Genomic DNA, 65,536 nt, shown 5'->3' on the forward strand with positions numbered 1-65,536 from the left:
GATGTGGGGGGAGGCGGGGCTCTCTCAGGCTGAATGGTGTGAGGAGGCGTCAGCGCACCGCACTCACCCTCTCCTCCACACACACACGACGAGACACGCAAGATCCACACAGCGCATGCCACCTCACCCCTCCTCACATGCACACACAATAATAATATCGGGAGACCACATGCAGACATCACCCCTCCTACACATGCACACACACACACACGCATCCCACACATGCATACACTACCTTCTCTCACACCTATTACAATAATTTATATCACACACAATATTACCTACTCTCTCTCTCACACGCGACACGTGACATGTACCACAATGATACCCCTCTCACTTCCCACACACACACACACACACGCACTTATTACATGCATACATACCTATCCTCAATAATAATAATAATGCATACTTATCACACACATGCATACACTCACCTTCTCCCATTATCACGACACACACACGCTGCGACGCATGCACACACACACACATACACTCACCTCTCCCCCACACACACACACACACACATGCTTGGCTGTCAGAACTGCCGGTGGTGTCCTGCAGTTCTCACCCCAGCACCCAGCTGCCCTGGGAGAACCTCCCTTGGCCTCCAACTCCAGGGCCTGTGGCAAAAGCCCCAGAGCCCCAGCACCTGCTCCAGGTAGCCCCCTGGACTGGCCAGGGGCCAGGGGCCCCGGCTCTATCCTGGTCCCTGCTCCTTGCTCCCATTGTGCCCACAAAGGGCTCTGAGCAGGCCAAGACCAGGCCTCCAGGCTTCGAATACAGCGGCCCCTGAGACCACAGGCCCCACCCCATCCGGGGACCCAGGCGGGACTCGGTGTCTGGTCGAGCTTGGCCACGCTGGCCCCACGGGGGCCACCCTCATTCACCTCTCAGTCATAGACCCGACTCTGGGACCTGGGCTCCTGGCTGAGAGTGTGGGTGACTGCGAAGGCATCGCCCTACACTGTCCCGCCGGTCCAGGGGTGGCCAGGCCCCAAGTGACATCCCATGGAAGCCGGTCCTCAGCCCAGGGACCCCGTGCTTGGGAGTCTGTGTGAGAACAGCTGCCTCGGCACTCCCCAGGATGGGGGAGGGGAGGAGGCCTGGTCCAGAGCTTTCTCTGATGCCAGCTGGGCTGGGGTGAGGCCTGGGGCCAGCGCAGGCAGCGTCACATTCCTGAGGGGTGAGGCAGCCGCCTGGTTATCACGGGCTGTCACTGGGGAGCCCACACTGGGAGGACACACACCTCCAGCAAATCTGCCTTCCAGGCCCACGGCCAGCTGCCAGGCCCCTGCAGGCCCCCAGGGCCAGGGTCCCAGGAGAGGAAGCTTGGGCTTCTAGACTCTGGCACTGGGAAGGGGCTGGTGGTGGCTATACTAGTTAGGGGCGTCCAGCCGCAGGCTGGGCTCAGTGGCCCAAGGGGGACACTGTGTGTCCCTCCCCATCAGCACTGAGGTGGCTGGGCTTCTCGTTCATCCGAGGTCCCGCAGTCCCTGGACCCCCGAGGGTCTCGCTTTCTAGCTGTGGCCTCCCCACCTGGGGACTGCCTCCGGCCCCAGAAGGCGGGACAACACCCTGCGTCCCTTCAAAAGGAAAACTCAGCTCTTGCTGCTCAGGGCACCTAAATGGTTCACTATAGCACCTGCGTGTTTAAATGTAAAACTGGGTGTTTGCAAAAATGCAGAGGATCACAGGAAGCCAGCAAAACTAACCGGACAACACCACCCGCTGATGGCGGGTCCTCCCACTGACGCTCCTGCCTGGCGCGGCGTTCGGCCCTTCCCGACCCTGTGCAGAGCGGAAGGAGGTGGGAGGTGGGGGGCGGGGGCTCTGAGCACAGAGGCAGTTTGGGGAGAGACCCGATGGCCCCGCATGACATGCAGGCTGCCGGGAAGGGGAAGCGGAGTCACGCGGGGCGGCCGTGGGCATCGCAGAGCTTGGCCAGCCCCTCGCCCGCGGCGGGGAGGGAGGGAAGCCCCCACCGGACCCGGGCAGGGGCTCTGGGTGGACACGTCGGGCCCTCTTTCTCACACGAGGCAGGGAGTGACGCGCCTGGCGATCTCAGCGTCTTCGTGTGCCTGGCGCGAGGGCTCCGGGTCACCATGCCGCCACTGCCCGCAGGCGCCCCAAGCCGCGTGCTCAGCCGTCCCCAGAGGTCAGCGTGGAAGTCTCCATCTCTGGAGAAGGGGCGGGCGGGCAGCCGGCGCTGGAGTCCGGGAGCGCGATGCTCTCAGAGGCCAACAGGGAGGCCAGAAACCCCGGGCCGGGCCCTCCGGCAGAGAGGGGCCCCCCAAGCCCCACGCATGCCTGGCCCTGCCCCCGTGCCCCCGCCCCCGTGTCCCCGCCCCTGCCAGCCGCTGCTCTGGGTGCCCGTGAGCGGGCACCGAGGGGCTGGGGGACCGGGATGCAGAGCTGAGAGGGGCCGGCTGGACCACTGTCCTCTCCGGGGCGCAGGCTGGAGGACAGGACCCGGCCACCGAAAGCGCAGCCTGGGGGAAGCTGAGCACCGCGACCCTGACTCACCCAGGCCTGGCTCCAGAACCAGCTCCACACACTGGACCGAAACCAGGGCCCTGGGCAGCCTGTTCTCCCGGCGAGGGGGGGCGGCCTACTCCCCAGAGAGGATGAGAGGACGGGAAAGCTGTCCGCAAAACGCCCGTGGGACTCGTAAACCTCCCCGGCGACCAGGTGGCGTCACCTCAGCACTGCGTGGGGAAACGTGTGTGTTTTCTTGAGGGAGAAAGTGATGGAAACACAGGAACGGGCGAATCTTACGCTGACCTGCGAGATTCTGGAGGATCAGAAGGCCGAACCGAGCGGGGACTGGGGGTCAGCGAGCTGGGACACTCCCTGAACGGTGAACCCAGAGCCGGTGCTCAGGGACCCCAGAGCTGAGAAGCCAGGGGCCACGACGCCGGGGTGCGGGCAGGAGCCCCAGGCGGGTCAGGGCGGGTCAGGCCCTTCCACTCTCCTACCCCCAGGACTCTGTGAACCCTGGGTTCCCGCCCGGGTGGCTTGCTGGTTCCCCTGGGAGCCGTGTCCACTGCCATTTCCAGTCTCCAGTGCTTCCGTCGGCTCCAAAGGCCCAGCGCTGAGCTCCGAAGGCTGCTCATCATGGTCACGGGCCTGGGTGTTTGTTTTTAGTAACTTTTCCTCTGAAGAATAATTTACGTAAAGTTTGCAAACCGTCAATGTGCAGATCGATGCGCTTAAAAAAGTGAACCCAGCGAAACCGCAGCCCAGAGGATGACGTGGAGCCCCTCCCCCACCGGCCCTGGGGGGTGGGGGGTGGGGGGTGGTGGGGAGCCCGCGCCCCGACTCCGCGGCCCCGCCTGCTCTGTCTGGGCTAGGACTTCGGCAAACGCCACGGCGCAGCCCCGGACAGGGGGCGTCCTCCGGCGCAGTGTCTGCGGGGGACAGTACCCAAGCTTTTCCAGGAAGGCGTTGCCGGGTCGTTGGGTGTCCAGCTGTGGGAGACGCTGAGGAACGGTTGTCTGGAGTCTCAGCTCGGTCTACACTCGCAGGGGAAGCAGGACGCCCTCGACCCCCGGGAGGGACGGATCTGTCCATGGTTCAGGTTGGCCACTCTGGTGCTCCCCGCGGCTTTAGGGGTGCACTTCCCGGGCAACTGTCAACGTCAAGCGCTTTTTCATTTATTTTCCATTTTGCGAGTCTTTGCCTATTTGAAAAAAAGAGCGGTCCCCGTACATAGCTTCGTTCACGCTTGGTCTGGAGCGGGAAGTATCGTCAGGCTCACCCGAGCCCGGAGCCAGAGACATCCGTCCACGCAGGCAAAGTTGGCTTTCCACGCCTAAGTTTGTGGTGGATATAAACTGTGACTTTTAAAAGCCAAGACCAGTGTGAAGATAAATTCAGTGTGTTTTACACACGACCTGCAGCCAGGTCTCTGAGATGGGCTGGACGAGAGGGGCCAAGGAGTGGGAGGGCCGTAGGTGGACACGGGGCGGCCAGACTGCCCGAGGAACGGCGTCCCCAGTCTCCCACCCCGCCGGGCCCGAGTTGGCCAGCCTCCGACCTCTCCGCTGTGTCCGGACCGTTTCGTGGCCAGCCCCGACCCGACGCCAGAAAAGCCAGGCTCCTGGGCGCACGGGACCTCTCCCGCCCGCAGGGCGGACACCATCCGCTCGCCCCCCGCGCTGGGCTGCGAGGCCGCAGGGGTCAGGGCGGCCCAACGCCGTGCGAGCCCGGGGGCCGGAGGCCCCGCCACCGCAGGGCGGCCTGAGCGCGGCCACCGTGTCTCCCCTTCAGCTTTTCCTTCCTCGCTTCCGTCTCTCTCGCGATCCGAGTGCCCGGGAACGGAGACTGTCTCATCGCCACGCGGCCCAGCGCCTGCCCCGCTCAGCCGTGCTCCCTGGACACTTTCCAGATGAAGGAATGCGGGCGACGGAGCGAGTGGTCCGGCTCGGCGGCCCTGGCCCCTTCTAGATCACACCGCGGCGCCGGGGCCCTGCCGGGGCCCCTCCCCGTGCACAGACACACGGAAGTCGCCTGCAGAGCTCGCTGGACAGGGCTCTCCGGCCCCAGGTCTGGCTGCCCCACCCAGCCCACCCCGCCACGGCCCCCGCCGGCTGCCCTGTGCTGCGGTCGTGGGCAGGTCTCAGAGTCCCCAGGCCCGTGGCGGCCAGGGCTCGCCCCGGCGTGGAGCCCAGCCCTGCCTGGGTGTGGATACTGGGTCCCAGGGGACCCCTGCTCAGGGCCCAGGGCCCAGCTTGCTGCAGGCGCAGGGCGAGCCCCCTTCGAGGGTTGTGCCCCCACCTTCCCTGGGTGCCCAGACGTCTGCCCCCAGCTGGAAGCCCACCCTCACCCCCACTCCTGTGCATTCTGCAAGGAGGGGGGCGCATTGTTCTGGGGGACGTCTCATCGAGTCAGTTTCCCTGGCGGCGTGCCAGTAAGTGGTCAAGAGCGGACTCTCGCTGGGTGCGGGGCTGAGGCGCTACGTGCGCTGACATCCTCGTGTGAGCCCAGTGACCTAAATGCCTGTCGCGAGGTCGCTCACGTGGAGCCAACGTGCACAGTGGCCTCTCCACCCCGGACCGCTGAGGGCCGGGTGCTGGTATGGTGGTGCGTGATCATCCCGCCCTGCCTTGACCCAGCTGCTGGACCCCGCCACGGGGAGCCGCTGGTGTCACCTGCACGACAGTCAGAGCCTGAGACGCTCCACGCCTCGCACCCCGGGGCCTCTGCAGGAACCCTGTGTCGGATCCCTGAGCTACACAGCCGGCAAGTCCTCCTGGCTCTGCCCTGGCCCCCACGCGTGCGTCCCCAAATGTCACAGCTCCCACCCACAGAGCATGTCCTGTTAAGGGGCGTCCTGGAGCTGGGCTGGGCCGAGACCTGCCTGAGCTTACGGCTGAACAAGTCCAACGGACCTCGTGGCACCCCCTCCCTCCCTCCCTCCAGCTCTGAGGGCTGCTGGGACTGAGGAGCAGATGGCTGCAGGCGACGAAGAGGACTCAGAACCACAGGGCCTCGGCGTGCACCCACACACACGTGTCCCCACAAGCAGGACGCTGCCTGCGGGGCGTGCTGCCAGTGAGGCCCAGCAGGGGACCAGGGTGGCACCATGTCACTTCTGCCATGCTTGGTGGGCGACGAGACCAGCCCAGAGTTACGGGGAACAGGGAGCAGGCCTGCCCCTGGCAGGAGAGGCAGCCAAGGACGTTGGGGGACGTTAGAACACGGTCTGCTGCGTGTCCCAAACGCCCAGGGAGGAGGCCGGACACGGAGGCCACCGTGCGACATGTGCAGCCCAGGCGTGAGCAGCGACAGGAAGCAGCCGGCTGTGGCCAGGGCCTGGGCGACAGTCGGGGGTGTCTTTGGGGTGATGAAGACATGCTGGAACAGGGGCGAAGGCTGCACCACGTGGGCGCATGTCAGGGCCACCGAACACCACACGCTGCGTGAGCAGGTCACGTGTGTGCGAAGCACTCAGTAAAGCTGCCCATGAGAAGTGTCACCACCACCGGGTGTGCCGGGCACCTCCCCTGCCCAGACCTGGCCTCGGCCGCTCCCCAGGGACCCTGCCGGCCCCTCCCAGGTGCCGTCCAGCTGCACCCCGAGCTCCTGCCTCATCTCCCGCGGCGGTCAGCAGGCTCCCGGCCCCCAGCGGGGGTGAGCTGAGAACACGCACGCTTGCAGAGGACCAGGGGCGAGTCCACGCTGACGCCGACGATTTGAGCTGCGGGGGGCCGGCTCTCGATGAGCTTCTTTTCTGCTCACATCTCCCGTCCTTTCCGCTGAGAGGCTTGGCCCCCAGCCCCTGACCTACTCACGCCACAGCACAAACATGAACCGTACGTTCACGGATATGTCGCCTCCAGCGGCTGACAGCACGAAGTTTTCTACTGTCCTTGGAACCAACGGAGAGTTTAAACTGCAGTGGGTGTCAGCTTGGTCGTCCCACGGGAATATTCAGGTATCGGCGGTGTCTGGGAACAATGACGAGGAACCTCACTGCCACCAACGCCAGCATCTTGAGGATGATGAATCACGCGCCGTCTCAGATGCCTAGATCATAAGTCTGACAGCTCCTGAGTCACCCCCACTGCTGAGTCACGATGGCTGGTTCCCAGAACTCGAGTTGAAAGGGCCCCAGGAGTCTTCTCCCTGGAGAAAGCTTGTCTGGAGGCCTCTGGCCTGAGGCGACCCCGCCCCCCTATTGGCTGTGGCTCCTTTGGGGAGGCCGTGGGGGAGGGGCGGGCCTACCTGGAGGGGAGCTCCGAGGGCCACCTCTTGCCTCAGAGTCATCCAGACTCCTCCTGGCGGCCATGGCCCTGGGCACGGCCACCCTTGACACTCAGGGGGCCTTTATCAGGGCCAGGGCAGGATGGAGGAGGCTGTGAGCCCTGGCTGGTCCGGGCACCTGTCCTGTCTGCCGGATGTGGCTTCTGGCCCCTGCTGGCCGCCTCCCCTTCAGGCCCGTTCGCCTGGCCCCCAGACAGGCCCCCCGGGCAGAAGCCGTGACAAAGGGAGCCAGACCGACAGACCGTCCACCCACCTCTCCCAGCACGGCCAGCGCGTCCACACCGGACGGCCCACCGGGACCACGGCTCTGGCTTCGCGGTGTAGCCGGCACGCCGGCGGGGGCGTCGGGCATGAGGAAGGCCCCGAGTCAGGCCCAGGGGGTGGCCGTGCTGCCTGGACGTTCACCGGGCGCTGGCAGCAGAGGCAAAGGCAGGACCCTCGTGGTCCACAGCGCCCCAGGGCGCGTCAGGCCAGGCTGGGCTGGCCCTGGTTACGAAGGTCGACACAGGACTGTGTCCTGAGGGTGGCCCAGGCGTAGGACTGACCGCACTGGCATCTCGGGAGGACCTGTCCAGCCGCAGCATGGAGAGGCCCGGGGTGGGGCCCGGCCCGGGGCTGAGCAGCGAGCAGGCGGAGAGGACCAGGCCTCTGCAGGGCAGGACATGAGGCTGGGCAGGATGGCGGGAGGGCTCCCCGTCGGGGGTGGGGGGTGGGCAAGAGGGTGGTGTGGCGTCCTCAGCAGGGGGCGGTCCCGAAGCCATGGGGGAGGGCGGCCCGCCCGAGAGGGGTCACCAAGGGACCAAGAGTAGGCGGTGGTCCTACAGAGGCCTCGCCATGGAGACGGGATTCTGGGAACCAGCACACACCATCCTCAGAGCCCAGAGCCCCACTTCCCCGGGAAGCCCGTCAGGCCCTGAACCCAGCCACAAAGGGAGGAGCTGGAGATCAGGCTTATAGATCGCAGCTCATGTTGGACACCCGAGGCCCCAGGTGGGATGCGGGACACTTGCCTGGAGCTGCCCGATGCTATGAGGTCTGAGTCCCCGTGCCAGGGTCCAGCATACCTCCCACACTCCCCGCCCTGGACGCTGAGTTGCCAGGGGCTTTGGAGGGGACCCCGGGCAGAGCTGCCTTGAAGGGTCTCTGGCGGGGACCTCGCTGGGGGACGTGCGGGGGGCGGGGCAGAGGGGGAGCCCCTGCGGAGTCCTCCTGCCAGGCCGCCATGTCTGGACACAGGAGGAAGGAACCCGTGGGTGAAGGACCCTCCTCCTCGAGGAGACCGCTCAGGAAGGTAAAACAAGACTGAGCTCTGGGGAGACTTTCTGGAAGCTTCCATACAACTATAGCCATCCCAAGGAGCATCATGGAGTGTCCAGTCGTTTGCTCGTGGCCCTCACCTGACCAGAGGCCACGCGGCTGAGCTGTCGCAAACACCCTAGGGCAGTGTCGACACGATGAGAAATTGCCGCATCGAAAGCCAAAAGTGTGGAAGTGTCCGTCACACGGGAGCAGGGGCTCCAGAGCATGCGCAGGTGGGGAGGCCGTTTGGGGACGTGAGAGCCCCAACCCCGGGGACGGCAGGAGTGGCGACGGGGCAGGGCGGGTGCAGGATCCCGCGGACACAGGCGAGCCGGCCCGGCGCCAGCACCACCCTGCGTGCTGCCCAGAACGTCCAGGGCTGGCCACGCGGGGCCACGGACGTGCCCTGGTGGACAGACAGGTCTCGTGGAGAAAGTCACCTGCTCTGTCCTCCACGCCCACTGAGCAACCGAGGGGAGGGAGCTGCCGGCGCCTCCCTGAAGTCCGCGCCCAGGCCCGCCTGGCAGGGCTCCTGGGACTGCGCGCCAGCCCGGCGAGGAGGCCACGTGGGTCGCGCCCGGCAGCGCCCTGCACAAGGCTGGTTCGCTGCCCTGCTGGGTGGCTGCTGGCAGAACTCGGGGGGCACCCCCGCCCCAGCAGCTGGGGCGGCGACGAGGGACAGACGCTGGCGGTGGCTTCAGCGGGTCTGGACGCAAGGACAGCCTTCCGTGCCTGGGTGGGGGCGATGGTGGGAGGGGCAGGCACGTCACCCTACAGACTCCTGGGGAGACGGGGGTGCCGTCAGAAGGTCCAGGAAGTCACCCCACGCCACCTCGGGAGGGCGCTGGAGAGTAGACGTGCCCTTCCCGGGGCCAGGAGGGAGCGCGGTCTGGGGGGCGGCCATCTCCACTGCAGGTCCCCCCCAGGCCCGTCCTGGGCGGCTCGGCCCGCCTGCCCATCTCGTCCCCGGGGGCCAGGCGGGCTCAGCAGCCCCCGCCCCCGGCCGCCCTTGTCTGCACTTCACGGTGAGCACAGGCAATGCCATCCCTCTCCTGCCTCCTTGAACCACTTGGGGGAGCCCAGCCCAGTGTCACCCCAAAACCCCAGCCCCCGAGATGCTCCAGAGGGCCCGACCTGCTGGGTGTGACGGTCCTTGGTGCTGTCCTACTGACACTTAGGGAGGAGGCCAGGGAGCTGAGGCCTGTCGCCCGCAGGAGCAGAGTAGAGCCTCGTCGGGGCGAGGATGGGCAGCGAGCGCCCAGGACGCCCGCCCCGCTGGGCCCGGCTGCTCGTCCGCTCTGCCAGATGCTCTACAGCGCATCTGAATCACGGCGGCAACCAACGCACAGGATTGTGACCTACAGCCTGCACAGGCTGCCTCATGGCCTCGGGACAGTGGTGCTGAGTCGGAGGCTGGCGTTGCCTGGCGCCTGGAGGAGGCAGGTAGCCGAGGCTCAGGGACCGTAGGGTCAGCTCTCCCAAGGGAGATGGGACATCACAGAGCAGGGACAAGAAACAGGCTCCAGAGGCTGAGGGTCAGGCTGCAGGGCCAGCACAACCCACGTCACGTAGCCCCCAGGGGCTGCTGGGCCGGTGTCCTGTGAGGCCAGGCAGGCGCCGCCCTCCACTGCACCCGAACGCCCTCCTGACAGGCCACTCACTTGTCCACCAGCCCCCAAGTGACCAGGCCCATCCTCCTGCCACCCCGACTCTGCCTCTGGGGCCGGGAGCTTGGGGACACGGGGAGGAGACAACGCTAATGCTGAGGTCCTCAGCACGGCCTCCCCCCCAACGCCCACCCCAAGACAGCCAGCGCGGCTGGAGCCGGTAGGGGAGGCGGCCTCGCCCAGCATCCCTGCCAAGCCTGTGGGGGGTGGGAGCAGCTGCAGGCTGAGGACTCGGCTGAGAGACCTTCGAAGCCTCGGTCGACTGTGGCCGAAGGGGCAGGCGGGGGTGGGGGGAGCCTGGGGCGCGAGCTGGATTAGGTGTCAGGGGGCCGGGGTGATGTCAGCCCACCGCTGGGCAGCTGAGTCACTCGGGCCAGCTGCTCGACCTCTCTGAACCCTGTGTGTGGGGTGGAGCCAGCGATGCCTGCTGGCCTTGGGGATCTCGTGGGACTGCAGGACCCAGTGTGTGCGGAACCCCGTTCCCGGGCCCCCGCCTGGGCCACCGCCTTCCCGGCAGGGCCCCCGCCCCATCCCCAGCAGCTCTGCCTGCCCACTGTGCCCGCGACCCCAGTGCTGGGGTCACTCCTCAGTGACAGCGGCGGCAGTGGCAGACACTGCTCAGTGCCCCCCATGTCCCTGCTCCCTCCGCCCTCAGCACAGAACCTGACCGAGGGGGGCAGACATCTCCCAGCCCCCCTGCGTGAAGGACACTTGCGTGAGAAAAGCAGAACCACACCCCGGGGCTTCCCAGGGAGCTCCCGAGGGAGGCCAGCCCCGTGGCCCTGGGCCCGTTCCCTTCCTCCTGCCCGGAAGGCAGATGCGAAGGAGGGAGCCCCAGCAATCACATCGGACCACGAGGCAGCCGTGAGCATGGAGGCCCTTGCTGAGGATGGCACAGCAGCAAGACAGGGAGCCCGGGCCCCGACGAGACCCTGGGGCTACCGCATAGCCCCCCAGACTTTGGCTTGAGAGAATTGGCCCCCAGAGTTCTGAGTCGCCGCTGTCGGACCTCGGCCACTAGCAGCCACGTGCCTGTTCTAACGGGCTCCTTGGCCGAGAAGCCCTGCTCCCCGTGAGCCAGCACCAGGCACTGTAGCCACCGCCACCCACTACGTCACCCACTGGCCTCAACCACCCTCGAAGGCAGCTTTTCCCAACCTCTTTTTCTGATGAGGAAATGGACGTTCAGGGAGAGTTGGCAACTTGCCCAAGAGCCACAGCCAGGAGAAGGGGGAACCAGGACCGAGCCCGGTCTGTGGACCCCGATCTCGGCCGAGCACCCCTGGGCATGTGAGATGCGGCCGGAGCCCAGGTCCCAGCTCTCGGAAACCTCCTGAGACCCGCGGGTGCCGTAGGATGAGCTGGCTCTTATCTGGGGGACGTACGGGGGACCAGCATGGGGGTGACAAGCGCTGGGGGACAGACTCGGTGCTCTGGGTGTTGGGCGGGACTCCCGGCCTGTGCCCATGAGACCCCAATTGGACAGTGTCCCCCAGAGCTGCCCCAGCTCTCAGAGCACCAACCAGGAGGTGCCGCCTGCACACGGCCTGGGCCGAGCGGCTCAAGGACTCACAGGTCCGGCTGTGCCCGGGGGACGGGAGGACACCCCGTCACATACGTGCCGTACCTCCTTTTCTTGGTGTAAAGAAAATACAGGAGATTTAGAAATTACGAAAAAGTATAATCACAGAGAAAGAATTGGAATCCTCCAGAAATCACCGTCGGCACCATTTGGAACATGTCACTGTGTCTAGTTGGAACGAGGCTGCTGGCCTCCGCCGTGGGTCCCCGTGTGGGCCGTGCACGTCGTCCGCGATGCTGACCGCAGGTGTGCATCGCCTTGCTGACCGGTGACCGTCCCCGTGGGTCAGGACTGTGAACTGCTGCTTCGCCCGCGGCTCGCAAGCATCTCGCCCACCGGCAGCGGCCTCCGTCCCGCTGTGTTCGCCCAAACACACGCATTCAAAATTTGCAGGTTTCGAAGCGGACGTCTCTGTCCACCGGTTTTTTCTTTGCTTTTCCGCAGGACTTCAGAGGTCCTTCCGGACGCTAGAAATGCATTTCACAAGTGGCTGCTAAGTCACGCGTGCACAGAGGCAGAAACAGGAGACACAGACCCGCCTCCCAAACCCTGAGACACGGAGCTGGCCCCCGCCTCGGGGCGCCGGGCCCGGTGGAGGGGGACCCGAGGCCGCCCTGCATGCTGGTGTCGCCTAATGAGAAGTGGGGCACCCGGGGAGAACACAGGACGCCCCTCCAAACACCTCGCTCGACAGAGTGGTCACAGCTGCCGTCGGCCGAGGCCCCCAGACCAGCTGCGTGGCCCAGGGCTCAGACCCGAGTCCCCTCCGGCCCCCCGTTCTTTCATGGGAGTGTAGCTTCAAGAACGACCTCGGTCCCCAGAGCCCCAGCCTGGAGGATGAGGGGTACCCAGGCCACCTTGCATGGTGACGCTGGTGCCAGCGGCCGCCTGGGGGGTTCTGGCTCCCGCCCGGGCTCAGCCTCTCCTCCAGCTCTTCTCAGACCTGGATCCTTAATGAGACACCGAGAACCGTGCCCCAGAGTGCAGAGCCCGGCCCCCCCGCCCAGGCGGGCCCCCAGCTGCACGGGCAGAAGCCAGCCAGGCTGTGCCGTCCCCCGACAGCTGGCCCCCTGAGCGGGAAAGGGGCGCGGGCCCATGGGGAAGGACGGGGACCTGTCCCCTGAGGCGAGGCCAGCAGGGTGCTGGACCAGGTCCCAGAGACCCCTGCCCGCTTCCCACGTGGCCCCTGGCTCTGGCCTCAGTGTCTGTACCTGAGGATTGAGGGCAGTGGGCGGAGCCTGAGATCAAAGGCCAGCCTGAGGCTGGAGACAGGCAGGTGGCCCAGCCCTGGTCCCTGCAGCTGCTGCACCCACACCCACCCCTGCCCTCAGGGCCCCACAGCCTGGAACGTGGGGCCGTGTGCCTGCCCAGACAGGGCCCCGCCGGCCAGCACGGGCACGGGCATCCAAGGAGCCGGGCTGCTGGCAGGGGAGGCGGCGGAGAACGAGGCCAGGCGGCTGCTCCTCACGCTCGCCTGCTGCAGGTGCGGAGTCAGCCCCGGCGGCCGCCCGCTGGCGGGGGACAGCCCGGCACATGCCCAGCCACGTCCCCACATCCCAGAGCCATGTCCCCGAGGCCCCCCGGCCCGGAAGCTGAACACACCTTTGACCCAGCGGCCCCAGCCCTGGGGTGTCCTCCCACAAGGACACAAGAATGTTCTTAGTGGCCCTACGGGTGACAGCCCCTGAGGCAGATGGAGCGATGCCCCCAGGACAGTCACGCCCTCTGCCCCGGTACCTGTGACCCTGTCCCCGCAGGTGAGGCAGGGACTTTGCAAGGGGAGGGTCCCGAGGTGGTGGATGGTCTGGGGTCACTCGCAGGTCCCGCGTCATCTGATCTGGGGGATCAGAGAAGAGCGTGCGAGGACAGAGCAGACGCGGGGTGAAGGGGCCACGAGCCAAGGGGTGTGGGCGCCCCCCAGCCGCCGGGGAAGCCCAGACTGCATTTCCCCGAGATCTCTCGGCTCACCCACAAGGAGCGGGCCCGCGGGGGGCTCCAACGGGCACAGTCGCCGGTGTGGGGCAAGGCTTCGGGGGACGTCCGGAGCCCTCACAGCTCAAAACGGCGACGAAGCAGGAACCGGCGGGAAGCCCCCTCGCCTGGCACGGACCCCTGCCTGGGCCCACAGGGGCGGCGTGCCTGCCGGGGACATGGGCCTTCGTCCCTGAGACCCGAGCGAGACGGGTGTGGCCCCGGCTCTCGCTGGCCAGGGCGGCGAGAACGGGAAAGAAACCGGGGGTCGGACGGGAAAGAGGGTGGCGATGCTGGCCAGGTGACCATGCACCTGGGAGCAGGAGAGGGTGGTGACCGAGCTCCGCACGGGGAGCGAGTTCAGGGATGAGGCGCAGAGCCCTGAAACTTCCACGCACGCGAGAAATGATACATGTGGACGACGGCGCCGAAGCGACGTTCGCATTCCAAACAGCAGCAAAACTGACCGAGTCCCGGATGGAAACTCAGAGACGCGTAAAAATTCTACACGAAGAAAGTTGAAAACCACACATGTGAGACAGATCTATTTTGAATAAATGGAAAGGCCAGCTGACGGCCTTTGTGTAGACGGATTCAATGACGGAAAGACACCAGTTATCCGTGACTTCATCTGAAACGTTAACGTCCTTCCGAGAAAAACACCAGTAAAATGCATTAAACAGAAAAGCAAACGTTTAAATGAGAACACGAAGCACCGTAATTGAAACTGTGTGGTGCCATCGCGCGCGTAAGCAGATAAGTGGCTGGACGAGGCCACCAGACGCACGGCAGCATGTCAGCGACCGACGCCAGGACGGCCAGAGCCAGCTGGGCCGATATCACGCGTGACGCCAAAAAGCAAAGCTGTCAATGCAGGCGGCGACACGCAAGCGCGTTCGACACCTACGTCTTGGGGCAAGGAGGCCTTTCCTAGGAGCCGTAACGGGCTGGCGCAGGTCGGCTGCCTGGGGGACTTTGCTTCTGCTTTGGATGAAGCAAAAGAAGAAGCCTCCAAAATCCACCATGACAAGAAGAAGCCTCCAAAATCATGGTTTCGGAGCCAACCCCGGGGAGCCGAGGTGGGAAGACGGCTGTGGAGCTAAGATCCTACAGTGACGGTGACGGTGACCGTGACAGCCCCGTGGGGAGTGATGAGACACATATGCCCTTTTGGCAAAGCGGAGCAGATAAGCAGAAAACGGCTGACGTTCTAATGAACGAGTGAGGGCCCCGGGGGTCTGGGGTCTGCTCGGAGCCAGCTCAGTCCTGCTTCCTGGCTTGACGCAGGTCCCAGGCCCGCCGGAGGCCGGGGGAGCTGGGCGCTGAGACCCCTGCCTGGGGCCACGTGGCTCGAGGGGCTACGCAGGGCCATGGCGTCCCAGATCCTCCATGGGGGCTGCGTGTCCCCTCCCCGCCCTCGCTGGGCACTGCCCTCTGAGGCCCCGTCCTGATGACCAGCCTTTGCTGGGGGCCGGGAGGTGGCTGCCCTTTCCCTCCAGGCCTCAGGCTGTGCTGATGGGGCAGGGGGGTTGGGGGAGGGGGGACAAGACTGGCCACAGGGGAGGGGTCTGTCACCACCTCATCACCTTGTGAGCAGGAATCCAGGCCAGCGCAAGGCTGGGGTTTGCAAGTAACTCAGAGATCAGTCCCCAAGCTCCGAAGGCCCCATGCTGGGCAGACTGGCTCTGTCCCTTAAGCATCAAGGTCTGACTGAGGGGCCTGGACGCTGAGGGGCTGGCGGGCTGGGCTCCCCGCCGCTGCTGCTCTGAGGGGGCAAGAGACCAGACTGGACAGGCGCTGGGACCCAGCACTGCCAGACGATGGCCGTCCACCTTGGTGGCTGGGAACAGAAGCATCGCAGGGGGCCAGACCACCCTGGCTGGGGCCAGCGCTGCTGGCCAAGTCCAAAGCCGCCCACGGCCCTGGGAGGGTGGGGTGAGGGGGGACACGGCTCTCACGGCCACCGTGGGCAGGTGGCGGCGGAAGGATCTGCGTTAATCCGGACACCGGCCTCGGGCTCGGCCCTCCCCTGACCAGCCGCGTGGCCGGTGAGCGTGGGCCTCCACCCCAGGCTCGGAGGCCTCTGGAGGACGTGGGTCTTTGGGTCCGTGCAGGACGAGCCCACGGTCACCGCCGCAGGGAGAGGCTCTCAAGCCACATCCTGGGACGGCCAGGACCTGCATGGGCCTCCCCCCGCCCCCTTCCCTCTTGGCCCTGACCGTCGGATGGCCACCCCGGTGTGAGAAGCGAGGATCCGTGAGGAGGCCAGGCGGGGCGAGGATTCCAGTCCCCTCCCCAGCGGCCTGGGGCAACGGTCAGTTTTCTGTGCCCGTCGGCTGAAATGTAGTCCCCGGTGACTCGGACAGTAACCTGGTTGCTGTGAGGGCGTCACGTCACGTGCATGGGGTCAGTGTTCTTCCCGGAGAGACGGCCCCCCGTGGAAGGGGACGGGGTGACCCGAGCAGGCAAAGGCCTCGGAGCAGAACCGAGGCTCCTGGAGGAGGAGGCGCCCCGAGACGTGAAGCCTGCCGACCTGGACCCAGCTGTGGGACTTGCCTGGCCTGCCCCAAAATCTGCAAGTGTGCGAGGCCTCACTGTCCCCTCTCTGTGGGGAGCCCTCACTGTCCCCTCACTGAGCCAGGGCCCCTCCCTGAAACAGCCAGGGCTTCCGGCTCTTCCATTTTATAGACTGAGGCAGGGTCTGTAAGTTGCTCTGTTAATTAAGCGTTTTCTGCTAAAAGCAAAGTTTGCAGCCAGACCTCAGCTGCAGCTGAAGGAGACAGGCCGAGCTGGTCGGGGCGAGGCCGAGGGCAGCGGGGTGCGCAGGCCCTCCCTGCCCATCCCCAGTGGGGCCGGGGCTGCCTGTGCCTCGGGCAGGGGCGGGGCAGGGCGGGGTCTGGCAGGCAGCCCCCAGCGCTGTCATCAATCATGCAGGGTGGATCGAGCCTCACTCCAGAAGATTCCAAAACAACCTGCTTCTGCTGCTCCCTCTTTCTCAGGGTCTGGGGGTCTGGCATCAGGGAGCCAGTGGCCTGGGGCAGCCCCAGTTGTGTGTCTGGGGCTGGGAGGAGGCTGGCTGGGGGCCCAGGGCCTGCTCCTGCCTCAGAGATACGGAACCCATGGTTGCCCTGGACAATGGCCAAGCCCTGCCCACCCTTGGGGCCCCCGGCACCCATGCAGGCCCCGAGGGGTCTCTGCTCCCTGTCGCTCGCCCAGGGGAACCCCGAGGCAGGCAGGCGGTGGGACCTCGTGGGCAGGGGCTTGGAGAAAGGTGCCCGTGCCCGGGCCCAGGTGGCGAGGGCGCAACCCGACCTCCACCCTGGGCTTCCGGGAACTCGGAGCCCCCAGGACTTCCGCTCGGTAGGGGGCCTCGGCCACCCCTAGTGACCTGTGCTTCAGGTGAGGACTTCGGGTCAAGAGGTCTCAGGAGGGGCTGCAGATGGAGGATGGCTGCTTGACGGCCAGTCAGTCAACGGTGCCTGGCCAAGGATGCCCGGTGTACACTGGACACAGGGCCCCGGGGAGCCCTGGCTGGCAGTGCCATCCTGGGTCATCCTGGGTCACCGCACGGAGAGGACAGCAGAAGCTTCGAGTCGGGGTCTCTCCGGGGCCTGTGCGCTGGCCCGAGTCTGTCTCCTCCTCCCCCTGGGAGTCGCTGGAACCCCATGCTTAACAGCTTCGGTGAGCTGTGTCTCTCCAGGGAGCGATGGAGCTCAGCGTGGTGTTGGGGACCCCAGGCTTGCCACTGGTGGGGAGGGAGGGCGGTCTCGTGAGGGCCGGGTAAACCCCACCCTGGACCCGCACCTCCCAGAGCTGCCCAGGGCGTCCCGGACGTCTGGAGGGCCGGCCGTCGCCTGCTTGCTCCTCTGGACACCGACGGCTGCGTCGGGGGGGCGGTGTGGGCAGCGGCGTCTGCCGGTGTCTCCACGACCTCCACCTCCTTCGCCGGAGGCCGGCGCAGATGATGTGGGGGGCCGCGGGTGGAGTGCCCCCTCGGCCGCCTCCCTGGGCCACACTGCGGCAGTCCTGGGGGGCCCGCCTCAGGCTCCACTCCCCCCACCCCCCAGTGGCCAGGCTGTCCTCAGACATCTGCACAGACCTCAAATTTCAAGTAGAATCAAAGATTTCTTAGAGTATGGGCAAACTCTCGTGATTTTTTTTCAAATAGTTTGGGCTTGGCAAGTCCCGAGCTGTCCTTCGCCAAGCTGTCCTTCCTCCTATAATTTAAAGAAGAAAAAAACAGAAAGCAAAACCGCCGAGCATCAGAAGGGAACCGTGGTCGCCCGACCCGAGTGTCAGAACCGCAGTCTGGAGAAGGCACGGCCGTCCAGAGCCTCCGCCCCCGCGCCCCAGCTTTCTGCCTCGTTTTATTCCTAATCTGTCAACGAGGGCTCTCGGGGAAGTTAGGAACAGGCCCGCCCAGAACCCCTCCCCGCGAGGGGTTCCTGGGGGCTCTGAGCCCCTGCCCTCCACGCTGCCCGTCCACTTCAGAGGCCAAGGATCCGACGGACACCGTGCTGAGCCCTTGTGCGCCAACACGCCCACGAGGCCCTGCTCTGCGGATCTGTCCAGGGCACAGAGACCTGCCTGCTACACCGACCGGGAGAGCCGGGCCCGGGCCAGCCCTGCGGGAGGGGCGGCGTCTCTGCCCTCCAGCCCGGGGCCTGCCAGCTCCTTCTGGTGCAACCCTGCAAATGACCAGCTGCACGAGGTGGTGGCAGGGGAGTCCACAGGCCGCTGGGGGGTCACGACACGGCCCGCTTGGAGTCGTCAGACACGGGATGCTCGAGGCTCAAGTGAGTCGGTCGTGCAGAAGCTGTCCTCCCAAGCAGGCGGGGACCCCCACCCAGTTCCAGGTAACCCTGGGAGAGGCCGTGCCACCAGGCTCCCTGAGCAGGACAGAGCCATCGCGACACAGGTGGCACTGACCGAGGACACTGAGCAGGCCACGGGAAGCCCGGGAGGCGGGCGGGAGGCAGCACGGCTATACCGAGAATGTGCCAGGCTGTGGGACTCGCAGGCCAGGCCTGCGGGCGCCGTCATCACTGCCAGGCAAACAGCAGCCAGAACAAGGCAGGGGACGGTGACACGGAGGCCCGCAGGGCCCCTCCTACCCACGGTCTCAAGGACGACGACAGCTGCTCAGTGCCCGGAGGGGAGCTCCAGAGCAGAATCAGCCAGACCCTCAGAGCCGAAGGGCCCGGGGACTGACCTCAGCAAACCGGGGCCAGCAGGGGTCGAACGGGCTCTGCCTCAGGCAGGCTGGTGGCAAAGGCCGCGTGGCATCCGTGAACCCATAAATGTAACCCACTGCATTAAGAAGCGCACAGCAAAGTGATACGGTCCTCGAAACAGACGCCGAAAAGTCCCGTGTCCTCCCCTCCTGAACTTTAAAAAGAAACTTCTTAGCAGAGAAAGAAGGGGACCCCCTAACTTGACGACGATTTCTCCTAGAAACCGCCAGCCAACGTCACGATCAGCGGAGACGCTCGAAAAGCACCCCCTTCATCAAACCCGCATTTTCACAGCAGCTCATCACTCACCCACATGGTCGGGGACCCCAGTCAAGGCAGTGCTACCCTCAAAAGAAAGGCATAAGTATTTGGAAATTAAAAGATCAGCTTATGACTGACTGTCTGTGCTACCAGGAAGTCAGGAAGTGGGCCACTGAGAAACTGCCAGAACTAGCTAGATAGCTGAGCAGAGTTATGGGGTCAAAAAAAAAAAAAAATTGACATTCCATGGTCAGTAACTCTCCCGGATGCAGCGATGACCGGTGACCATATATTGTCAAAAACACTGCTCACAATAGCCAAAAAAAAACTAAAAATAAATCCAAGCGACATAAAAGGCTTAGAAGATAAAACTTTACTGAAAAGCGGGGGGAAAAAACTGAATAAGGGAAAATTCTGACACGCATAAAAGTCTCAATTTTGAGGGAAAAAAAAAAATCAGTTCTCCCAGAACTAACATATCACTCCAGGGCCGTTCTCACCCATGGTTGATGGGATCTGACAGGCCGAACCCAAAGTTCTCACGGAGGAGCACATTCGGAAGAGCAGCCAGGAGCTTTGGGAAAGTAAGAAATACACGTCCTGTAAAACTAGCCCTCGAAGCAGCTGGTCTCGGCCGGAGAGAACGGGACAGGAATAGACCGGCTTCCGGCACCTCATGCTGGAGACAGGGGCGGAGCCACCGGCAGCCGGATCCGGCCCGGACCTCGGCTCCGTCCGGGGCTCTTCAGAATCAGCACAGAACGACCGAGGAGCCGCAAAGCACGCGGCGGCTGGTGGGTTTATGAGAACCGGTCGACGCCCGGGGCCCACGGCGCGTCACGGGGAGCACCCGGGAGAGAGCACCCGTCGCCCCCAGGTCGGCGACCACAAGCACGTGCGTGACCGGGGGCTTCGCGGGACCCGGACTTTGCGGAGGACGGCTTGGCCCGCGCTGTTTCAAGCAGACACGTGCACACCCGGCAGCCCGGCGGGGGTGTTTCCAGTCGTGTGTCACACGAGCCACGTGCGCTCACACACCGCCGCGGGCGTGGCATCCACGTGCCTTGTCCGAAAAGACACGGCCGTGGGCAGAGGGAGCATGGGGACCCCCTCAGAACGTGGGCAACGGGCGGGAAAGGACGGGGGACCGCAGGTACGCACGTGGGCCCCGAAAACGAGCCACGCCACGTGTGCCCGGTAGGCCTCACGGTCTGGCACGGCCCCGAGGGGGCAGTGCCCACAGAACGAGCTTGCAGCGTCAGGCTCCACGGGCGGGCGGAGGGCGTGGTGGCCGTTAGGGACTTTCCTGTTTTCTCGTGTGCTTCTGAATTTGAAGTTTCGACAATCCCATATACATGCGTTACTGGAAGGTTTTTTAAAGTTTTTAGAAAGCTTTAAATTCCGGTTGTCGGTCACACAAAGCAGATCCAGCCCTCCTTGCCCAGCATGTCAGCCGGCTCTGCGGGGGTGGCAGCAAACACTGCCCCCCCCAAGGCCGGGGATCTGACCGTCCAGGTGGCCAGTGCCAACACGTGTCCCCTGTAGGTCCCAGGGTCCCCGTAACCCCCTCCGGTGCCCGCACATGGAGGCGCTGTCCACGCACCCCAGCTACCACGGTGGGTCTGGGTGTTTCTAACCCTGGGGCTGGGGGGTGGCCAGCGGATGGGGTATTTGAAGTGCATTTTCCACGAGTGCATTCAAACCAAAATGCCCAGTGTGGACAGCTCGAAGGGGCAGACGCAGAGACGGCTGTTTGGCGAGAAAAGCTCCTTCTGGAAAATCTGCAGGCAGGGCAGGAAGGAGCCTACGGCCAGGAACTGGGCCCCCGGCTAGAGTCCTTCGGAGGCAGGGAGGGGACAGCACGAAGGCCGGCAACCCCTCCGAGCGTCATTCTTAGCACAGCCTTGAGGGGTGTGTCTCGTCCCCACAGGACAGGCCCTGGAGGACAAGGGAGCAGGACGCCTGGGTCTTCAAGGCAGGGGACAAAACCCCGGGAGCCTTGTCGGCCTGGACCGGTGCCTGTGGGGCAGTGGGTGCGGACGCCCCGCCGAGGGCCAGCCCATGCCGAGGGGGCCTAAGCCAGAGGCCAGGGCGAAGGCCGCTGCCCCTTCCCCGCCCCACGTTCCTGCGCTAAGGAGCCAGCGGTGGGGGCGGCGGGGGTAGGGTGACGGGGCGCAGCCTCACTCGCCTGTGGCCTCGGCACCGCCCGGCCTGGCCCGGCCCGGGCTGGGCTGCTGGCTTAAAGGATGGATGAATGAAGTAATAAACACCGAGACCACTCCCCTCGAGTGCTCGGTGGCCCGCCGTGGTCCCTGACCGGTCTGCCATGGCAGGCAACACGTTCAGGGTGAGCTCACGAAAGCCTCTGAGGCAATGTGACGTTGCAACGCTGCTTTTGTACGCTACGAATGCGTCATTGCATCGCAGCCCGGCCCTCAGCCCAGAGTCCCTCCAGGGGCTGGAGCCCCGGCAGCTCCCGTCCCCCCTGAAACCGGGGCTCCCAGGGAGCGGGGCAGACCCCAGCTTCTCCCCGACAAATGCAGGTGCAGGTCCGGTCAGGGGCCGAGGCGGAGTGAGGACCGCTGTGGGATCGGGCACCTGCGGTCGGTGTCCCTCACCAGGCCCATCTGGAAGGTCTTCGCGTGACAGGGATGGGAGGGCAGGCGCTCCGGGGGCTCACTCCGAGCCGGTCCTCACAGGAAGTACGCTCACGACAACCCCGTTTTTCTTTCTTTAATTGAGGTAAAATTCACACAACATTAAATGAGCCATTGAAAGTGTACGATTCACTGGCATTTAGTACACTCACGACGTCACACAGCCGCCACCTCTCCCTAGCTCTCAGACGTGTCGTCACCCACCAAGAAGCCCCTCCCCACCCCACCCCCAGCCCGGCAACCAGCATGCCCTGTTCCCGACGTTCCGTGTAGCACGAATCAGAGCCTCACCCCTTTCGTGGGTGAATAATACTCCGCTGCACGAGTATACCTCAGTTTACCCGCTCACCTGTTGACAGGCATTTGAGCTGTTTCCCTTCTGGCCGCCGCGGGTCCTGCCTGCTGCTGTGAGCATGCGTGTGCGGGTTGAGTTTGCACACCTGTTTCCAGGTCCTTTGGGTGTAGACCGGGCGGTAGAACGGCTCGATCAAACGGTGGTTCTGTGTTTTGCTGTTTCAGGACCCGCCAAACCGTCCGTCTGCCACGGCGACTGCACCGCTTTAGGCCCGAGCACTGCATCCTGGCGACGTTCATTACAGTCCACCTTCCGACGTAGCCGACCCAGCAGGTGTGAAATGGGATCTCACGGCGGTTTTGATTAATGAGTAATGATATTAAACATCACTTCCTGTGCTCGCGGTCACATGCTTGCCATCTTTGGAATGACGTCTATTCAAATCTCCCATCCATTTTTTTTTTTTTTTTTTGCCTACAGCACCTGGTCTTCCTGGGTGGTCTCCCATCCAAGTACTCACCTGGCCCGACCCTGCTCAGCCTCCGCGGTCAGACGGGATCGGGCGCGTTCAGGGCGGCGTGGCCGTAGACCCCCATCCATCTTTTAATTGGGTCGTCTGACCTTTCGTTGTCGACTTGTAGAACTGTATACACGTTCTGGACAGTAGATCTTTCCCAGAGGTGTGTCTGCAAACCTCTCCTACCCACTCAGCGGGTGGGCTTTTCACTTTTTTGATTATGTCCCTTGGTGTGTAGGAGTTTTCGATTTTGATCGAGTCCAGTTTATCCAGACTTTTCTTGCGTTGCTCGTGCCTTCGGTGTCATAGCTAAGAACCCATCGCCAAGTCCAAGGTCACGAAGACTTTCCCCATGCTTTCTTCTACGAGTTTTATAGCTGCAGCTGTGCCATTCAGGTCCGCGGTGCACCTTGCGCTGATGGGCGGCGTGAGGTGGGGGTCTGACCTCAGTTGTCCCAGCACCGTCTGTTGAAGGAACCATGGTTTCTGCCATCGTCAAGATCCTTCTTCTTGTCAAAATCATGCTCGTTTCCTCACTGTTGAAAGCCAGTTGGCCGAGGTGCATGCGGCTTGTAACTGTTCTAGTCCATTGGTTGACACGCCCGTTTTTACACCATTACCACACTGTTTCGATCCCTGCAGCTTTGCAGTGAGTTTTGAAAACGGGCGGCATGAGCCCTCCAAACCCGTTTTCCGTCCTTAAGCCTATGCGGCTATTCAGGACACAGCCTTGCTCCGAGCCCCCTTCTCCTGTGAGGAAATGGAGGTGGCGGGGAATTCGGCGTCCTGCTGGCGTGGCTCGGCCAGCGTCAGGGGATGAGGTCAGCGGGCCAGGCCGGGCAAGGGCCTGGTGTCCGCAAGGGTGCCGCCCCGCCGGCTGACACCGCCGCCCACACACGCGGCCCGTGGGTCGCTCTTCCCAGCTGCATGTATTTGACGGTCGACCTGCGTCTGCTGCGGACGCCCTCCACCTGCCTGGGTGCCACCTCATCCCTCTGAAGTGAAACCCCAAGGCCAGCCCCCGAGGGGTTCCCGGGGCTGAGGCTGAGGGCACAGTGCCGGGCAGTGGGTGGGGAGCGTGTGGCGGCCAAGAGCCCCACCTGCCACACACCTGGCCCGGGGAGTCTGGCCCCCGGGGAGTCTGGCTGGGCCAAACCTTCCGAGTTTTAAGCAGCAGCACAACTTCCAAAGAGCAACGTGGTGGCTTCGATGTAGAGGCTAGTGTGTCTCTTCCTGAAACTGGCGACTGGAAAGCGGGCTGTCCTCCGGCCACGTGGTGGAGCCCTGGCGGGACGTGGGCAAGTCGGGGTGCTGTCCCGGGCAGCCCCCATCCCGGGCCAGGCCCCCACCGGGTTTTCACAGGGTGCCTTGAACTTGGCCGCTCCTTGGAAATTGCTCTGTTTTGGGGACCAAGCAAGCCCTGAAGCCAGGCCCGTCCACGCCGTCTGGGCGAGAGCAATGACGAGACAGCGAAGGCCTCGCCAGGGGACAGACTGACTTCCCGTGCGGTCGCAGGAGCCACGTCCGCGTGGACACGCAAGTCCGTAGCCCCAAACCTCTGCAGCTGGAAGCACCCTGGGACCGACCCTACGATGAGGGGACGGTCTGGGGTGCACCGGGGGTGTCTGGGGAAGGGCGGGAGCTGGGCTGGTTTCGATGGACCGGCCAGTCGCAAGATGAGGCGTGCAAGGCCCGGCGCTCGGCCGCCGAGGGCATTTGCTTCTTGCTTTATTCTGAAGGCGGCGCCTCTGCGGGTTGCGACTGAGTCTGGTTTGGAGACAGTCAGCCTTGGGGACAGTCAGCCTGGCCGTGCAGATGGGCGAAGGCGAAGAAGACAAGATGCCAGCGACGGAGCAGGTGGGGAGCGGTGTCGGAAGCGGTGTCGGGAGCAGGCAGAGCCACGCGGGGGCGGGAGAGCTGGCGGCCCTGCACCGGAGCACACGTGTTTCTGTGCACCGGGCGTGTGGAGCGTGTTGCCCCAACATGCCAGACCATGCCTGGACGCCGTGTCTGGCCTTCCCCCTTCCTCCTGGGGATGAGCCAAAACGCCAGGAGGGGCAGGAAGACAGCACAGGGCAGACTGGGCCGGGCCAGGCGCAGAGCTGAGCGCCCGGAGCCCTGTCCCCCCACCTGAGAAGCAGGTGCCAGCTCTAGAAGGGGCGCAGCCCCACTGCCCCATGCGAGTGACCAAGCCCCGCTCGGAGCTGGCTTCCCCCGCCGGCCGCGGATGAGAGAGGCCTGCCCAGGCTTCTGCTGATCAAAGAGCTGAGCAGGGTGCCAGGGACCTTCCTGGAGTCCACTGCCCCCAGCAGGGGTGTGGCGGAGCTGGAAGCCGGGCGCGGCCCGGCCACCCACAGCAGAGTCACCACGTGTTCTCCGTGCTGCCGATTCTGCGCCCGCCCTGCTCCTGAGTCCCCAGCCTGCCCAGTGCCCTCTGACCCTGCGCCTCTTCCTGCCAGCGGGATGGGGCGCACATTAGGGGAAGCCGTCGGCAGTGACATTCTGAGGGGCACGTGTGAATAGAAGTGACCAGTCTACTTGGAAACTTGCTCTGGGGGTCTCCCAAAGACGCCCAACAGAGAAGCCCGTTGCTCCCCCACCACTGGGGAGGGGCGCATCAACGGCGGGGTTCCCAGGCGAGGGGAGGAGGGGAGGAGGGCCGTTTCTGGGGAAGAGGAGGAGGCGCCCGCCGGCAGCCCCAGCTCCTGGGAGCCGGTGACCCGCTTGGCCCCGTGTCTTCTAAGCGGTCAGGCCCAGCATCCCTGACCGCTCCCTGACCAGAGGCAGGAAGTGGGGGCGGGTGCTGCCCTCCAGCCCGTGGGGTCACTCCTCGAGGAGATGGAAACGTGGGCGAGCCCACACCCCCTGCCAAGATGACTCCAATGGCCCTCTCTTCTCTGCCCCCAGCCGGCTCGGCACAAGGGCAGTTCTGGTCTCTGCCACACGCCCCAGCAAACAGCTGTCCATTCTTACGCGCGAGGAAGCAGCCCACTCTCTCAGTCTGTCCTGCTGTCACACGTCCGTGCCCACCCGGTCCAGACAGGCCAGGACCCCTAGCAGGAGGGGTGGTCCTGGTGGCAGCCACAGCAGTAAGCGGCACAAACAGGGAAGGCTCGCCCAGCCACACCTGCTCAGAGGTCCCGGGGAGACGGCACCCCAACCAGCATGGCTGCTTCTGTCCAGCTGATGGAGGGCGTGGCGTGGCGGGGGGGGACAACGGGGTGATGCTGCAGCCTGAGGAAGCGATGGCCCTGCCCTGTCACCTGGCACGCCTGTGCCGCGCTGTGCCCTGGCCCCGCCAGCGGCCATCCCACATCCTGGGCTGTTAGACCTGACTCTGAGTGGCCAGGGCCGAGGTGGTGAGTAGGGCAGGCCGGGCAGACCAGTGGCGAGGTCCTGACAGCTGGCACTTGGGGACAGCTCCTCTGGGCTGTGCGCCTGAGGTGGAACCCTCTGCCTCGCCAATAAGTGTCCACGCCTGTGACCCGGAAGCGCCTCCCTCGAGTGGGAGCTTCGGAAGGAGGCTCCGTGAGCCTCTGGCGGCCTGCAGCAGAGCCACCTCGCACTGCGACCACCCAGCAGGCAGCTGTCCCCACACCTGGCCTCCTGCTCCTTGTCATCCAGACTCTCCGGCAGGTGCTGGCCCAATCCAGAGCTAGGAGGACCGTCCCACCCGCCATTCCTCTTGGCCCTGGGCCAACTCCATAACAGGCCTCTCCTCGCAAGAAAGTAGCTCGGGTGTCACAGCCCAAATCACATGGCTGGTCAGTGGCTGGGTCCAGACTCGAGTCTGAACGCAGGTTTCAGGGTCCTTTGCTCAGGAGGGAACCAGCGAGCGGTCAGCACCCGCTACAGGGCCCCTGCGTGTGCTTTCCACTATGCCGTTGGCCAGGGTGGCTTTCTGCCGCGTGCAACCAAGTGTCCTGAGCAAGCTGGAGAGAAACCATCCCGTGGGGAGGCAGTGCCCAAGGAGGCCTCGCGGGCCCTGCACCGGGCCCCTCAGCCCCAGCCCAAACCTCAGGGCAGAGAGAGCAGAGGACGCCGAAGCTGTCCACCGCAGGGGAGGCCAGGAGCGAAGGGCCAGGCCCCGGGAGCTGGAGCGAGGCTGCAGCGCCCTACCCCCACCTCCCGCCACTCCCCCCGGCTTCCTGACTCCTGCCCACCTGCCCAGCCCCCCTGGACTCATGCGGTGGGAGCCGAGACCCAGCCGGGGGACAAGTTCCCTCTCGGGGCAGGGCCCTGGCCGCAGGTGTTGTGCTCCGTGATGTGGGAATGCTACCGTGACCTCGTGGGTAGTGGGCGGGCGGCCCTCGGGGACGGAGCGGTGCTGGGCCAGGGACCCGGCCATGCCCACCGCCGCCTGGAAACCGGCCTGCGAGCGTGGCCGTCCTGCCATCAGGGAACTGGGCACCGACCCCATCCCGAGGGGCCTCCCAGTCCGGCAGGACTAAGAGGGGACCACAGTGACCGCCATCCACAGTGACCGCCAGCACAACGATGACAGACTAGGTGGCTCTCAAGTCTCACACGGGGCTTAAGCCCCAGCCCAGCTGCTGCCTGATCCAGAAGCGGAGGCGGGAGGGGGGCTCGCACTGAGAGGGCGGGACTGTGGCCGGGTGTCCCCAACCCCGCAGCTGTGGCCTGAGCCAGGCGCGCCCGGGGGGAGGTGTCCGGGTGGCTGTGCCAGGCCCAGGCAGGAATGGGCGGCCCTCGCGTGCGCGGCTCCGGGCCTGAGCTGGGCATGACAAGCAGCAGGTGGAGGGCTTGTGTCTTGGGGTGCAGGGAGCAGCCTTCTCTGGGAGGCGGGCCAGGAGACCCCATCTCCCCTCTGTGGCTGCTGACAGCTCCGGGGGCCCCGGGAAAGGCTGGCCACTCCGCCCACAGTGCTGACAGTCCCACAGGACCCAGCGGCGGGTGTGGGCAGCACCCCGTGGTTGTTCGCTGAGGCCAGGCAGAAGCAGAGTCCCACAGGCTTGGGCACCTTTGCTGCCACACGGTGGCTACCTTACCATCCTCTGCCCAGAGTGCCGACTCATTCGCTTCCCCCCTTTCTGCCAATCAGGGATCTACGCGTACAGCCTGGTGGTCTCGATGGCCTCCCCCTGTGGCAGAGGGGCGAGGCCGAGGCCCGGGGGCAGCGGGCAGCGGCCTGGCGAGAAAGAAATGGACGGGCCCTCCAGACGCCAGCACCCTCAGCTTCTCGCTGCTGCCCACAGGCCCCAGCCCACTCCCCGCTCCCCCTGGAGCTAAGGGCACCTGCTGGGCCCCCTGCATGGTGCCCAGCCCGCCTCACTCTCCTCATCACCCAGCAACCTGACCTGTCGTTGGCCCCCGACTCCTCTTTTCTCCAAGAGGTCACCTGCCACTGCCCAGCCACCCAGGCCAACAGACAGCTGTCATTTTCGTTTCTCCAGCATGCGAAGAATCACGTGGAGGGGACCACCGTCGAGCCGAAGACCTCCAGCGACTCAGTGGCTCTGCTTCTCTATAGGGCTGGGAGAGGCTGGGGTCGAGACTCCCGACAAGTTTCCGGCTACTGCCCCCCACGGTCCCCCACAGAAACATCAGGTCTGAGCTGGAGCCGGGGAGAGGCGGCTGAGAGCGGCGTGGGAGTCGAGGGGCTGGGGAGGGGGTGCAGGCGAGGAGCAAGGCGACGGCTGGAGGCGTGGGCGGCGGGCAGAGGGTACCGGGTCGCCGCGGGAGCGAACGCGGGGCGCGCTGCCAGGATGCAGGACAGCGGGGCGGGAGCCGGGAGGGGGAGGATGCTGGGGAAGATGCCGAATTCGGCTGGGGGCGGGGAGGCCCCTGATAGGCGCGCGGCAGGCGTGATGTCACGTCCGGCGGGGGAAGCCCTGCCTCAGCGCCCCCGCCTCGCCCCGCCCCGCCCCCACAGGTGGTGCCGCCGCCCCGGGCTCTGGGCGTGGGGGGCCCGCCCTCGGGGACCCCGGCCGCGGCCTGCGCGGTCCCCGGCCGCCGCCGCCTCCCTCGGGCAGGGGACAGGTCCGCGGGAGCCACCGGGCTGCCCTGTCCCCGGGGAGCGGAGAAGCGCCCAGTGGGCCCTGGTCGCGCCCCGCGCCCCGCCCCGGGGCTCCCCCCTCCCGCCCTGCGCGCCCCTCCCCTGCACTCGCCTCCCCGCCCCTCTCCCCGTCCGCCGAGGGGCCGGGCCGGGCCGGGGGAGGCGCCGAGCCCGGACTGCGCGCTCACCCGCTGCGCTCTGGGCGGCCCGACCGAGCGGCCGCACCTCGCGCCCCGCGCGCCCCGCGCCGCCGCCGCGGCTTTTGTTGTCTCCGCCTCCTCGGCCGCCGCCGCCTGCGGACCGCGAGCCGCGCGCCGGGACCTTGGCGCTGCCCTTCGCGGGCCGGGGCTGCGCGGGCCCGGCCGGATCCCGGAGAGGCGCGGCCGGGGGCGCCGCCGCCCCGCCATGGAGCTCCGGGCCCGAGGCTGGTGGCTGCTGTGCGCGGCCGCCGTGCTGGCCGCCTGCGCTGGCGGAGACCCCGCCAGCAAGAGCCGGAGCTGCAGCGAGGTCCGCCAGATCTACGGCGCCAAGGGCTTCAGCCTGAGCGACGTGCCCCAGGCGGCGATCTCGGGTGAGTGAGCGCTTTGGGCCCCGGACCGCGGCGCGCCCGGGTCTCTCCTGCGACTCCCGCTCTCGCCCGCGCTCCCCGGGTCGGCCCCTCGCGGCCACTCACCCCGGACGCCTGAATTCCGCCGCCTGCGCCGGACCGCCCGGGCGCCCGGTACCCCCCTCGCCTCCGAGCCCCGCGCCGCCCTCCCTCCGCCCGCGTCCTCCGCTCCGCTCGATCGCCCCAGCCCCCAACAGGCGCGCCGGCTCCTTCCCCACGAATCCGCCCTCGCGGGGCCGTAGCCCGGCGGTCCCCAGCGCGGTGTGCTCCTCCAGGGCCGCTGCTGGAGCTGAGCGTCCTCAGCCCCCGGCTTGGCCCAGCGCCGTGGCGGGGCGGGGGTCTGAGACCCGGGGCGCACGCTGGCCGCCCTCGCCACCCGGCAGGGCTGAGCTGCGGGGCCGGCTGTGGCGGCGCAGCTGACCGTGGCCGCGGGCTAAGAACTCCCACGCTGCTGCGCGCGCCTCTGCGGGAGGCGCCTCGGGTCCGCTGGGGATTCCCGCGGGGTCCTCAGCAAAGCAGCCTAAGGGCGCTTGTGCTGGGGGGAGGCGCCGCCTCTGCCACCGCCAGCAGGAATGCCGCCTGGCAGAGATTCCGGCCGCGGAAACTTCTGCCGCCCCGCGCGCCCGCCAGCCTGGCACTCTGATCCGCTGCGCGGGGAGCCCAGCTGCAGGTGGTCAGCATTTTGGATCCCGCCCAGGGGCCATGTCATTTCTTTGTAAGAGCGGCTCCCCTCCCAGGCGGCCTCAGCCCTGCAGCTGCCTGGCCGCCCTGCCCATTCCCTCCCTGCTGGCCTCTGAGGAGCTTTGGGGACAGAAGTGTGAGGGCGGGAGGTGGAGCAGTGTACTAAGGACCTCCCAGACCCCCGGACTTCATCCTCAAACTGCAGCCGTGTCCGGAGCCACACTGGCAGGGTGCCTGGGGCACCGGGGCCCAGAGCAGGACAGACCAGGTGCTTGCCCTGGGGCTCCTCCCAGACGGGGCTGGGGGCCAGGTAAGGGCAGTGCTCAGATGTGACAGGGGACCACGGAATGGCCAGGGCCACGGGGATGCTGAATGAGAGAAAAGCGCCTCCACGAGGGAGGGGTCCATGGCCCCACCGTGCTGGGAGTGGGCGGTGGGCAGCCAGGCTCTGGACCCCTGGTTCCCAGGAAGGGCCAGCGACAGAAGGCTGCCTTCGGAGACCCCCGTCCCCCACCCCCACCCCCCGACACACATCGGGTTCTGGAGAGGCCCCTTCCTGGGTGTCCTACGGCAGCCCCTCCTGTGCCTCCCTGTCACGGTCAGGGCTGCTTCCCCGCCACCCTGGGCTCCCTCCCTGGCGGCCTGGGCCAGCTCGAGGCCCCCGGCACAGTTTGGTTCATGCCCCTTCACCCCTCACTGGACGGGGGACTTCTGCCTGGGTAACTCTGGCCTTCCCTAGGAGCGCCCCGCAGACACGGGGGTCTCTGCCTCCACCCAGCCCTCCTTGGATGGAAGGCGTCCCCTCTGCCCTCCTTCACGCGTCCACTCCCACTCAGCCCCTGTGCCCTTGGGGGCCATCCTAAACTTGCCCACATCCACAGGCTTAGAGACAAAGTGGCAGAGTCTGGGCCGCTGCCAAGGGCTAGGAGAGGGCGGGCCAGGAGGAGGGGCGGGGCTGGGGGCGGGGCCTTGCCCCGAGGGTCAGGGGCCCAGGGGGAGCTGGTGGCTGTGGTGGCTGGCGGTGGGGCGCTGTCCATCCAGCCGGGGGAGCTGGCCGCCCAGCAGCTGTCCAAGCATCGTCCAGGCCAGAGCTTCGGGCTCCGCCCTCCTCTGGGTCTGGAATGCCCCAGACTGCGCCCTCCCCGCCAGGGCCCAGGACCCGCCTCCCCACGCACCCGGGGAGCTGCCCTGTGGGACCCCCGCTCCCCCCCACCACGAGCGCTGGAGCCGTAGGCCGCTCTGCGGGGCCCAGGTGCTGAAGAGAGTGCCACTGCCACACGAGGTGAAGGAAACAGGGTGACCTCCCGGGCAGCAGCCACCAGTCCTGTCCCCTCCCGCGCTTGTGACTCAGTCTGGCCTTCGTGGGCCGGGCGCCCTCTGGCGGCCCCGCGGCCGCACAGCCCAGGCGGCTGTCCCTCGGGCCAGGGCCGTCCTGGGGAGTGAGGGCTGTGCGCGGAGCCTCGCTGGACCCTCTGCGATGCTGAATCACACCCGCGCCCCGCCGGTGCCTCCCGAGCACCTGCCTGGCCTCCCCGCACGCGGCCCGTTTGCCGACTGCCCTGTGCCTCTCTGACCCTTCCCTGGGGACAGGACTACCTGTCTGTTCGCTTCCCTGGTGTCCCCACAGAGCCCGGCCTGGCTTCCTGCCCCAGGGGGGTTCTGATTTGGTTCTCGCCGGGGATCCACACGTGTCCTGCTTTGTACCAGGCTCCGTGGAGTGGGCAGTGCCTGGGCAGAAGTCAGAAGGCACGGGACTGTCAGCTCCATGAGAACTGCCACTGCCCCCGCCCCTGCCGCCTGGGGTAGGCCTGCCAAGGACCACCCCCACCCCAAGCCCACTGCAGAAATCTTTGCTTCTCGCGCTGCTCTGACCACATGGGTGGCAGGCACCAGTCCTGAGGAGGGTCCCTCAGAAGCCCTAGGCCTCCCCCCATGTCCCAGAACCTGCCTCCCAGTGTCTCTCCCTCAGCCGTGGTCAACAGGGCTCATGCAAGCCACCTGGCACACAGCCCGTCCCCAGACCAGAAGGTTCTGTGTGCACCGTCCTGTTCAGAAGGCAGACAGCCCTGTGCACCTGACGTGGGTCCCCAAGGTGGCTCGTGGCCTCCAGCACTGTCGCTGCTCTGCCCCCCACCTTTCCAGGAGCGGAGATTTCATCATCCCCAGAGTGAGGACAGGGCTTGGGGGGTGCGTGAGGGGCCCAGGGGAGCCAGGATCTGACAGGGCCACTGCGTGATGCAATGGCCTGGGCCCCTTGCTGGAGCCTCTGCGCTGGACACGCCACCGAGCTCCTCCGAGAGGCGGGATGTCCCCCGGGGCCTGGGTTCCAGTGCTGGCCCTGCGTTATCAGCCTCCCACCCCGCTCGGCCTCTCTGAGCCTGTTTCTGCACGTGTGACTGTGGCAAGAGTCGAGACCACCCCTGAAGGTCACCGGGGGGGCCACGCACATTGCTGCCTGCCTCCCCGACCTGGAGGCCTGAAGCGGGGCTCATGGCCAGGCCTCCAGTCGCCTCCCCCGTTAGCCCCTGGCCCTGGGCCGCATTCCTCAGGCTGCATTAGAACTTCCCTCACCTGGGACCCCTCCCGACCCCCCCCTTCCCCCACCTCCCTCTCTGACCCCGATGCAGCCGGCCAAGCTCCCAGTGAATTGGCCTCCACGTAGCCGGGCCTCACCCTCTGCCTGGCCCCCGGTGCCTGTCTGGCCAAGGCCAGGTCTTTGTTGGCCTTGGGACCTGGCCATGCTCACTGGGAACAGCGCACGCCCGGTCAGCAGGCCCACGGGCTGAGGAGGCCGCCCGTAGAGGGGCTGGGGACACAGGGCTGGGCTCCGGAGCCGGGAGGAGAGCACAGTGGGGGTGTGGGCGTGCTCATGCCTGTGCTGAGACACCCACGGGCACGGGCATGGGGTCAGCCAGGCTGGTCCTGGACGGAACACAGTCTGGGAGGGGGTCAGGTCGGACCTGGGCCTGGACGTGCCCAGGCAGTGAGAGTTGGGGCACCTCTCTTGTGTGCTGGGCCCTCTCCCAGGCCTGGCTTGGTTCACGGTAATTTCAGACCAAGATCTGGACCCGCGTCAGGGCCTGGAGAGTGTTGGGCCCGCAGCCTGTGCCCAGTCCCAGCCGTGTGAGGTCTGTGCCCAGAGCCTGGTGCCAGCCCCGATCACATCTCACTGCCAGCACAGCCCCGTGGGGTCAGGCCGTCGCCCACAGGCTCAGGAGGGTGAGGGCCGCAGCCCAGGGCCACCCATCCCGGAGCCCAGCTCCTCGCTGCCATGCCGGCTGGCAGCCTTTGCTGCCCGTGTTTGTCTGGGAACAGGCCCAGGCAGGTGCCCTGAGCTGCCTGAAGTCTCCTGGGGGCGGGGGCCAAGCCACAGTCCTCTCTCCTCCTTCCCACTCCGGGCCTCATGCCATCTTCCCAGGCGGGAACACGCGGCAGCGAGGGCGAGGCACAGGCTGGTCTGTCCCCCCCACACGGTGGCTGTGCGCTGGGGGCACGGCCCGGGCCCCCAGACTCCCTGTCAGGCCATGGTGCCGGAAGGTGCTGGGCGTGAGGGGCGCAAGCCTGCTCCCCTGGGCAGGACCCAGAATCCTGAGGGGGAGGTCTCGGAGCTCCTGGGGGAGCAGCCCTACCCCACCCCCTTGTCTGCCTGTGGCCTCAGCATTGGCTCCCACCGGTTCCTGGCTGGCTCACCTCCTGGCACACAAACCCCCTGTCACCAAGCGGGCCCTCCCCGTGCCCACCCATAGCACACAGCCGGCACCTCCCTCAGGGCCCTGCTGCCCAGCTGCCCCGGGCATCTCCCAGCACACACACGCTGCAGAGCTCTCCCTGTGTCCCGGGGTGCTCCCCAAGTCTGGGCAGGCTTCGGCTCTGTTCAGGACAGCGAATGTTCCGAGCGGCTCCCGTGGGCCAGGCCTGGGCGGGGCGCCAGGGGTCGGGAGTGTGTGGGCTCCCCAGGGCTGCCGGGACAGGCACCGCAGCCTGGGTGGCTTACACAACACAGGTGTATTGTCTCGAAGTTCAGAGTCTGGAATTCCAAGATCAAGGCGTGGGCTGAGCTGGCTCCTCCTGAGGCCGTGGGGGAGGCACAGGTCTGGCCCTCTCCGGCTTCCGGGGGCTGCTGGCTGGCGACCTTGGCCTTCCTGCCCTGGCTGCGGGTCTCTGGCTTCACCTTCGCGAGGCGTTCCTCTTGTGCGTGTGTCTGCCTCCCAGTTAACCTTGCAGAAATAAAGACACCAGGGCTATTCTATCAAAGGAGAGGTTTGCCCAACTCCCGCGCAACCTCATCTTAGCCACTTACATCTGCAGGGACCCCATGCTCAAATGCGGCGCCTGCTGAGGTCTGGGGGCTACGAGCCTGGAGTGCGAATGGGGGCTCTTCCTGTAGGCGGATGGGTCTTTCGTGTCAGGGGCTCCTTAGGACAGGGCCAGGCCTCCCTGAGTCTGCCGCAGGCTCAGGGGCTCAGCACAAACGTGTGCCGAGGCCCTGGCGACAACGTGGGCCTCGGCCCGTCTCCTGGCCCAAGCCTCACTGCCGCTGACCTGCCGGCTTCTGGGCACAGCCCTGGCTGGCGTCGGGGGTGGGGGCTCGGGAGGCCCCAGCTTCAGGTTTTGCAGTGCCGCTTGGTCCTTGACCAGACACTGGCCCCTGCGGGCCTCAACTTCTCTGTTCCCGTCAGGGCAGGAGCACCGGGGTCCACTCACTCAGCTGTTCGGACCGCTGATACACTCCGTGTGGCTCGTCCGGGAACCGGGGAGGATGTGAAGGGGCCGGTTAAGACCCTCATGAGGGTCAGGGGACACCTGGCTGAGACAATTGTGCCTTTGGCCTCGGTGAGCCTTGGACAGGCTCAGGGTTCCCACCTACACGTGGGAGGGCCTCCAAGCACGGGACACTGTGCAGGGCAGGTGTTGGGCCCCAGGTGGACTTCAAGGGGAGGGGGTGGGGGCTGCTGAGGAGCCAGGAGGCCGGGTGGGGCTTGGAGGAGCCGGGAGAGGAGGGAGGCAGCCACCTGCCCGGGGCCCAGCCCAGGAGGCGCGTTGCTCATGCTGCTCATTTGTGCTAAATGCTCCCTGGGTTCTGGAGGCTTGGCTGGGTGACAGGCCAGCCCCCAGGGGCTCTATCCATCCTGCTCCCTCGCCTTCAGCTCTGACCTTGGCCCCCAGGGGACCAGAGCCCCGCCCGTTGCCCCTGCTGTGTCTCAGGAGGCGCTGGCTGTGGCACAGGAGGGGCCCAGGCTGCTTGCAAACCGGCCTGAGACCCCAGGCCGAGGGCAGGAAGCAGGCTGAAGGCGAGTGAGCAGCACTAGGCAGCTGGCACTGTGAGGACCGCCCAGCCGCACGCTCAGGTGGGCCTCCATCAACGAGGGGGTCTGGGGCGTGGGCGAGCCCTGGGGACTGGCCAGGACACAGGGCAGCCGTGGCAGGCCCTGGGGCCAAGGAGAGGACCTAGGCTGCAGCTGACCAGTAAGGGAGGCCCTGCAGGAGCCCCAGCTCTGGGCCCCTCCTTTCCCCCTGTCAGAGGTCCCTGGAGCGAGCTGAGGCCTCAGTCCTCAGCCGTGGCTCCTTTAGCTTCCCTCCGCTGGCCCATTGCCTGGCGGTCCCTCCCAGACTCCCAGAGCGGGCAGGACGGGGGTGTCTGAGGGCGGGTGGAGCACCGCTGGGTCTGAGCACCTACTGTGCAGGTGGGGAAGGCCTAGGGCTCAGGGTCCTGTCTGTCAAGGGGCTTCTCCCCCATCATCTGGCTGCCCCAGGCCAGGCCCTGCCGCCTTCTTACCCAGCCAGTCGCCCCGGCCCGGGCTTGCCCAGGTGTCCAGCTAGTGTGGGCACCAGGGGACGGTGCCACCTGGAGAGGAGCGGGTGGGGGCGAGGCCATGTGAGCCTGCCTCACAGGGCACTGGGGGGCCATCCTTGTGGCCCAGAGCGCCGGAGGGAGGCCAGGTCAGGCCAGGCGGCACAGGACCTAATCCTTCCGTCCATCCATCTGTCCACTGTGTGCTCACTCCCTGCTGGCTTCCGGGGCACAGATGAAAGGCCATGGTCCCTGCCCCAAGGAAGACGGGTCTAGCGAGATGCTCGGTGGTGCTGCCAGCCCCTCCCAGAACCAACATCCCAGCCCAGCAGGCACTGTCCGCATCCTAAGCCTCCTCAGCACCCTGGCCAGTCTGCCCCGGGACAGTGGGTTTGGCTGCAGGCCAGCGCGTCCTCCTCCCGGGGTGGAGGGGGGGTGGTGCGGGGCAGGCCCTGCAGGGACACCTGGAGGCGACCGTGGCCTCAAGTCTCCCGGGGAGACACTTCCTGGGCTCACCATCAGCACCTGAACCCGGGGAGGTGTATGGCCCGTGCGCACCTGCGGACAATGTCCCCAACCCTGAGAGCCTGTGGTTCTGTGTGGCTGTCCGTGCCCATCCCTGTACCTGGGGCCACCTGTAGCCATTGGGGCCCCTGTGGCGAGCTGCACGGCCTCCTCGAGCATCCGGGACCCCAAGTGCCTCCCTCCCTGGTCTGGGGGCCACAGGGAGTACATCCCACCCACTTGTGGCCAGCCCCGGGCTCGGGGGAGAAAGATGATGCCACCGGCTGCCTGGGTTGGCTCAGGCTCTCACTAGCGTTTGCAGTTGTCATGGAGTGTGGGGACACTCTGGACCCACAGAGGTGTTTTAAAGGAACACGTCTTTCACACAGCTCAGCCGCACGTCCCTGAGTCCCCTGAGTCCCTCTCCCAGCCCGGCAGCGACTGTCCACAGGACACTCCCACACGTCTAGACATCCTCCCTTGGAGTGACCCGACACTCAGGGACTGGCACCTCCTAGTCACTGTATTTGAGGGGCTGGAGGACGCTGGGGGGCAAGGTCAGACCCACAGCTCAAGGCCCCTCCCTGGGGTGGGATGGGTGTCCCCAACCTGGAGCAGCTGCCCCGGGGGTGTTTTTGTGTCACAGTGATTTAGGGGTGTGGTCAGGGACCCCGTGCCTTCCAGAAACCCTGGCAGCACCCCATGACAGGCACTGGAGCTGGAGCTGTGGGCAAAATGGGCTGGGGCCAGGGGCCCGGAGTGGGGGCGGCCCTCCTTCCAGCGGGCAGCCTTCCGGGGTGGGGGGAGGCGAGGGCTGGAAGGATGGGCATTCGAGGAGGGTTCCTAATGGGGGGGCAGGAGGCTGGGACAGAACTCAGGGCTCAAGAGATGGCCTCCCCTTTTTGATCGCCTCCCCCTTTTGCGAGCCTCTGACCAAAAGCCGGGGTTTCCTGTCACCGACCCAGCAGCAAGGAGATCCCAGAATATGGGGCTCGGTCACCGGCAGAAACCGCCGATGCTTTGCTGTCCCTTTACCTCTGTGGCAGACAGCGCGAACCCCGTTTACACCCACCGCAGCTGCGAGACGCCCGCGGGGGTCGGGTCTGGGGCCAGGAAGGACCCGCAGCCTCTGGTCAGCGGCCCCTGGTCACCCGTCCGCGCTGTGGCTGGTGCGTGCCGCACCGCACCGCACCACACCCGCGGCCCTCCGCGGGCGTCTTGCTTCGTTAGCGGTATCTTGAGAAGGGGTCTGCAGGCTTCAGCAGATGGCCGAGGGGCCCAGGGCACAGGGGAGGGAGGGCGCCGGGCCCCTGGGGCTGCGTGCGAGCGATGGGGAGCGATGGGGACCCCGCCGCAGGTGCTGCCCCAGGCCGCCTCTGCGCCGGCGCTGTCCCAGGTGCTGAAACACAGGGCCAGGAGCATCAGGAGTCTCACGCACTGTGGCCATAGTGACCCGCGACCACGAGTTACTTTTTTAAGTAAAAATACAGAGAAATCACGTGTGAGTCTAGACAGGTGTGTGGGGTTTGCAGTCGCACCCACTGCCCCCACCCCCGCCCCTGGTGTGGCGCACAGACCCCCACCGGCCTGGGAAGGCGGGGCCCCTGGCACAGCTCGGCCACTCCTGCTGGGAGCTGTGGCCTTCTCGCCCTGCCCACAGGGGGGACTTGTCATGCACGGCCACCACCCCATTCCCGGCCCGAGGGCCCAGCCCCCTGTGCTGCCCTCACGGGGCCCCTGCCTTGCGGGCCCCCGCCCTGCACTGTTCCCCGGGCCCTGAGTTGTCGGGTGTGTGGCACGTTTCGTGCACGGCGTGGGGAGGACAGATCGTCAGTGTGGAGAGTCAGGAGGCTGGCGAGCCACTCTGAGGGGCCAGGGCCGTGTGCGCCACTGGGCTCCGAGGGCCAGTGTTCCTTGAAGCCAGTGGCCATTCTCGGCAGCCCTCATCTCGGAAAAAGGGAGGGCCCGCATAAAAGGCCACACCTGCCCACTCTCCCCGGCTGTGCGGCCTTTGGCCAGTCGCTGAGTCTCTGTGCCCGGTGCAGGTGTCACATGCGGGTGGCAGCAGTGCCTGCCGCGTGGAGTGGCTGTGAGAACCGGTGCCCACGGGTGGGGTGCTCCTCGAGGTCCCAGGATGGAGGTCGGGTGTGACGTCTGGGGAGCAGCCATTGGAGAGATGCCCGTTATTTCCCACAGCCCTGTCTTCCAGCGGCAATGGCGGGGGAGGGAGGGGCCGGGGCGGGGCTCAGAGGAGGTCCAGGCTGGAGGGGAAGGACTGTGCCCTCTGTCATCGACTGCTGCTTCCAGGTGTCTGTGCCCCAGCGTGGTTGGTCCTGTCCTGGGAAGTTGGGAGCCGCAGGAGGAGCAGCCCACAGTGAGGGAGCACTGCCCCCAGCACAGGGCCCTGCCACCAGCCAGGAGGGGCTCCTGGGTGGCCCTAGAGGGTGGCAGCTGGTTTTCAGAAGGGAGCCATGGGCAGACGCCCCAGAAGGCACCGCAGGCCCTGTGGAGAGGTCCGAGCAGGATGAGAACAGTGGCAGCAGGACACCGAACATGGTTAGCCTGTGGCCAGTCCTAGGGAGCCTGCATTAGAAGGGGCCTCTCTTTGCCCAGTCATGTGAAACCTGGTCATTGTCCCGCTGGCCCCTCTCTAGGGACAGGGCTGGTTCCATCCCCTCAGTTGTCTGTACCACGTCTGACGGCCCAGATCAGTCTGCGTGGGGTCCCAGTGCCCCTCTGCCTGCTGGACGTGGCTGGACAGGGTGGCGGCCAAGCTGTGGTGCCTGGGGCAGCAGGATCCCCGCCTCCTCAGAGGAGACCTGGCCTTTGTGTGACTGGTCTGTGGAACCAAGCTGGAGAAGTCGGGGTAGGAAGGTCTCCCCATTCCCGCCTGCTCCCAGGACCCACAGGGAGTCGGGTCCCATCTTTGGGGAGCCCGGCAAGCAGGCAAACGCTGAGGTCAGCTCCATGGGGATGACAGCACGTGTGCGCGTGCCCACACGTGACAATGGGGAGCCCGTGTGCCTTCACTCAGGCTTCTCCCTACAGCCCACAGAGGGCTGCCAGATTTAGCAAATCCAACTACAGGACACACAGTTAAATCAGAATTCCAGATAGACTGGGTAATTCTGTAGTGTCGATATTTAATTTAATTTCAAATAAGCAAGTTCCAGCATCAGCGTGTCCCATCTATTCAGTATAAGTATATCCCAGCTATCAATCTACACATAATAAAATTTACCATTTCAACCATGTTTAAACTTACAGTTCAGTGGCATTAAGTGCATTCGCATTGTACAAACGTCACCACCATCCTTGTCACATTCCCACACTGAACACTCTCCCTAGTTCTGCAGCCCCCGCCTTCCCTCACCGGCTTTTGACTTTCAGGACCCCGTCAGTGACCCCGTTGCATTTTGTCATTTCGAGTCTAGCTTCTTTCCCTGGGCACAGTGTCCCGGGGCCTCGCCCAGGCCATGGGGGTGTCAGCACTTTGTCGCCTGTGGCCGAGCAGCATTCTGTGCATCAGGACACACGTGTGCACGTGTCGGCTCTAGTGAAGGGCGCTGCTCTGAGCCGGGGTGTAAGGACTGTTCACATCCCTGTTTTCCGTTCTTTGGGGCCAGTTGCTCTTACACTAAAAAGTAACGCAGCATCTGAAATTCCCATTTAACCGTGTCCTGCGTCTGCAGCGCCTGCTGTCCCCCGGTCCCCCACCTGCATGTGGGGCTGGCCCCCCGCTCCAGCCCACACACCTGGGAGCTGGGTGCGCACTGGAGGCCAGGGTGCTGCCTGGGCAGCCGCACCGGGTCAGCAGCTTGGAGCCCCCCTGCATCTTGGTCGCCTGCCCGCCTGCTCAGGACGTCCTTTGGGGCAGGAAAGGGCGGTCTTTCCTGGGAGAGGAGGGCGGCTGCACTGGGCCCCGTCTCCTGCTGCCACTCCCAGCTCAGTGACTTTAGCTGTGGGCTGGGGAAGAGGAGCTGCTGAAACTAAATGACCCAGAAACTGGGGAGGGCTGAGACCCCACACAGCCGTGGGGGAGCTGGGCCCGTGACAATGAGGAACCCTTGTGGGGTGTGAGCCCCCCAGAGCGGGCCGCCCTCGAACCAGCACACTGCTGGCTGTCGTGCTGCCTCTGGGGAGAGGCTAGGTCAGGGAGGCGACCGCTTCCTGGGGCCACGTTACAGCCCGTTTCCTTAAATGCCAGCGCTGGCGAAGTTTCTCCGGTTCCTTCATCAGCATTGATTTACTCTGCACCAGGTCTGGCCCGGGTGCTGGGCAGAGAGGCTCCCACTGCAGGCGAAGCGGCCCTCCTGCCGTCAGGGAGGGTGGCCCCGTGGGACTGGGGAGGAGGGGCGGGGAGGCCCCGGGGAGGGGAGGGGCTCTGGCCCAGGCAGTCCTGGGAAGACTTCCTGGAGGAAGGCAGAGTGAGTGGGCCTTGAAAGACTCTCGGCGAGGGGGAGGGCCGTGTGAGGGGTGGGTGTTAGTGGAAGCAGCGAGTCGGGGGCTGGAGGGGGTGACTGCCGGGCTGGCGTGCCAGGCCAGGCGCGTCCACGGCCTTGAAGAGGGCTGCCAGGCTTCACGGGAAGTGGCTGGGTCGGGACAGACTGCCCCGCCGCAGGAGTCAGGGGGCCCGTGATGGGTGCGGGCGGGGCTCCTTCAGTGACCACTGAGCTCCTGCCCAGCTGAGTCTTCGGCCTCCGCCTGTGCTGCATTCACGGGGTGGATGGACGGGCCTGCGCTGTGTCTGTGGGGAACACAGCGGAGAGGACCCCGAGCTACAGCACCCCGTTCTGCTATTCCAGGATGTCCCCCAAGGACACGGCAAGGGGACGGCACTGGTCCGTGTCTGGGGCCTCCTCGGCTGCCCCAGGCCCCAACAAGCTGGGTGGGGGAGCTGTGCAGAGCCCGGGGGTCCCCACCGCGTCACTGCCGAGGCACCGTCGGATAGAGTGTAGGGGTGTCTCAGCTGTGCCCTCCACATCACGGCTGGGGCAGGGCTGAGCTTCACCCGGACGGTGAGGCTTCTGGGAGCACCTCACCTCCAGACCCCAAGACAGAGCTCCCTGGCTTGCAGCCAAGACCTGGGTCACGGGTGCAGCAGACACAAACCCAGGGTCCCCTTCGCCCCTTAGTTGTCCTGAGGCCACACCATGACCTGTGAACCCTGAAGCAGCCATGAAGAGGCCAGTGGAGGGGGTCTGGCCTTACGGCCAGAGCTGTGACCAGGCCCACATTCAACAGGGCCCACCACCTTGCCAAGACACCCCCAAACCTGGGCCCCACTGGCAGGTGGCCTGCCCAGGGCGTCCCCAGGCGGGAGCCAGGTGGCGCAGGGCAGCCTGAGTTCCCTGGTGAACCCGCTTCGTCGGTGGCCTTAGGCACTGGGGCTGCCTCTGCCACGACACTTTGCTCAAGAGCTGTCCACAAGTCTCTCTGTGTCCCCATGTGCAGGCTGGCTGAGGGGACACACTCGGGACCACCGCGCTGAGGGGAGGGTGGCCTGTGTGGGTGAGTTGTGGTTTTCTCCAGCGGGGCCGGCAGGCAGCGTACAGGCAAGGGCAGAGCTGGGGCTGCCAGGAGGGGGGGTGTTGGTGGGAGCCCCCAGCCCTATGTGGTGACAGGGAGGCGGGGGCTGGGCCAGACGGGGTGTGGCCCGGAGGGGTAGGCGTTTGGTATCCTGGGGGTGCAGATCAGGACGTCGGGATGGAAGCCCAGGTCCCAGGGGTGAGAGGCAGCCTGAAGGTAGAGGGTGACTGACGGTGGCCTCTGAGAGTTCTGACTGCAGTGGGGATCTGGTTGGTGTCAGTGGGAGAGGGGCCTCTTAGGTGGTCCACTGCCACTGCCCACCCAGGGGTCCAGCGACCAACATCACCCACCGCACCCCCACCCTCACCCCTGGGTGTGCTCTGAGCTGAAGGCGGCGGGGCGGGGCGGTAATAATCTGTCCTCCGGCTCACGGAGCCAGGGAGCAGCGCTCCGAGGAGCCCGGAGGCCGCATTGGGCCCCTGATGGCCATCCCAAGGGAGGCAGGGGCGCTGTGGGCGCTGGGCGCGGGGCCTCCGCCCGGGTTTTCTGGGAGGCGGGGCGGCGCGCACGCGGCGGGCGGGGCTGCGGGAGAAGACGCGGTCCGGGTGCGCGCCAGTGCGGCTGCGGGGCTGCCCCGGCTGCGGCCGCAGCGTCGCGTCCAGCGGCCTCCTGCCGCGTCCCGCCGCGGACCCCAAGCCCTTGCAGCCCCGTCCTGCGACTCCGCGATCCCCGGCCGGCCCCAGACCCCACGGCCCACCGCACTGGGGACTCGCCGCTGGAGCGCGCGCTTTCCGGAGTGTCGCCACGGCCACCGCAGCCGGGGACTCGCCGCTGGAGCCGCCGCCGGGAAAGGGTCTCCGGCCAAGGCCGCTGGGGCCCCCGAGGAGCAGGGATCCCGCCCGGGCCCGGCCCACCAGCCGCGATATATTTTAGAGTCCTGAGGTTGTTGTTTTTCAGATTTTTATCTAGGAATTTTAGGTGTTTTTATACCTGACATGTTTATTATCTCGAAGACTATTGTCTGACTGTGATTGGATTCTGACCAAGAGTTCTAATGATTTGAAACCATTCTTTTTATCCTTTTAACTCCAGCTGAGCCATTGTTTCTCTGTTATTTTTTTTATCTTTGTTCTTTACATTTTCCTTTATCATGTTTTATGGCTTGTTTTGTTGTGAAGCCTTTCTTGTAGTTTCTTTTGATCCTGAAGGTGGAGTTTCTGAGCCATTTTTGTTTGAAAGGACGATTAGGTAAGCCCCTTCCCCGGCCATCGTCGCTCCCTTCCTCCCCCTCCCTGCCGCAGCCCCCGCACCCCTCCGCCCGCGCCGCCGCGCCCACTGCGCCAGCGCCCCCTCCTCGCTGCGCCAAGACCGCGGCGCGTCTGCAGACCCCGGCGCACCGGCTCCCGCTCTGCCGCGTGCGGCCCTGCGGCCCCGGCCGGCAGCGATCCGTGACCCGCACCGCGGCCGCCTGGGCCCTGCGAGGTGGCAGCAGTGGTCCGGCCCAGGGCCTCCGGCCTTTGTTCTGCCGCCAGCGACGCAGCCCCGGGCAGTCCAGCGCTTGTCGCTTGTCGCCTGCTGGGAGCGGGAATCCCTCAAAGCCTGGGGGGCGGACCCGTCCCGTCTGCAGCCGGCGCCCCTCGGCTTTGGGTTTCTGCGTGAAGAGGCTCCGCAGCGGCAGAGGGGCTCCTTGGTGACAATGTCATTTGGCTGAAAGGGTGGAGGGGCTCGGGTGGTCGTGAGGGGCAGGGAAGGGGCTGGGAGCTGAGGGTGGCAGGTTATGGCTGCTGTTGATGCGTTAATGAGGGTGGATGGGGTTGAAATGTCCTCTCCCAGGGGTCTGAGGCCACCCTCCTGGAGGGACTCTGTGCTCACCTGTAGCTCTGCGGCTGGACTGTTGAGAGCCATAAGCTCGGGCTCCCAGGACACAGACTGGGCAGTGGGCGGTGCCCAGGGAACCTGCGGTTTGTCCCGTGCTCCCACCCAGCCGGCCAGTGGACGTGGGGGAGGGTCCGGCTGCCCGCTGGGCGGGGTCCAGGGGCAGGAGCGGTTGTCTGGAGAAGGGTCTACTGCTGGGGAGCAGGTCTGCACCCCCAGTCAGTGGTCCAGGCCTGCTGTAGGGTCCAGAATGGAGTAGAGAGGAGGGGTAGGAAGGAGGCCCCTTCCCGCCCTCCCAGACCCGGTCCGCCCTCGGTGCGTCTCGGCCGGTGCCGGAACAGTCTGTCCCTGACGCAGCACAGGTCAGGGCGGCCGTGCGGGCTCATTGTCTCCCCTAAATTAGAGGATTGTCCGGCAGCCGGGTCGGCTCGGTTGGGGCAGAGCAGCTGGGATGTGGCTTTAGTGGGGGCCGAGCAGGCAGTCTGCACACCCCGGTGTGAGCTACGGAAGCTTCTGGAGAGATGGGCTTGGCGTGGCGCCATCTTCCCTCTGCCCTCTCCTCGTGAGGGGGCTGCCCTGGGGGCCCTGGACACGCGAAGTCTGTGTCCAGCCTTGGAGGCGGTTACCACTCTCGGGGTGGGGGTCTTGGGCTAAAGCATTGGGGTGACCTCGCTGCATTGGTGGGGTGGCTGCCGTGTGCCCCAAGACAGGAGGGCTGGGAGCTGTGTCTGTGTCAGCAGGTGGCAGGAGGGTGTGAGCCTTACAGCAGATGGGGGTCGGTGAGGAGCCTGGGCTGACGGCAGGAGGTCCTGCAGGGGTAGACGGGCAGGACGCAGCTGCTGCTTCCACCTGGGGAGAGGGTGGGGCCGTCTGGCGCTGGGGAGCTTGGGATTTGGGGGCGGGAGGGCAAAGCTGCTGTGAAATGACAGCCCTCTCTTCTCCCCCTCAAAAATCCTGGGGTCCCCAGGAGAGGACGTGTCAGAGCTAAGGGGAGGGAGACTTCGGGGGAGTGTGGGCAGCTGTCCGAAGGCAGCAAAGGGACTGGACAGCGTAGAAAGGAGGAAGGGCCGTGCCGTGTGGGGAGCGGCCATCGGGAGCGGCCGCAGTGCGAGGGGCAGGCCCGGTGGGAAGGGGGACCAGGCTGGTGCTGCCCATCCCAGTGGGGAGTGCAGGAGGGCCGCCAGGGTGGGGGGCAGGTCCAGACCCCACCCCGGGCTGCCCCTTCCTCCCAGTATTGAGCTGAGAGAGGAGGTCGGGGTTTGGGGGCGGAGAGGTTCGCAGTTGCACGTGGAGAGTCTGGCTTACACGCCTCCAGGGCCAGGGAGCTCAGCCCCTCGCCTGCCGCCCCCGCCCCCGCCCCGCCCAGCACGCTTTGGCTCTGACCGGGAGGGACAGGCTTGCTTTCAGAAGGTACACGGGGCGTCCTGCGGGGGCCACCCCTGCCCACCCCATGTCCAGGGCCAACAGATGGCCTGCGGCCCAGGCCGAGCTGGGCCAGGGCCGGGCAGAAGGGAAGCGCACAGCTTCTGTGCCTTGACTGCCAGCCACCGCGTCCGCCCCACAGCGGGCTCGGGGGCCGCCTCGGCCCAGCCTGCCCGGGGCCTCAGGCCGGCGTCCGGGCTCTGGCTCCGTGTCTTCACTCCCGTGTGTGTCCGAGGAGGGAGGGAGGGACGGGGGCTGTGCTGGGGCTGCCGGAACAGCACAGGTCACCAGGCGGCTGGGCGAGGTGGTCCCCTCCCAGGGGCGCCCTGTGCCCGGGGTGTGTCGTCCTTGCCTGTCTCCCGTCCATGAGAATGGAAGGTTCCAGACAGGGTGGGTCTGCTCGGGGCCAGGAGGGTTCTGCAGGGAGGGCAGCAGCTGGCGGTGCTGTCCCTCTGGCCTGTGAACGCTTACGCCCTTGCAATCCGCCCGCTGCCTGTGACCCAGCCAGCCTGGCCTGGGTGCCTGTCACAGCTAAGCCCAGGGTGTTAGCTGGAGGCCCTAGGCTGGCACCTGCTGACTCTCCTCCCCCAGGGCACCCCCAGCTCCCCCCTCACCCGCCTCCGAGCACTGCCAGGAGCCCGGTGGGTCCAAGCAGCGGGACAAGGTCCTTGCGCTCTCCCGGTCCCTGCGGCTCGGGGTGGGAGCTGGCAGGGTGAGGGGACCTCTGGCCAGCATGGGATGAGGGACCCAGGTCTCTCCTGGTTGGGGACATGCAGCCCTTACACAGCCACTGCTCTACCCTGTCCAAGGCCACAGGACAGTGAAAGCTGAGCTGGAGCGGGGTGTGTTCTCATGTCCCAGCCCTACCTGTCTGGAGTGCCTGCCCCCCACTCAGAGAAGGGAGACAGGGATGGGGGTGCCCCTCTCCGCCAGGCTCTGTTTTTCACCCCAGCCGGCTCCCAGGAGACCCACGGCTGGCTTGAAAGCGCCTGCTCGCCCCAGGTCGGGTCCCAGACCCCTGACTCCCACAGCCCTGCAGGCCTGGGGCTCTCCGGTGGGTGGGCACGCAGGCGGTCTTGTTGCTCCTGTCTGTCTGATGGCCCCAGGAGCAGAGGCGGTGGACCAGGCCTGGGCCAAGGAGAGAGGCGTTGGGAGCAGAGGGCTTCCGGGTCCTGGGGAGGGAGACTGCTCAGGGCAGGCCCGTGTCGGGGGGTGGGGGGGTGGCTGTCCCTTCCTGGCCCTCTGGCACGGCCTCCAGTCGCCTGTGTGCAGCAGCCTGCGGCCCTCCCACCCCCTCCTGCTGGCACATTGATGCCCACACTGCGCCTCGGCCGAGCCCAGACATGGCTCCCTGTTCCATCTGCTCGCGTGTCTCAACCTCCCTGGGGGCTCTGCGTGCGGGGTGAACTTGGTCTGACCCGGCTGTCCCAGCAGGCTCTTCAGGGCTAGCTCGGCCTGGGGGCGACCAGGTAACTACTGTCTCATAACCCCCACCCGGGCCTCTCCGGGTCACCTGGGAGCTCCGCCTGGGCCACTCTGCCTCCAGCCCCACACGGCCTCTGCCCGGGCACCGGGACGCAGCGTGGCGGGCAGTGGGCTGGGGCGGGGGGCTGTGAGGAGAGCTGCCGGGCAGCCCAGCGAGTGCAGCCGGCCCCTCGCGGTGTGACTTGGACGGGAACCTCAACCTTCCTGGTCCGTAAAACGGCATCGCAGCACCCGGCTTAACACCGCCGCCTTAGGAAGCTGGGACCGGCTCCCTCTCACGCCTGCATGTTAAGTAGCCAACAGCGCCCCACCCCGCAGGTGCCCCCTTCCCCGGGGTCTGGGACTCTGCCTGTCCTTAACCGTGACGGGGACACGGAGACGGTGCTGCTGTGAGCGGTGCCAGAGGCCGCGGCACGAGGGGTGACGGGGCTTTGGAGGTGCAGAGGAGGGGCAGACACCCGAGGGGGGCACAGGCGTGTCGCATTCCCCCCCCCAAAGCAGGCCTGTGTGCCCTTTGGGCCGTTACTTCTGGCCAGCCCAGAACTGCCTGTCCCCGGGCACCCCTGCAGGTCAGGGCCCCTGCTCAGTGGGAGCCTGAGCCCCAGGCGGCACTGGGGACAGGAGGCTGAGACCGCCCTGCCCTGTGGGTCCTTCTTCCCACACTGTTCTCAGTCCTCAGCTCCAGGGAGCCTTGCACCCGTCAGCCCACCCCAGCCCGAACACGGGACCCCGAGGCCGCTCTGCAGTGGGCTGCAGGTGTGACCTGGGACTGCCCCTCAGTACATGCTCGCAGCAGGGCAGGGCTGGGGGCTGGAGCGCCCGGCGGGGGTGACATGTGACGCCCTGCCTGGGACCCAGCCTTCGGCACCACGCTGGAGCCATCCGGCCCCTCCCGGCCCCCGCCCGAGCTGTGCACGGGCCGCTCTGCCCAGGCGGTCCCCCAGCCTGAGGCCAGCCTCCTGGTCCCGCAGCCGCCTCTGTGGGAGTTCACGCCTCCAGCCTCCCTCCATGCCCCCTCACACGCACCCCCCCTACAGGTGAGCACCTGCGGATCTGCCCCCAGGGCTACACCTGCTGCACCAGCGAGATGGAGGAGAATCTGGCCAACCGCAGCCGCACGGAGCTGGAGACCGCGCTCCTGGACAGCGGCCGCGCCCTGCAGGCCATGCTGGCCACCCAGCTGCGGGGCTTTGACGGTGCGTGGACGCTGACCCCATGGGAGCCGGGCGCACGGGGCTGGGGACGGGGCTAGTGCTGCGTGGCTAGGGCCTGGGGGTCCAGTAGCAGAAGGCTGTCCACGGGCAGGGGAGCCGTGAGCCCCCGAGTCTGAGGCCCCCGCGTCCACCTGGCGGGTAGTGCAGGCCGACACGGGTGGGTCTTTGGGGACTGAGTGCAGAACCATTGTTTTCATCGGCCCCTTAGAAGGAATCCTCTGCCCTCGAGGTGGCTCCTTGTCACCGGGGGACTTCTCTTGAGCGCCCACCAGGGACCGGCCTTTGCTGGCCACCAGGTGGCCTGGAGCCAGGGAGCTTGGCGTGGGGGCTGAGATCGGGCCAGCAGGGGCTGCAGCGAACGGACCTGCCCTGGGTCGGGGTGGGGGGACTTCCAGGCCCCTGCTTTGGCCCTCATGCCCCTGGGGCAGCTGCCGTGGTGGACTCATTTATTCCCAGCCCCCCAAGGCTGTCACCTCGATCCCAGGCAGAGGACGGAGGGCCCTAAACAGTGAATGGCGGGGCGACATGCTGACACCCCCAGTGGGTGCAGTAGGAGGGCTCCCCAGGGAGTGGCCTCTGAGCTGAGATGGAGGCCTGAGGACTCTGTGGGGGAAGAAGGTGCTGGTGGGGGCGGGGCAGTGAACTGGGCCTGGGCCCCCGAGGCCGACAGGCAGCCGCACGGCTCCCACGCGAGGCCCGTGGACCCTGGCTCCCGGGCACTGCCCACAGCACCTGGTCCCGCAGGCTCCCGGGAACCCCACGTCGTTCCCACGTGGCTGCCGAGCCTGGCCAGCTTTCGTGGGCCTCAGCTCATTAGCGTCCACTGTCTCTACTGGGTCAGCCGTGCCATCTCTGCACCTCTGACGACGACTCAGAGCAAGCCTTCCCTGGCCACCCAGGGAGGGGTGGGTAGGGCTCCTTCTGGGGCCACCAGACACCCAGCACTCCTAGGTCTGTCTCGTGTGGGCAGCCCTGTGCGGTGTCCTGGGCAGAGTCCCTAAGCCGGGCCCAGCGGCCACAGCACGGGGTGGGTGGGAGAGAGGGCAGGGCCCACGAGGGCTTCACGGCCGCCCCCCTGCCCAGGTCACTTCCAGCACCTGCTGAACGCGTCGGAGCGGGCGCTGCAGGACACCTTCCCCGGCGCCTTCGGGGAGCTGTACGCGCAGAGCGCCAAGGCCTTCCGGGACCTGTACGCCGACCTGCGCCTCTACTACCGCGGGGCCCACCTGCACCTGGAGGACACGCTGGCCGAGTTCTGGGCCCGGCTGCTCGAACGCCTGTTCAGGCAGCTACACCCTCACCTGCTGCTGCCGGACGAGTACCTGGACTGCCTGGGCAAGCAGGCCGAGGCGCTGCGGCCCTTCGGCGACGCCCCCCGCGAGCTGCGCCTACGGGCCACCCGCGCCTTCGTGGCCGCGCGCTCCTTCGTGCAGGGCCTGGGCGTGGCCGGCGACGTCATCCGGAAGGTGGCCCAGGTGAGCAGAGCTGCCCGGGGCTCTCGGGCGCCCCTCGGGCCCACCCACTGTCCAGTCTCATCCTTGGCCAGGCTGGGTCCGGGCGGGAAGGGAAGAGAGAAGGGCCCAGGGCCGGACACTGAGCCCGCTGCCAGGTCAGGGGCCCAGAGCAGGAGCCACGTGTGCTGGAGGCGGGATGGGGTCCAAGGGTGCCTCGCACCACTGGGCAGCCCATGGCACACCCACCGGCCCCAGGCCCGCACAGCCCTGGGTATGAGCCGCCTCCCTCTCCAGCCGGAGTGATCAGCAAGTCCCCCCTCAACCCCGAGCCTCTGTCCCCTTGTCTGCATGGTGGGGGTGCTATGGGATGGCTCTCCTGGGAGGGTCAGTGACAGCAGTGGACAGGGGGTCATGGCTCTGTGACTGCAGCAACTATCAGGGTGAGCGCCCCCAGGACCGGCCCACGGGCTACCTGGGAAGAGACAGGGCCCCCAAGAAGAGCCAAGCCAGGTCTCACTGCGGTCAGGGCGGAGCCAGGGCACCCTGACTTCTGTCCAGAGCCCCCACCCTGGGGCTTCTGGGGGGCTGGGCCCCGGCCATGAGGTGCTCAGGCTGCCTTGGCCCCCAGGTGCCACTGGGCCCCGAGTGCTCGCGGGCCATCATGAAGCTGGTGTACTGCGCACACTGCCTGGGGGTGCCCAGCGTCCGGCCGTGCCCCGACTACTGCCTCAACGTGCTCAAGGGCTGCCTGGCCAACCAGGCCGACCTGGACGCCGAGTGGAGGAACCTGCTGGGTGAGCCGTCCCTGCCACCTCCCTGAGAGTGGCCGGGGCCTCGGGAGGCAGGTGGTCCCTGGGGTCAGGGGGCAAGGGTCCCTTCTGAATGTCCTGGGTGGAGTGTGATGTGCGCAGCTGCCTGGGAGAGAGCCCTGTGGGGTCACAGTTCCTGCCCTTCCTCACCGAGCATCACAGCGTGCATGCTGTGCGACACGGCGGGCCAACATGGACATGTGCTGACGCAGCCTAGCACGCAAACACACCAACACGTGTGTGACACGTGATGGACCAACGTGCACATGTGCCAACGTGTCTGTGACAGGGCCGGCCAACACACGCATGAGCTAACACGTACTCTGCTGATGTATGGCGGGTCGGCTCACATGTACATGTGCTGCCACATAGTGGGCGAATCTATGTGCGTACCAACACGTGCATGCTAACGTGCACATGTGCTGCCGCGAGGGGGCCACCAGCATGTACACTAACACGTGTGCACTAGCGCGTGCATGTTTGCTGGCAGGAGGGGAGCCAGCATGCACCCCATTAACACGCGGACAGACATGTACACGTGCTGACATGAGATGGCTCGGCATGCCCACACGCGGCACACATAAGTACCAACGCGCCGACCCTGTGGACCAGCACATGCCACCACACGTGTGTTCGTGTATACGTGTGACAATACGGTGCGCCCTCGTGAAAACGTGCCAACATGCGTGAGCGGGACAGCGTGCGTGTGGTGGGCTAGTCGTGTGTGCCAGTGCGCTTGCAAACTCACGTACCCGTGCTCGACGTACATGCTAACACACGAGCGCTAACGTGTCCGTGAGCTGGCTCAAAACGAGCCGACGCGCATACACGTCAGCTCCTGGGCGCTAACGTGTCCGTGAGCTGACGTGGGGTGGGCCAGCATGGGCATGCGTGTCGACACGTGTGCACCGGCATGTCGGCGTGGGTGCGCAGACGTACCAAGTGCTCCCTGTGCTCACGCCTGTGCCAGACTCCACGGTGCTCATCACTGACAAGTTCCGGGGCCCCTCCGGCGCCGAGCGCGTCCTGGGCAGTGTGCACGTGTGGCTGGCGGAGGCCATCAACACCCTCCGAGACAACAGGGACACGCTCACGGCCAAGGTTCGAGCAGGAGGGTGCGGTGGGCGTGGGGGGGTGCCCCAGATGTGGCCTCGTGCCCCTCCAGGACCCTGTGGTCTCCCCCAGGTCATTCAGGGCTGCGGGAACCCCAAGGTGAACCCCCAGGGCCCTGGGCCCGAGGAGAAGCAGCGCTGGCAGAAGCTGGAGCTGCCGGAGAAGCCGCCCACGGGCGCCCTGGAGAAGCTGGTGAGGGACCCTCGGCCAGCCAGGCCCTGCGGGGCGGCGGGCGGGGGGCGAGGGGCGAGGGCAGCCTGGGCCAGGGCGCCCAGTGGCCTGACTGCTGCCCCACAGGTCTCTGAGGCCAGGGCCCAGCTCCGTGATGCCCAGGACTTCTGGGTCAGCCTCCCAGGGACACTGTGCAGCGAGAAGATGGCCATGAGCATCGCCAGCGACGACCGCTGCTGGAACGGGGTGGCCAAGGGCCGGTAGGTGCCGCGCGGCCGGCCACAGGCCACCCTTCGCGGCCTCAGCCGGACCCCGTTCGGCGCGTAGTACCGGCTCTGTGCGCACGGGGGCACGCAGAGCTGGGACGAGGACCAGACCCTTGCCTCGCGCCAGCTCGCCGCGGCACGCGCCGTGCCCAGCCATCCACACCTGCACTGTGGGGTCTGCGTGGGCTCGTGTCGGCCCCTGACAGCCACCGGGGGTCTCTGGGGATCTCAGGCTTGCCACCTCCTGGGCAGAAAAGCGCATAGGAGGGCAGGCTAGGGTGGTGCCTCTTTGCAGAGACCGGGCAGTCACCTAGGGCCTGCCCTCCGGCCCCCAGGTATCTCCCTGAGGTGATGGGTGACGGCCTGGCCAACCAGATCAACAACCCCGAGGTGGAGGTGGACATCACCAAGCCCGACATGACCATCCGCCAGCAGATCATGCAGCTGAAGGTCATGACCAACCGGCTGCGCAGCGCCTACCACGGCGAGGACGCAGACTTCCAGGACACCAGTGAGGCCGGGTGCCAAGGGTCGCGCAGGCGTGCGGAGGCCCCGGGCCCCCACAGTGGCTCTGAGGGCGCTGCTGCCGCCCAGCACCCCACCCTCCACGTGTCCGTCCCCGAGCACGGATGAGACCTGGCCAGGCTGTCCATCCAGCCTTGGCAGTGACAGGGAGTCACCCATGGTCGGGGGAGTTGGCGTCACCCGGCGTGGGAGACCACACACGGGGACGCTGCACTTGGGGTCTGCAGGGCGGGGTGGCCTGAACCTCCTCTCGTCCCCAGGTGACGAGGGCAGCGGCTCCGGCAGTGGTGACAGCTGCCCCAATGACGTCTGCAGCAGGGCTGTCGACAGGAAGAGCTCCAGCTCGCGGACGACTCTGACCCATGCCCTCCCCGGCCTGTCGGAGCGGGAGGGCCAGGACACCTCGGCTGCCGGCTGTCCCCAGCCCCGCACGGCCCTCCTGCTTCTCCTCCTCGCCCTGGTCCTCTCAGTGGCCAGGCCCCAGTGGCGGTAACTGCCCCCGGCCCCAGGGACCGAGGCCAAGGACTGACTTTGCCAAAACATGAGACAGACAATATTTAATTCCCTTGGGTGGAGGCCCTGGGGCAGGACGGGGAGGGACAGCGAGAGACCGCTGCTCTGTGAGTGCGCTGGGGGCGGGCCGAGTGGCACTGGACCCCAGGCCTGGCCTTGCCGGTCACCCTGGCTCTTAACTTTGTATGAGGCCCTCAGGTCAGCTAGAAGCAATGTCCCCCAAAGCCATGTGCATTTCAGGGATGCTGGGGATGCTGGTGGCCGCCCGCCTGCCCGTGCTCCCCACGCCCAGCTCCCCACTCTCACAGAAGCAGTCAGGCCTGAGAGGAGGCGCCGGAACAGCGTCCGGCTGGAGAGTGGGCAGGCCTGTGCCTTCCTCTCCCGCTGGGAGCCAGGGGCCCCCGCCCTGCCGCACCCCGAGAATCCCTGAGGGCATCGGGGTCTCCGCCCATCCGGGATCTCACGGGGCCTCTGAGATTATGCATGAGCCCTTCCTGTGCAGCCAGGGCCCCCACCCGTCATGCTGTGGGCCCTGGAGCCCCGTGTCGGTGTGAGCGCCTGTCTGGCGAGGTGGCCCTCCCAGGCCTCGTCTTTGCCACGGGTGAGCGACAGGTGGCCCTGGGTGTGTGGCGAGCTGCAGCCTGCCCAGCCCTGCACCCTGGGCTCTGTGATCGGTCATCTGCAGGGTGGGGTCCTGCTCCTGGCCATCCCAGGAGAGCAGGCCCGGGCCTCTGCAGAGGGGACCCAGGCGTCCCCACACACACAGGGCCAGGTCCGTGGCCTGCACAAGGACTTCCAGCTGTAGGGAGGAGCAGCCTGGCCATTCTCCTGCCTCCTGTCCCCACCCAGACCGAGAGTCAGGTCCCAGCTCAGGGTGACACGGGCCAGGGCTAGAAGTGGCCTGTGGCTGTCGCCTGGCCACGTGGATGCTGGGTGAAACTTCAGCTCAGGGCCAGCAAGTCCTGGCACTGCAGGCCAGAGGGACGCCTGGTCCCCTCCTTGGCCCCGCTGGCTGCAGGGAGCCGGGGCCTGTGACAGTTAAGGGCTTTTCCAGGTATGCAGACGTTCACACGTGCTTCCCATCCTCGCTCGCCGAGAGCTGCTTTCTCAGCTCCTCCCAGATAGCTTTAGAGGGACCTGGGCCAGGTCCGCGGCCCGGGATCCAGGCTCACCCCTGCTCACGCAGGCGCTGGGGAGGGGCTCAGGCAAGGGGCAGGTGGCCCTCGAGGCCCCGGGCCTGCTGAGCCCAGCCTCGCCAGTGCGGCCGAGCAGGCCATGTAGTGCTGCGTTGCTTTTCCTCAAGGGGTCAGGGAGGCCTCTGGCCGCTGGTCAGAGCCCCTGGCATGGTCCTCGGGTGTGTGGGGTCCAAGGTTCCCAGCCTCTGCCCCACCAGGCAGCCCAGTCCACAGGCACACCCACCCCATAATAACCCTGCTAGCGTCGGGTGGGGGCTGGGCCCGGGCCTCCTCCCCTGTGAGCAAGGGCCAGCTGGACTCTCAGGGACTCTGGGGTGGTGGCCGCCCATGCACCAGGACAGCTGTGCGGCTCAGGGATGGCCCGGAGGAGGCCCGTGCTCGGCCCCGCTCTGCGTGCATCGCTGGACGGGCGGCCCTGCCACGGTCACCAGCTAGGGAGTAACCAGGCCTGCTGCGTCCTGCCGCACAGTGTCAGCGGGCGACGTGTGTTCTGTGAGTCCGCGAATAAATAAACGGCTGGAGACCTCGTGTGTCGAGTGTGTGCTGTGGCCCCTTCCTGCACAGCCCGGCAGGGGGCCGTGCCTGAGGGCTGTGCGCAGCAGGTGTGGCTCAGGGCCTGTGGGAGGTGCCAGGGGCTCCGTCCAGGGGTGTGGCGCCAGGCTGCCAAGTGCAGGGTCTGCACGTCCACGTCCCTCCCCAGGCCCATGGGGAGCCCCAGAGAAGGAAGCGCCAGGGCTTCTGCACACCCCTGCCCTGTTGGACACACATGCCAGGAAGGTCCACTCCCCACACGGCCTCGGAGATGCCCAGGAGGCCGGGGCATAGGCACCAGCGCTGTCCCCGGGGGCCCGGTCTGCCCTGGAGCCCCACCCGCCACGCCTGGCACCCCTCAGCAGAGCGGGACCCCCGCCCCAGCCGCCCGCCTCCCCAAGCAGAGACTGCCGCGTGACCCTGAGGCCCCTGCTCACTCCTCCCCCAGGAGCCACTGCGCACAGGGCCCAGCTCCTGGGCCAGAGGCTGGCAGCCCACGTGGACACGGCCGCCGAAGGTCACTTTATTTGGGCACCCCAACCCCGCCAGCATCCGGGCACACGTTCAGCAAAGCATCTTGCGTTTTGGGGCCTGGAGTGCTGGGGGCCCGGCAGCAGGGTGTGAGGGGCAGAGCCCCCCAGAAGGCAGACGGGGTGCCCTACGGGGGAGAGCTCACTTGTGGGGGGGCGCCCTCAAAGCGCTGTAGATCCCGATGGGGCGTGAGCAGCAGGACCTCCCGGAGGCTGCAGATCAGGAGCTGAAGCACCATGCTGGCGTCCGGTGGCCGTGCAGTGGCCGTGTCCCCTCCCTGGGCGGTGGGCAGCCTCGGATCTGGCTCAGCTGCGGGACACTCACACCCGGTCATGGCTGGAGGAGATGCCTCTGGGCACCTGGCACTTGCCCGCATGCCTCGGGGGCTGCTAGGCGGTACCCCGGGACAGACGCACACGCACTTCCCTGTCCGGGAGGAGCCACAGTGAGCAGCATCTGGCACAGGACGGCCCACGGCCCACCTTGGAGGACTGGCGCTGCCTGCCCAGCCCAGCCCAGCCCAGCGTCCAGGAAAACGGGCTGCCTGAGTCCATCTGGGCACATTCTGGAATCCTCAGGGTCAGGAGCAGGTGGGCGGCTGCCAGGGTGGGGACGAGAGACGGTGTGAATGGCGCCCGGCCTTAGCTACCCCCACGGAAAACAAAACAACAAAAAACAAGCTTTGGTTGGAAGACCGCACCGTGGACGCGACGCTTCGGCGTGGGGGAGGCAGCGGCCCACGTGCGCCCCGGGGCTGGAGCCGCTGCCCCCGGACACAGCACCACGGCCACCAAGGACAACACGGTGGCCCCGGCGCCTCGGCCACGGCGACGTGCCGGCCACGGAACGCGAGACGCTGCCGCCGAGGACCAGAGGCGGCCACGCGGCAGAAACGCGGGCAGAGGTCACGCGCGCACGGGGCGGGCGGACGGCCGCGTGAAGCGTGCTCGACTTCGCAGGTCCAGGAAGCTCCCAGGGGGCCGTGCGGGGACGTGCACACGAGGGACAGGCCCGCGCGCGGCCAGGGTGCCGGTCGGCCGCACAGCCTGGGCTCCTTAAAACGCAGCCTCGGACCAGCACCGCGCAGGCGCGTCCGCCGGGGGTGGGAGCTCAGCGGCCCCTGTTATCACTTTGTTGACTCTTGAAATTCCCGCTGTTGAGCTGATTTCGTCAGCCCAGCAGCCTGTGCAGTGGGGACGTCTCCACGCACGAGGATGCAAACCACGCCAGAGCTAAGCCACCTGTGCAGGGCGTCCCCAGGCTCTGGGGGCGGAAGGACGCAGGGCAGGTGCTGGCTCCCCGGGCTCGGGGGCGGACAGGGCTGGGCTCCCATCTGTGGCCAGGAAGAGGCCCATGGGTCCTGGCGCTACACGCTTCCTGGGACCCGAGGGGCCATTGTTACCACTGGTCACAGAGCACAGAGCACAGAGCGCTGGCTTCTGGGCAGAACCCAGATGCCTGCAAATTCCAGGCCCTTTGTCTCATCACCAACATCCCAGCCCCACGCGGACACCCTCTCCCGGGCCAGGGCCCCGCCCCCGCTGTGCCCTCAGGCTCCCGACACCCCTGACCCTAGCTTCCCCGGCCTCCCTTCCCGGCCTCCCCTCCAAGGCTCCCGACCACCTTGACTGGCCCCCCATCAGGTGGCAGGGCCACTTCCAGGAGCCACCAGACGGGCCCCTCCGCCTCCAGGCCTGGGCCCCGCCTCAAGTTCTTGCCCAGCCCCCCACCCTTGCCCCTCACTCCACCCCTGGGACCTGTCCCCTAAAGCACACGTCCGCCTCAGCCACTGCCGGCCCACTATCCTGCCCACTGGTCCTCTGCCTTCCAGCTCTCAGCCGCCCCCTCGTCCCTTGTCCCCAGTGCCTCCCCAGCAGGACCCCTGAGTCCCGGCATCCATGCTGCTCTGAAGTCACCCGTTTGTCACCCTGCAACACCCTGAACCCCTGGCACCCTGCACCCCTGGCACCCTGCCCTGCACCCGCCCCCCACCCCCCCGCTCCCTGTGTGACCCTCGTGGGCTGGGCCGGGGGCAGGGTGCCTCCTACCCAGACGGAGACAGGTCCCCGAGAGCAGGCAGGTGGTCAAGAGGAGCCTGGAGGGGCGGGCGGGAGGACGGAGTGAGGGTCGAGAGTCACCGGGCCAGGTGGTGGGCTGGGCGCATTCACAAGCCCGAGGAAGGGTGGGCCCGGCGGGCATCAGGGGAAGGCGGCCAGGCCAGCCTCAGGCTGTCCTCAGCCAGCTGACCCCTCAACAGTCGCCCCCAGTTAAACCCTCGGGGCCTTGTCCTTCCGGCACGTCCAGGTCCTCACGGGTCGCCAGGCCCTGCGCTCCGTCCCCTCTGCCCTCACCCCACTCAGTCTCACCCCCGGCCCTGGCGGCCCCAGCACTGCAGGCTGAGCTCCCCTCCCCCAGTGACCTGGGTATGTTCACCCCCTGCCAACCTCCGGGAGGCAACTAACAGTCCCAGCGGGGCCAGGTCCTTGATGACGGCGGGGGGGGGGCGGGTGGAGCCCGTGGAGGGGGTCCCGCGGGCCAGTACGGGGACCAGGGCCCCTCCCTGGGCCCACGTGACCAGACCGCCATGCCTGCTGAGCACCAAGGAGCCAGGCGGCCCGTGCACACACCACAGTCGGGAGAGACAGCGGGGTGCCCGGGGGCAGCGGCCTCGCCCTCAGTGAGCAGAAGCAGGCAGAGGGGCTCAGAGCAGCATGGAACCTATCGGAGCGGGAGCTGACCCCGTGGGAGCACACGGACAGGGACCCCAGGCCCCCTTCTGCCCCGCGCTCACGGGCAGTGTCGGGCCTTGCCTCCTCCGAGCTGGACCGGCAGAGTCTGACAAGGGGAAAGCTGGCTACAGGGATGGCTGCAGGCGCGGCTGTCCCCAGGGTCTGAAGGCCGGGCCAGGCTGCTGTGGCGAGCGGCAGTCGCAGGCCTGGCTGCACCCCCACTCTGGCCTGGAGCTTGCGGCCGGCGCTGTGGGCGGGGACAGACAAAAGGACACACCACAGGCTGGCGGGGCCAGCCCCTCCACGGCACTGGCACAGAGCTCGGTACAGAGTTGGGCGCGGGCCACCGTCCCTGGACACCAGGGGAGAGGTGGCCACGGTTCCGGTACGTTCTGAAGGGACACATGACCCAGCTTCCTGAGAGAGTGAGCCGTGGGCCCCAGGTGGCCTGAGCCGCGGGGCAGTCAGCCTGGCCAGGGACAGAGACGGCAGGCCGGGTGGGTGTGGGCGCGTCACCACGTGAGTAAAACACACACACGAAGGGCCCCCGTCCACTCAACACGCAGGTGGACGGACGGACGTGCAGTCCAATGCAGAGTCGGGCTCACGCCGGAGTGACGGCTGTGCCAGAACGCCGTGACGCCTGTGTCCTTTCGAGAAGTTGGTGGCTGAAAGCGTTCTTACACAGTCACAGGTTAGCCTGGCACTGCCACTTCACCCAGCGCTGACGGCACCAGCCAGTGTGCCGGGAGGGATAAAGGAAGAGCCACTGAGGCAGAGAAGGCAGGCCAGGCTGGGCGTCACGTCTCAGGGCCCGGGGCCCACCGCAGCGCAGCCAGACCTCGTGCGCAGCGTGGGCGGGGACGTGAGGCGCAGCGGCCTGCGCCACCTGCCGCCTGGGCCGCCCCATTGGCCGGCGTTGAGGGCCGGCTCTGTGCCCGGCCCGGGCCGGCAGCTGGGGCTCTGCCGTGAGCACGGTGCGGTGGGGTGTGTGCGGCACATCTGATGAGTGAGCGAGCAGCCTAAATGCTGGGCAGACACCAGGTGACCCGGTGCACAAGGGTTAGAAAGGCCACTTAAGGCCGTGACCATTGTAAGTCAACGACGGGGGGGCACGAAAAAGCACGCACGTGTGCGTGGGGGTGTCGAGGGTGTGTGCACGCGCGTCTGTGCACCGAGCGGAACCCAACGTGCTCAGGGTGTTTGTCCTCGCGTGGAAGGTTAGGCTGTCGCACCGTCTCCATCCGGTTTTCCTAACAAGCAGGTGCCGTGTGCAGGGCAGAGAATAAAACTCTCATTTGGGAAAAATGATGTTGCAGAGAAACGTTTAACCGCGCGGACGTCCATGGCTTCGTTGAGGATGTACGGCCTGTGCGCGCGTGTGCGTGTGCCGTGCACAGGTGTGTGCGCGCGTGTGCGTGTGCGTGCGCGTGTGCGTGTGCAGGCACGCGGGTGGGATCGGGGCCACGCACCGAGTGGCGTCACTCCGGGTGCTGGGACAGACATCGGCCATCGCTTCTTCTGCACGTAACTAACTGGTACACGACTCGCTTGAATTCAGAAGTGCTCCGTGCAGCAGGAGCCACCCACAGGCCTTGTCGGGGTCCACGCCCCACCCCGCAGCCCCTCACCAGAAAGGCCCTCCCTAGCCAGGAGCCTGCCCGCAGTCACGTGACTCAGCCTCTGCCGGGACTGAATGATGCTGGGGGACAAAGCCGCCTGGCTGCGGAGCAACACACGGTCCTCGTCCCCTCTGCCTGGCGTGTCTCGCACACCCCTTACAGGAGCTCCGCCCGGGAGCCCCAGCAAACTTCCCGACAGGGGGCTGGAAACAGGCGAAGCCAGGGCGGTGCTGCCTTGGGTGGGCGCCCCAGGCTCTGCCACCCCTCCCCACCTCCCTCCCCCCCACCCCGCCCCACCGCATCCCACCACTGGGCCCTCAGACCCTTCCCTCCTCCTGCCCCACTCCTCAGTCATGCCGTGCTCCAGCCCCTCCTCCACCTCAAGGGGGCTTAGTTCCACATCCACTGTCCCCCGGACGAGGCCCAGCACGCGCAGGCAGCAAGTGCACGTGGAGGGGAGAAGCCAGGGATGAGGGCAGGAGCTGTGGGCAGGACAGCGGGGCAGCTGCGCTTGCCCGTGTGGGCAGAAAGGGCTAAGACACTGAGTGGACACACTTTATTGTGGGGTCGGGGGTGCAGACTTCCTGCGTGAGGCCGGCCAGAGCCGGAGCCGGGCGGCAGCCTGAGGTGGCCGAGGAGCGGGCGCTGGCAGATGACCGCCGCCGCCTCGAGCACGTCCTTATTGAGAGACTTGCACCCTCGGGCTCCCGTCCTCCAGACAGGCTGCCTGACAGGGAACTGGCAGGGGGGAGGCGGTGAGAGGCCCAGACCCAGCCAGCGACCCCTCGTGGCGGTGCACCCGGAGTGGAGCCTTGCACTGGGTGACCAGCGCCCCGGGAAGGGACTCTCAGGTCTGCTCTGTGCTCACACGCGTGGGGTACGTGGCAGGGACAATGTCAGCTGGGCTGCTCTTCAGACACGGGCCTCACAGCCCCCAGCCCCGGCCCTGAGGTCCCCAAGCCGAGCTAGCTGTGACCAGACCTGGGGTGCACCTCACAGTGGGGCCCGTTATCAAAGCCTCATTTCACAGAGGGAGAAACTGAGGTGACAGCATGTGTCAGAGCTCAGAGAAGAAAGGCTTTGGGGACACAGCCCAAAGACAGGCGTTGGCCAGCCCTCCACCCCCGCCAAGGACAGGCTCCGAGGGTGGGCAGGTAACACCTGCCCTTCCTCCACCCACTCCAAGACCAGGCATCTCCAGGAGGGAAGGGAGGGAGGAAGAGGGAGGAGGAGGAGGGGAGGGAAGGAAGAAGGGAGGAGTAGGGGAGGAGGAGAGAGAGGAGGAGGAGGGAGGGGAGGAGAGGGAGGAGGGGAGGGAGGGAAAGGGAGTGAGAGGGGAGGGAGGGGAGAGAGAGGGAGAGGAGGTAGGGGAGGAGGAGGGGGAGGGAGGAGGAGGTGTGTGTGGGGCAGAGTCGCTGACCTACAGGCCCAGAGACACCTGGGGGTGGCCTGGAGGAGCCTTCTGTAGGGACCCCGAGGCCTAGTGCTGGTGGCCCGTGGGAATGCGTGCCCAGCAGGGGACCCAGGAGTCCAGCAGGTCCTCCCCGGGGAGCCATGGGCACACGGGCCGTGGCGTCCACCGCGCCTGAGAAGGGCCGGGCTGGTCCAGCGCCCCGTGCCCACGCAGGCACGCCTGGGAGCCGAGAGACGGGGCGGAGGGCCGGGCGGCTCACCGATGGAGGCCAGGACGCTGCAGTCGCGCTTGTGGAAGTCGGCCCAGGCCTTGGTCTTGCAGTTCTTGCTGCAGGCCAGCATGCCGTAGCAGCGCGCACAGGGCGCCAGGCGCACCCCGACCGACCGGCCGCACTGGTAGCAGAACTTGAAGAAGGGGATCCTGCGGGGGGCGCACGGCCGTGGGTGGGGCCCGCCATCTGTGCGCCCCGGCGCGGCAGGGAGCCCAAGGCAGGGGGGACAGATGCAGGGTCCACCCAGGTGACGCCTCCTTCACGGAGCCGAGCCTGGCCACGTCCCACCCAGCGCCCGCCACCGGGTGTGGGGCTGTCCCCAAGCATGCCCTGCAACCCCCACCCACGGTGGGCAGGGCCGGCGGCACTCACAGCTCCTGCTCCTCGGGGTGAGGCACCTTCAACCCCGGGCTCCTGCGCTTCAGCCTGTGATAGGGAGTCAGCTCCACTGCACCCAGAGAGACCCGCATTAGCTCCGGGTCCTCCTGCTGCTGCTGTGCCGTCCACAGGCCGAGGGCGCCCTGGGGTGCCGGCCTCCACCGCCCTCCCGCAGCGAGCCCGCCCTGGCACCACAGGGAGGCAGGTGGGACCCCAAACCCTCCGGGCCACAGCAGGTCGAGGGGGCAACGCAGGGCGGCAGGCAGTCCCGGGCCTGGAGCGAAGGGCTTCCCTTGGCCGCCCGGCTCCTGCAGGCTCGCCCAGCCTCCCGCAGCGCCCGTCCGCCTTCCCCCGCGCCTTGGACCAGCTCCGTGTCCCCTGCGCCACTGACCAACTCGGCGTCCCCTGCGCCTTCGATCAGCTCGGAGTCCCCTGCACTGACCGGCTCGGTGTCTCCTGTGCCAGGCCACCAGGTGGCCACGGGCAACGCCAGTCTCTGTGGGGCAGGGGCTCCTGGCTGTGCTCTCGGGCAGCTGCGGGGAATGCATGGTGGCCAGGGGACCGGACGGCAGCGGTCCCCACAACAACCGTGTCTCTCCACTTCCTCTCCTCAGACAGCACGTCGCCCCCAGAAAGGCCACCTGACCTCTGCTTCCTCACCACCCCTCGGATCAGGAACCCCACCCTTCCCGCACCCAAAGTGCCCTGGGCCGCCACTCAGGCTGCTGGTGGCTCCCACAAGCACCCTGGAGACCGCGTGCCACCAAGCAATGCTTCTGGGACAGGTGTCAGTAAAGAACTTAAAGTGACAGTACCACAGCCTCGCGAATCACTTCTTTAAAGGGAAACGCACAAGCAAGAGGACGTTTCTATCTCAAAGGGCCGGGACTCTTCCCAACAGCGTTGCTGGGAGAGGGCTCGCCCTGCATCCGGCTCACCTGTCGTGGCCACAGCTCAGTGGCTTTAGAGCCTTCGCGGTGTATGACCATCCACGATCAATTTAGATCGTTGTCATCAGTCCAAAATGAAGCCAGCCCCCGGCCCTGCTCCCTGACACCTTGGCCCCTGGCCTCTGGCCTCTGGCCCCCGGCCCCCCGGCCCCCAGCCCCGGCAGCCACCAACCCCCTTGGTCTCTGAGGCTGTGCTTGCTCTGGACACCCACAGGAGTGACGTCGTGAACACGTGGTCTTTTGCGACTGGGTTCTTTCGTCCGGCGTTGCGTCTTCAAGGCCCATCCGTGCTGCAGCGCGTGCCAGGGCTTGGCTCCTCCCACGAGCGACGCCGTCACGCTGCACAGGCCCGCCGCCACCGCTGCCCGCGCATCCAGCGGTGGGTGCCTGGGCACTGCGAACCACGCTGCTTGAACCTCGCGTACCAGTGTCGTGTGCACTGTGCCTTCCTTCCCCGTGGGCATACACCCGGGAGTGGGGTTGCCGGCGACGCGGGGACCCTGCCGCTAACGTCTGAGGACCCGCCAGACTGCTTCCGCGGCGGCACCGTCTGCACACCCCCTCTCCACAACCCCCCAGCACTTGCTGAGTACAGCCTCCCCAGGGGGTGCCAGGGGTATCTCCGCGTGGTCCATTTGCACATCCCTGAGGGCCAGTGACACAGAGCATCTTCTTAGGGGCGTACTGGCCATTTATAGGTCTTTCTACAGAGAAACTTGAATAGATGTTGACGTAAATAAGGCCGACCCCGTCTCTGTGCCCGATTTCTCTTCCGTTCAAGTTGTCATGCTGTCGACTCTGCCCGACTTCGCCATGCCCGGCTGGCACTGCCAGCTGGCGCAGTGTGCCAGGTTCCCATCGGTGACGGCCACAGCCACTGAGACAGGGATCAAAGCCGGTGCTGGCATCAATGCTGAGCCATCGCACGTCACAGGGCCACCACGAGGTGGGGCTCCTGGCTCCTACTACCCTCTCTGTCCCTGTGTCCTGTCAACCATAAACACCTTAGCTCTACCAAAAACATTTACCGCATGTACCGTAACGACTGTCCACTACCAGAGGTGAGCCGGGCTGACCGTGGGGTTGCCTGCTCCCGCCCCATGCCTGGAAGTGACTTGCCCTACAAGAAACTCTGTTGTGTTCTAGGGCGCTGCCTGCCTCGTCTGTCAGTCTAAGATGCTTCCCGGTCCAGCGGTCCCTGCACCTCCACTGCCCCGTCCGGCGGATTTCTGCTCCCGTTCTTCATCCGGTTTTTAATTCGGTTATTTGTCTTTTCTGTCACATTGTCCCCGTCTATTCCACATGCAAGTTCTTTATGAGATATCTGCTTTACGAAGGGATTCTCCCCGAGGTGGTGTTTTCATTTTCACAACAGTGTGCTTTGAAGCAACAAAGGTTTTCATCTCAATGATGTCAGGTTTATCTGTTTGTTCTTTCATGATATTTGTGCTTTGGGTGTCACACGCAGGACGCCAATGCCAAGTCCACGCACGTGAGGATTTACCCTGTGCTTTCTTCTGAGAGTTTGAGAGCTGAAGCTTGTACACTCAAGTCTTCAATCCAAATTGAATTAATTTTCGTACATGGCGTGAGGGTCAAATTTCATTCTTTTGTGTCTGGATAACCAGCCGTTTGTTGGAAAGACCGGTCTTACCCGTTAAAAAGCCCGGCACCCTTACGGAAAGTCAGCTGACACAGAGCTGGCTGCGCCCCTGGGCTCCGCGTTCCATCCGGCCCGCGCGTCTGCTCGGTGCCAGCGCCACGTGGTCTCGATTCCTGCCGTTTCGCGGTAAGTTTGAAATTGGGACGTGTGAGTTGTAGTTTCAGGATCGTTTTGGCTGCTCTGGGCCCCTTGCGGTTCCATATGAATTTTAGAATCAGCGTCTCAATTTGTACCAAGAAGTCGGCCGGGATTCTGACAAGGCGACGGCTTTCCGGGGGCCGAGCCCCCCTTTAATTCTTCCCCAAGAATTAAACTTTGCAGTTTCCGGAGTATAAGCTTCGCACTGCTTCGGTTCAGTGTATGCAGAAGAATTTCATTTTTATTGATACTATTGTAAGTGGGATTGTTTTTTAAATTTCATCTTTGGTTTATTCCTTGCCATTGTTTAGAAACACTGACGATTTTTGTATATTGATCTTCTACCCTACAACCTTACTGAAGGTATTTATTAGTTTTAACAATGGAATAGTTTTAGATTTGGATCAGTATTTTAATATTCATACATTCAGCTTAATAATTTAATATTAGTTTTAGTTTTAAAAACGGATTCCTAGGGTTTCCAGTCTGCAAGATATTTGCAAATAGAGACAGTTTACCTTTCCCCTCCCAGTGCGAGTGCGCTCTGTCCCTTTCTCGCCCCCTCACGCTGGCGAACATCGCCGCTCGACGTGACACGGAGCCGGTGAGAGGCGTTCGCATCTCCCGCCTGAGCTTGGGGAGGAAGCACCCGCCTTTCACGTGACCAGTCCGATGCTGGCTGTGCGGTTTCGGGGTTAGGAAGGTGCCATCTATTCTGTGGTCATTGTCCAGTCTGGTACCTGGCCCACTCGGTGACACAGGTGCAAAGGCCACCATCCTGGGCATGTGACTCAGTCCTTTCTGGGGATGCTGACCAGTGCCACCAAGGGGCTGGTCCCTGGGCCCCCGCAGGTGCCATCCCACCTGGCTCCCTCGCCCTCCAGCCAGCCGCCCAAGGTGGGGCCCCAGTGGTTTTCAGCGAGTCCATCCCTCTACCAAGCTGACAAGGTGTCACCACAACTGAGCAATGGACGCCCCATGGGCGTATGTGTTCTGGATCCTTCTCCGCATCCAGGGCCTTCTCCTGCGACCAGGGACCCTGCGGCCCTTCCCTCCAGGCTCCTCTCAAAACTCCCTGTGCTCAGACTGGCTCTGCTATGTGTCGACTGTGGCCAGACCACATCAGGCCTCATGCCAGGATGACCCAGGGCTTCAGCTCCCAGATCAGCCTGCACCGGGCGTGGGTCACCGTATCAGCCCCGGGACACGGCCCACCAAGCAAAGCGCCATGCAGATTCCTCTCCCTCCTCCCCCAGTGCCGGCCAGTCCACCCAAGAACCACAGGCACCAGACCTGCAGTGTCCTGAGGTCACGTTTGTCTGCTGCGGAGCAGAGGGGCCTGACCCTGCCATCAGAGGGAGAGGCCCCATCCTGGGGCTGGGGTGGCCCTGCTCCCGGGCCATCGAGGGACAAGGACGCCCTGCTGCCCACAAGAGGCCCCCCACAGCAGCCTGGAGCAGCTCAGCCTGTACCTCACCACTCCTAGGTGTCCTGCCCCTCCCCCACGGCGGCCGGGCAGGCCTTCCTGGCACTGGACGAACATGAGCTCCCAGACTCACTGCCCACTGTGGCCTGGGCCTCTCCCTGGCCTGCGCCTCCACTTCTCTTTCCAGGCTCATCTCCCCACCCTGGGACCCCAGCCTCAATCTCTCTCGCACAACCTCCTGGAGGGCAGGACACAAAGGCTAGGTGGCCTGCTTGGTCAGCAGCAGCAGGCGTGGTCCCTCTACTGTCCCATCCAGGCCAGCCCCTCGAAGCCCACGGCGCCCAGACTACCAGGGGACATGAGGTGGACATTGGCTTTGCGTCCTGATAGGCCTAATCCCGACTTCTCCGAGCCGCCCAGGATGGTCCCGCCCACGGCCCCGCCCCTTTCCCGAGGGCCCC

General features: G+C 66.1%; 2 protein-coding genes and 1 pseudogene across 2 annotated transcripts in view; 1 reads left to right on the top strand and 2 right to left on the bottom strand.

The window, feature by feature from the left end:
• Nucleotides 1-22,205: 22,205 nt before the first annotated feature.
• On the bottom strand, nt 22,206-22,324 carry LOC120601770 (uncharacterized; annotated as a pseudogene).
• A 6,112-nt stretch (nt 22,325-28,436) lies between these two features.
• GPC1 (glypican 1) lies at nt 28,437-53,952 on the top strand. Its single transcript, XM_039860868.1, has 9 exons — nt 28,437-28,838; nt 47,199-47,357; nt 48,459-48,850; nt 49,458-49,623; nt 50,609-50,739; nt 50,824-50,943; nt 51,049-51,182; nt 51,524-51,699; nt 51,974-53,952. Exons 1-9 carry the CDS (start codon nt 28,673-28,675, stop codon nt 52,204-52,206), a joined length of 1,677 nt encoding a protein of 558 aa, XP_039716802.1. The 5' UTR covers nt 28,437-28,672; the 3' UTR covers nt 52,207-53,952.
• A 5,504-nt stretch (nt 53,953-59,456) lies between these two features.
• Nucleotides 59,457-65,536, bottom strand: part of ANKMY1 (ankyrin repeat and MYND domain containing 1) — a 32,720-nt gene continuing 26,640 nt past the window's right edge. The window contains exons 16-18 of the mRNA XM_039860883.1: nt 60,893-60,968; nt 60,509-60,669; nt 59,457-59,573 (exon numbers count right to left, since the gene is read on the bottom strand). Of these exons, the coding sequence (XP_039716817.1) occupies nt 59,515-59,573; nt 60,509-60,669; nt 60,893-60,968 (296 nt within the window). The 3' untranslated portion in view covers nt 59,457-59,514. The remainder of the gene's footprint in view (nt 59,574-60,508; nt 60,670-60,892; nt 60,969-65,536) is intronic.

Source organism: Pteropus medius, unplaced genomic scaffold, assembly GCF_902729225.1.
Source record: "Pteropus medius unplaced genomic scaffold, Ma_sr-lr_union100, whole genome shotgun sequence".
NCBI classification, from domain to species: domain Eukaryota; kingdom Metazoa; phylum Chordata; class Mammalia; order Chiroptera; family Pteropodidae; genus Pteropus; species Pteropus medius.

Excerpts from the sequence above, each read along its gene's own strand:
- GPC1 (XM_039860868.1), top strand. The coding sequence starts at position 28,673 with ATGGAGCTCCGGGCCCGAGGCTGGTGGCTGCTGTGCGCGGCCGCCGTG. Across the intron at positions 50,944-51,048 it reads CGGGCGCCCTGGAGAAGCTG|GTCTCTGAGGCCAGGGCCCA; the intron begins GTGAGGGACCCT and ends GCTGCCCCACAG. Across the intron at positions 51,183-51,523 it reads AACGGGGTGGCCAAGGGCCG|GTATCTCCCTGAGGTGATGG; the intron begins GTAGGTGCCGCG and ends TCCGGCCCCCAG.